Source organism: Chanodichthys erythropterus, chromosome 3 (genome assembly GCF_024489055.1).
Source record: "Chanodichthys erythropterus isolate Z2021 chromosome 3, ASM2448905v1, whole genome shotgun sequence".
Lineage (NCBI taxonomy): Eukaryota > Metazoa > Chordata > Actinopteri > Cypriniformes > Xenocyprididae > Chanodichthys > Chanodichthys erythropterus.
The window spans coordinates 12,336,118-12,408,057 of NC_090223.1; the positions used below are offsets into that span (position 1 = coordinate 12,336,118).

General features: G+C 41.4%; 1 long non-coding RNA gene and 1 pseudogene across 1 annotated transcript; both read left to right on the forward strand.

The window, feature by feature from the left end:
* The first annotated feature begins 1,292 nt into the window (after positions 1–1,292).
* On the forward strand, positions 1,293–56,932 carry LOC137003338 (zinc finger protein 585A-like; annotated as a pseudogene).
* LOC137017121 (uncharacterized) lies at positions 51,099–52,045 on the forward strand. The gene is made up of 3 exons (XR_010894559.1): positions 51,099–51,206; positions 51,286–51,381; positions 51,472–52,045. It is a non-coding gene; the product is annotated as an uncharacterized lncRNA (long non-coding RNA).
* Positions 56,933–71,940: the final 15,008 nt, after the last annotated feature.

Below are 71,940 nucleotides of genomic sequence, written 5' to 3' on the forward strand. Positions count from 1 at the left end.
CCTACTAGGTGCCTGCTTAAAAACCCACTAATCACCTGGCCACGCCTTTCAATAGCTGTAATCACCTCGCCAGCTACATAAAGAAGTGACATTACATTACTTGTATTATTATTATTGTTTTATGTCTTGATATATGACTGTTGAATGAAGAAGCAGAATAATGTTAGGATCAGCAATAAATATAATTTACGAATTATCATCAGTTACTTTACAATAAACAAACAGATCTACATAAATGCTTTCAAGTGTCATTTATTTTTAAAACAAACTCTTAGTTGTCACACTTAGTTTCACAGTCAATGAAGCTCCTCCCACTGTAATTACATCATCAGTAAAGCTCCTCCCACAGCAGTTCTCCAATAAATGCTGGAATATTCCCATCAAACAAGCATTAAAGCATCAGGAAGAGCTGAAATCATCAAAGACTGAGTTTATTAAAGGGGACAGTGAGAACATGAGTGATCCAGAACCCTGCAGAATGAAACACACTGAAGATACTGAAGAACAAAGAGGTTGGTGTTTATTCTTCAGTTACTGTAATGTCTTGATGTGTGTCAGGAGTTATGAAAATGAAACACCAAGTGAGTCGATATTTAACATAAAACTCAGCTACATCCATTGAGAAAAAAAAACTGACGGTCTTTATGAAAGTGATTGACTAAACAATGTCCCTCGTGGCTTAATTAGTTCAAAAGTACATTTGGAGAAATATTGATATATTCTCATGTTTTGATATTTTTACTCTAACACGTGAGCATTATGGAGCACTAAACACCCTCTTGTACTGGAGGCCAGAGGGCACCCTCGAGCAGAATGTGCAAGAGTGAGACTTTCATTATGACAGAAATCCCTTTCATGACATCCACCGACAGCCTTCTTTAATGCACACAACATTCACAAGATCAGAGAGGAGGGATAGTGTGATATTCACAAGATTATGATTGGGTCATTGTGCACTGAATTTTGGGCTAGCAAAGGCAAGCAAGCATCCAGATGGCAGATGTTTGTGTGGAGAGCTGTGAAACATGTAATTATGGAGTGTGTAAATTCACAGTGTTGCAAGAAGCCGCATGTTTTCTGAGCAGTTGGAGTCTGGATTCCCAGCTATATCTTTGAAGCTATTTCTTGAAAATAAGGACTTTGAGACCACAAAGATTGTTTTAAACGTTTTACTTCACTCTAGTCTTTATAAGAGGATTTAATATATAAGTGCATCAGATGACCTGAGGAGGGCAGCAATACGCCTTTGGAGCATCTAAGTTGCTGCAAATTTCACAAGATGAAGAAGACGAAGAAGACATCCACCGATAATAATATGCAGAGAGAGATTATCTGTGTTCTTCAAGCCATGTCAGGTAGCGTTTATTAGAGTATATTTAGTATAATAGTCTATATTTATAACACAATGCTAATCAACATAACCTGCATCACTGTGCAGAATACTATAAAATAATGTATTTTCTGTCTCTTTTTTGTTCTGAAGCCACGTCAGATCACAGACGATTGTTTAAAACACTCGACTTGCATTAGAGTGAGTTTGGAGCAAAAATATGGTTTTAATCTCATAAATTGTCGTGTTTTGATGGGGTGCTAAGCTAACATGCTTGCTAGCCCTTATGCAGCTGTTTGAATAGTAAAGCTCATCTGAATGTTTGAAAGAAGGTGAAGTGAGAAGAAACAAAAAACAGTGTGGACAGAGAGTCATCAGTAATTTCAATAATGACAAAATAATTATAATTAGAGCCATAACCAAACCGGAGAGCTGTGAATGTGTGCAGGAGAGACTGAAACTGAATGGGGCAATTTGAACCACAAAACAATAGAGACACTGAATAGATGCTTAGAGGATGACAATAAACAGCAGTTAGCATTTTAAATGTTTTCTCAAAATTATCTTCAGATTAATAATATATATATTATTAAAATTGGTATTAAAATGATAGAAGTATTGTATATTTTTTAAATGTTTATATTATGTTATTTTATTGTGCTGTTGCTCAAATATATTTCAAGGTGGGATAAGTAGATTGGACATTGTTAATATTAGAAATCAACCCAAACAAACCCACCCCTCTCTTCATTGCTCCACCTCCAAAACTCACACTCCAATGTTGCTCAGAGTGGGTCTTGAGCCCCGGCCGATCACTGCTAGCACTAACAATGACGCTAAACACCTCATTCTCTAGCAGTGGTCAGTGTGAAGTGGTTTACATGCTCAACTCTATCTGGCCACTGTTACACAGTAATGAGAGTGGATGTCTGTTTATCACAGCTGACGCACAACAAAATAATGATTTAATTTAATATTTTTTACTCACCACTGGAAAGCTTTTCGAAAATAAATGCAGGATTCTAGTGATGTTCGTTTGAGCTATTTTGTATTGTTTTTTTTCCCTCAAATCTCCCTCTTACTCGTTCTCTCTCCTTGATGTTATAGCCACGCCCCCTAATGCTGATTGGTTACGCGATTGATGTTGGGGTCCCCTGACTAACTTCCAAACTGTTTTTCAAAATCTACTTATTGCACCTTGAAGTTCTCACTACAGAAACATGAGATTTGTCTATAATTTAAAAAAAATAACAATTGATGATCAGTGATCAGTGATCCTCATTCATAGAAAGTTTCAGGGACATTACTTAACATTCATTAATTTATAAAAAGGCATCAAAGTGATGATAATATTTTATAGCAGTTGTCTAGTTTCTGCTATTACATCAGGGCTCACTTTATGTATATATGTATATTTCTTTCTTTGGATTATTTTGATGTACTGAAAAAGTTATTTTTTCTTCCATTTTAGATATGATTAAAGAGGAGGAGGAGAGTGAAGAACTGAGTGAAGTGGAGGAGAAACATCATGTCAAACCTGGAGAAAAACCTTTGAGTCGCTCAAAGACTAAAAAGACGTTTTTAAAGGAAAGAAGAACCAAGAAATCTACAACCTGCACTCAGTGTGGAAAGAGTTTCTCAAACAAACAAAATCTTAATCGTCACATGAGGATCCACACCGGAGAGAAGCCATATGTATGCAGACAATGTGGAAACAGTTTCCCATACAAACAAAGTCTTGATGTTCACATGAGGATGCACACTGGAGAGAGATCGTTCAAATGTGATCAATGTGGGAAAACATTTAATAATGCATCAAGCCTGAAGACACACCTGAGAGTTCATACGAAGGAGAAGCCACATTCATGTTCTGTGTGTGGAAAGAGTTTTTCACAGCTGTCATATTTAAAAGCACATCAGAAAAGAGAGTACATGTGCTTAGAGTGTATGAAGATTTTTATTACAGCAAACTGTTTAAAAGTGCACCAGAGGATTCACACTGGAGAAAAACCTTACAAGTGTTCACACTGTGACAAGAGATTCATTCAGTCAGAAAATCTGAAAATACACATGAGGATCCACACTGGAGAAAAACCTTACAAGTGTTCACACTGTGACAAGAGATTCAATGTGTCATCATCTCTGAAAAAACATGAGAGGATCCACACTGGAGAAAAACCTTACAAGTGTTCACACTGTGACAAGAGATTCAATCAATCATCAAATCTGAAAACACACGAGAAGATCCACAGCAGAGAGAAGCTGCACACTTAAGTTAGGGCTGGACAATTATGACCTAAAATCTAAACCTCAATTAATTGAACATTTTACCTCAATTGCGATTAATGAACGATTATTGTGTTTCTGGGTTTTTTGTTTTTTGCCCACAGATCATTTTCAAGGTTTGTTCTGTACATATGCTTGACTAATAAAGGTGGGATATTGTTTCCTATTGAAAGAGTGATCTGACATAACAGCTCACTTTCAGCAGTTATTTTATCTTTGTTCAGTATCATTTCTTACTGGGGCCATATTCACAAAACCTCTTAAGGCTATAAGTAGCTCCTAACTTGCCGATTTAGGAGAAATTCTTTAAAATAATGGGCGTGTCAGTCAAAGGCACTGATTTATGTTTCTGCCAGTGGGTGACCTGTGCCCCACATTACCCACCCCCCCACCATACCAATATTATATTATAGATAAATCCTTGATTAGTATTGGTGTTCTCTAATGGTCTTGTGGTTGATTTTTTGTTAATAGAGTCAGAGGTTCAGCAGTGCACTAATTATCAGTGGTTCGAGTCTGCCCTCATAAAGTTAAAAAAAGTTAATTATGTTTGTATATCAAAGAGCAGGGACATGTTTGTGTGCATTTTGTTAGTGATTTCCCTAGAAAGAAGAGTCAAACGATAGATTGACATGCATGTCTGAAGACTAATTTACACGAGCCACAACATTCCTCATGATTTAAAAAACAACAAGTTTCAGCAATACTTCGTTTCTTATTTAACTCAAATCAACATCAACGGGGTATTTCATTTGCATTATATCCGTGCAGCGTGATGACAATTTCAACCCAAAAGCACATTCTTTTCACGAGTATAGAGATCGCTAAGACATGTGACCAACTGGGAAGCAACGTCGTCAGAATGCAAAGAATTATGGGTATGTTTGGCCCGTTTACATAGGCTGGTATAGCAGGCTAGTGTTATGGCATGAAAATAATTAAAAATTAGTGTGAAAAACAGAATATAATCCTACAAAATGCTGGTGTCTTCTCATTAGTGTAGAAGAGACGCCAGAAGCATCCAGCAATCAGAGTGCCTAGAGAGTGTTTTTTGCTGAATTCAGAACAGCATCCTAACTCATACTATTTCATCCATAGAAAGATATTGTAAAATTAGTAAGAATGTGGTTCAAAATGAAGCATAAGACTTCATATGCCAATTGCAGCATTTTCACCTCAAAGTACACTGGTACGATTTGTCACTCTATACAATGCAAAAACACGGTGAGTCCTCTGTGCATGCGTAGTACTCAAATCCATCAAAAGAAAGAGTTTGACCAATCATAAAAGACAGACACACATACGCACACACACACTCGCCCATGTAAGACCAGGTATATTGCACTCGTCAATCGCCAAATGTAGTCTGTGACCAAAACATTGCATCCTCTGCCAGTTGTTGTTTTGGACTGCGCAGACGACATTTGTTCCATTGTCAGTGGTAATGGCCACGGGTCCATTTGGATTTAACATCCAGGTTGTTGTTACGTCTCTGATGGCCTCTGCGACATTTTCACCCATGTGATCTTGTGGGAAATAAGTAGTTTGAAGACATGCACTTTTAATCTTCCAGTCCTAAATATAATGTATGGTGATGCACATATAGGGCTCGCATGTCCTGCTTCCACATGTCTGTAGTCAGGGCATAGTAAGTAACCACCTCCAATTCAGCAGCAAGCCGCTCTCTCTCTGTAGTGTACAGTTGTGGGAGTTCTTATCTTGCAAAGTAATGCCAACTAGGTAAACTGTATCTTGGATCAAGTGTTTTTAGTATGCGTATAAAGCCACGTTGTTCAACGAAAGAAATGGGTGCCATGTCCACCACTATATGAAATGCAACAGACTCGGTGATGCTACACCACCTTGCGCTCTTTCTTTCATAGTCTACACTCCGCGTTAAAGATTTTTGGAGTGTTATCTGTGTAGTGTTTGTAGTGTGTGGAGTGTTGCCAGAGCTAGTGGGTTTAGTGGCCGTGATCCTTAGTCTGGTGCACTCCTCATATGTGAGCTTGTGCCTTGTCTGTAAATGGTGGAAAAGGTTTGTGGTGCTAGAAGCTTTGGTTGGCACCAACTTTCGGCATTCACGGCAGTAGACATCTGTCTGCTGTTTGTCCGACACCTTAAAACCGAAGTATCTCCATATAATGGAGCCATTTGTCCTTTCTTTTGACATGAGTTCTGTATCTTCTGGGCTGGTTGTGGCAGTAACCAATGAGACAACACGCGAGGGGAGAGGAAACAAAAGCAAGGAGGCGGGGGGCGAGCGGGCGCGAGCACAGCACAGAGAAGTCAAACAAGCAAAGTGTCGTAATCAGAATTAAATATAAACCATATATCGATATATACGATATGTGAAAATCCATATCGTGTCTAAAAATATTGCGATATATCTTAAATATCGAGATATCGCCCACCCCTAGTTTAGACTGTTTTCTCCAGCTATCCAGGCCCAGTTGTGCTGCACACATTTCAGATTAATCTACACACTGATCAACACAGGAGCTTTTAAACTTTCTCAACAGCAGCACAGCTGCTCACAATAATTACTGGTGTCTTCTCATTAGTGTAGAAGAGACGCCAGAAGCATCCAGCAATCAGAGAGTGCCTATAGGTGTTTTTTGCTGAATTCAGAACAGCATCCTAACTCATACTATTTCATCCATAGGAAGATATTGTAAAATTAGTAAGAATGTGGTTCAAAATGAAGCATAAGACTTCATATGCCAATTGCAGATCTGCCAACATGTATGCATTTTCACCTCAAAGTACGCTGGTACGATTTGTCACTCTATACAACGCAAAAACACGGTGAGTCCTCTGTGCATGCGTAGTACTCAAATCCAGCAAAAGAAAGAGTTCAACCAATCAGAGATATTTGTTATTTGCTTAGATAGTTGCACCACTAGCTATATTGACACTAATAATTCTTCATTTCTGATAGACATGCAAAATCAATCGATAGTTATTAATAGAATAACGAGACAAACCATTACATTAATTCACGTTTGGTCCCATTTACTTTTGATCACAGTGCATACACATACAAACTTTTAGTCCAAAAGTGTGCACATTTGTAGAAATGCATGTTTACCTCAGATTTTATTAGATAGAATAAGCCGGGGCGAATGCAGGTTTCCTTATCAGAGAATGTAGATTGCTAGGGGGGTACGGGCTCCCCGAGAAAATTTAGATTTCCCTGGTGTATATATGTGCATTTTTAAGACGTTTTAAGGCCAACAAATTGGATAACATTAGCTTTAAAACCATGTCAACAAATAAATGCATGCACAGTTTTGAGGCAGCTTTAATTGCATGTTTGGTAATGTCATGACTTAACTTACAACAGAAAAACGATGGTCATTGCTAATAAATTCTATTTTTATTGCACTTTATTTAAGCTATAATAAGGTAATTATGCAGTGCGCCTGCCGGCGCATTTGCGAATGCAATTCTTGAGTGTGCGCCACGAGCGCGGTATAACGGCTGATTGGACAGTCATGTTAATTCATGTTAAAGTTTTACCAACATAGCCTGACAACATCTCATCTAACCGCAGTTCACGGTTGTTCAACTGATGCTCCCTCATAGTCACCTAACGCTGGTTTATTGAATTCTTACTGCACGCAGATACTGTAGATGAGAGAGAGTGAAGAGTGGTGCTTAAAACGTTAGCATACCTTTGAACGGACGACAGTTTTCTGCCCCACTTTTACAATCTCCAGGTCCTGGACCCATCCATCTGTAAAAAAGACCTGGGCCTGCTGCAGTGACTTGAAGTTACCTCTCAATGCGCCCTCGTGGACTCGCGCCAAGGGCCCTATAGGTCTGCAGTACATGACGTCACCAAAGTGTGGACTCTGAGGAAGTCCCCAAGTCCGGAGTGTGCCATTTGGGACAGGGCCTCAGGCTGCTCTGGAACAGCAGCGGGCTCGGGCTGCTCTGGGACGGCAGCCGGCTCGGGCGGCACTGGCAGGGCAAGGCGTTTAGTTGGCGCCAGCAGGGCAAGGCGCTTGGGAAAACAGAGACAACCTCTGGAGTGGACTCAGTGGTTGGAGCGGACTTACTGGCTGGAGCGGGCTCTGGAGTGGACTCACTGACTGGAGCGGACTCACTGGCTGGAGCGGGCTCTGGAGCGGGCTCTGGAGTGGACTCACTGGCTGGAGCGGACTCACTGACTGGAGCGGACTCACTGACTGGAGCGGGCTCTGGAGCGGACTCACTGACTGGAGCGGACTCACTGGCTGGAGCGGGCTCTGGAGCGGGCTCTGGAGTGGACTCACTGGCTGGAGCGGACTCACTGACTGGAGCGGACTCACTGACTGGAGTGGGCTCTGGAGCGGACTTACTGGCTGGAGCGGACTCACTGGCTGGAGCGGGCTCTGGAGCAGACTCACATGCTGGAGCGGACTCTGGAGCGGGCTCTGGAGTGGACTCACTGGCTGGAGCGGGCTCTGGAGCGGACTCACTGACTGGAGTGGGCTCTGGAGCGGACTTACTGGCTGGAGCGGACTCACTGGCTGGAGCGGACTCACTGGCTGGAGCGGGCTCTGGAGCAGACTCACATGCTGGAGCGGACTCTGGAGCGGGCTCTGGAGCAGACTCACTGGCTGGAGCGGGCTCTGGAGTGGACTCACTGGCTGGAGCGGGCTCTGGAGCGGACTCACTGACTGGAGCGGACTCACTGACTGGAGTGGGCTCTGGAGCGGACTTACTGGCTGGAGCGGACTCACTGGCTGGAGCGGGCTCTGGAGCAGACTCACTGGCTGGAGCGGGCTCTGGAGCGGTCTCACTGGCTGGAGCGGGCTCTGGAGGGGACTCATTGGCTGGCAAACGGTGCGAACCATGACGTATAAAGGGAGCGCCTGGGGAAACAGCCGACATCCTTTTGTCTTTTCGCGACTGCTTTTGCTCGTGCCTTTTTCACTCTGCCAAAATGTTTATTTAACTGTGCGGTGGTGCCAGATACTCTTTAATCAGTAATCACAAATAATTTAACAAGATAACCCATTGAATTCATTTTGGGAGCGATGGCTAAATGTATTTTTAGTAAAATGCCTGTATATAAGATAAATATTGGCAGAGTTTATACTCTGTCATATATGTGAATCAACTTACTTTGTTGTGTATTTTCAATTTGAAAAATAACTTTAATTGCATAATTTATAATTGTAATAATTTCAATTGTATTTTGAAAAAAAAGTGTCATGGATTTATTGCATTTTGGGGAAAAAATAATATATTTTTATAATAAACTTTTTAAAATCAAAATGTAGATTTGAATTTTTAATGTTTTTATAACCAAAAGATGCAATGTGAAAGTTTAAAAACAGAAAATAGTGGTTTTCATCTTGCCACTTTCTTGGTAAAGAAAACACCTTTTTACTCAAAAATTTTAATCAAAATGGAGTTATTGCGTTTTGGAAACAAACTCTACATATTTAGATTAGATGTGTTTGCACACATGGTATCAGGAAGCAATGAATTGCGAATTGGCCATTAATGCTACAGGCGACCTGAGGTAAAATTATTTTACTCCACCTTCCCATGTAAAACTAATCCTGTGCGAATATGGCTGCTGATGTCTTCAGATCTGCTGTAAATTGACAATAAAGCTCATTTCATTGGTGTCAAAAGACTAAGAGTGTTTGTTGGTTAAATGTGCATTTATTTCTGTATGCTTTCAACTGTTTTCTTACCATTATTTATAATTGCAATAAGTGACATTACATTACTTGTATTCTTTTCTCTAGTTCTTGATATATGTCTGTATTTAAATTAAGAATCAGTTTGTTAGGATTAGCAATAAAAATAATATAAATTACTTTATAATGAATAGACAGACATACTAATGCTTGGAAGTGTCATTTATTATAAAAATAAATTTTTTATTTTAGCAAATCAGCATCTCCCATAGCAGTCACATCATCAGTGATGCTCCTCCCACACCGGGTTTCACCATGAACTAAGCTTGTAATACATCATCAGTGAAGCTCTTCCCACTGTAATTCCCCAATAAATGCTGGGATATTCCCATCAGATGAGCATCAGAGCGTCAGGAGGAGCTGAAATCTGCAAAGACTGAGTTTATTAAAGAGGACAATGAGAACATGAGTGATCCAGAACCCTGCAGAATGAAACACACTGAAGATACTGAAGAACAAAGAGGTTGGTGTTTATTCTTCATTCATTCATGATGCTGAACAACATTCATGTTAAAAAGATTCAAACACTCTATTACAGTTAGATGAACAGTCAAACTGAAATGGGTTAGGCTACAAATGTTTATTTGTTATCAACAAATGGTCAGTAAATGGAGGTTTGAAAAACTTTCATATTAATTGTCAACATCAGTCAGACTGAATATTATTTTAACCTGCTGGAGAATGTTGGCGCACTAATTTGTTCTTTTAGTTCAAAGTTAGTTTTAATGTAAAAGATAGTACTTACCTCAAGCTTCATTATTTGACTTGTGTTTTATTCTGAAAATGAGTTATGGTGTATATTTATAACACAATGCTAATTGACATTGATAATTGACTTGCGTTAGAGTGAGTTTTGTGGCAAAAACAGGGTTTTAATTAGTCTGGCTATCACCAGACCAAGCTCAATTTAAAATTGAACATTGGTCTGGGGAGTTTGCAATGTATTTCCTACTGCACAAGAGGCGTGATCAACGAGCATTAGTCACGCAATTGGATAGTCCTTCAACCAATCAGATTGATGCAGAGTGATGCAAAAACTCCAGACAGGTTTACCGTGTGTCTCAATCAGCTCCCTAGTTCAGTAGTCAGGCCAGTAATCAACCACATTCACTTTCATGATATACTGATTCACGACCTAGGGAACTAGGGAGCTGATTGAGACGCAGGGTTAGTTTGTAGTGGTTTGCAGAAGCAGCAATGGCATCGAGCGATTTTTGCAGGTTGTGCAAAAAAACATGAAAGTGATCGGTGTTTACACCCACTCGAGCAATTTCTTTGCTAACTAAAGAAGTCATTCAGCACCGTCAAGAGGTTAAAAGGCGACTCTGATACTGTTCTGGTTCAGTGTAAATGAACGCGGAATATAGCCGCCCTAAACTACGTCATTGTCATGACAAGCAAAAAGAATTCCAGTCAGCTCAGGCGGCGCGAGATTCAAGAAGCAGGGAGACGAAACATATAGAGCAAATAATAAAAATGTTGTCTACCATCAAGGGGCATTGAAGTGAAAGAGTCCTGTACTCACATCGTGAAGCAAACCACCAAAATAACAGCAGAGAATCATTGTGTGTCATTAATCGCTGTTTGTAATCTTCCTATGAAAAGACTGTCAGATCAACGCTCCGCTACATTTCTCTCAGATAAGGTAAATGCTTAACACAATTGGTGTCACTGTGATTGTGCATTGTTATTTTGGAGAGACGGGTAGATCAGATTAATATAGCTGTCGCTTCTCTATCGTCATCGTGTTATACCCGCCAATAGTGAAGGTGGATAAGCCAGTCTGTGATTGGTTCCCGCAAAAGTGTAACAGCGCAGCAGAAATGAATGCACGGGTTTCAGAGTTGCCGAGCGAAATCAAATCGCCGGCAGATCAGGCTGGGTTTAACCAGACTAGGTTTTAATCTCAAATTGTCGTGTTTTGAGGGTGTGCTAAGCTAACATGCCCTTAAGGTTCGTTTACACTGCACCAAAGAATATACACTGACAAGAAGCGACAGTCAATAGAATGCTCCATTGAAACACCAGCGCCCAGCAGTCGCCCTGTGTTTCCGCCATTTTGGGGTGAAAACCATGTGGTAGTCCAATAGATTTCAATGGGAATATCAGCTGCTTTGTTAAAAAAAAAAAAAAGTACATTAAAGGGATAGTTCACCCAAAAATCTGTCATTAATTACTCACCCTTATGTTGATACAACCATGTAAGTCTTTCTTTCATCTTCGGATCACAAATTAATATTTTTGTGATTAAATATGAGCGGTGGAATACTCCTCCATTGGCTTTAAGGGGGCCCAAACTTGTCCGTCCAGAAAGTCAGTGAAGAAAATGTTTAAATAGTCCATGCCACTACAGTGGCTGAACCGTACGTTTCTCAACCGACGATAATACTTTTCGTGCGAAAAAAACAAACAAAAGAACGACTTTATTCAACTATTCATTTTCTCTCTTGTAGGCCTCTGACGTTAGTTCACGAGAGCTCCATGACGCATGCGCGAGAACTAAACTGACGACGGTCTTCTTCTTCTACTACTTGTTACTGGCTGCTCACTCCTTAGGAGTATTACCGCCACCTAGTGTTCAAGATGAAGTGCTGGCATTGCCGGAAGCGCTAAACTTTGTTTACAAGCAGGTGAACGCGCGCTGTATGTAAGCTATTGAATTCGACAATGATTGTGCTTTTGGTCTCGCTCTAAGTAATTGTTTACAATGGTTAGAAAGTGTGCATTTCCTGGATGTCCGAATCGTGAAAAACTAACGAGTAAACGTAAAGGTGCCTTAACATTGCCACAAAATGAACGGCTTACCTTTCACCGTTTCCCATCAAATGATCGTGAGCGACTGAATCTATGGCTGCTGGCTGTTCAACGGGATGTTAATTTACCGATTAATTTCGTCAAGCACATGAAGTTGTGCAGTGAACATTTCTCTCCAGACGACTTCAAATCAGTTCAACAAAAAAGATTACTGAAATCAACAGCTGTGCCCAACTTATTTATACAGACCAATAAGGTAAGTGGAAGCAGTATGTGGTAATTGTTAAAGTCATGATACACTCATTTAGTTTTGTCTTTATTTGTATATGGCTATATATTAAATAAAAAAACAAAAACAAACATAATACATGATACAGTGAATTAAAGCCGAGTTACAACATTGACTTGAAATGTTTTAGGAATCAAAGGATCCATCACAACTCAGTCAGGACCCCCAGTCAGCAGGTCCACTCCTTACAGGTCTTCTTCCACAAGTAACTGATCAAAGTGAAAACACAGTTACAGAGGAAATATTGTCAGCTGTAAATTTAGCCTCGGACGTCTCTTCCAGTTCACTTTAGGCAAATTAAAAAACACTTCGACTTAGCAGGGGCGGAAAACCGGGATCCTCGGTTATACAGCGAAATACACTTGTCCCATTGTCTGCGTTATCAAAACTTTCAAGCTGTGGCATGACAATGTCCCAATCGATGCAGCACATGCTCTCCTGTTCAGTTGGCATCGCCTGGCACTGATTACATTTACACCACCAGCTCTCCAATGCTCTCTGTCTTTCGGAAGCTTGAGACTGTGCTTGTGTTGCAGCGGCAGCCTCTTCCATCTCTTGCCTTTCAATGTCTGTGTATTCAGGTTCGAATAAGTAAGGTTGGTTAAAAGAATTCAAGTCTTCATCTACGTCAAAATCTGCCGACATATTTACAAATAATGTTTTTTACATACAGCGCGCGCGTTCACCTGCTTGTAAACAAAGTTTAGCGCTTCCGGCTATGCCAGCACTTCATCTTGAACACTAGGTGGCGGTAATACTCCTAAGGCGTGAGCAGCCAGTAACAAGTAGTAGTAGAAGAAGACCATCGTCAGTTTAGTTCTCGCGCATGCATCATGGAGCTCTCGTGAACTAACGTCAGAGGCCTACAAGAGAGAAAATGAATAGTTGAATAAAGTCGTTCTTTTGTTTGTTTTTTTCGCACGAAAAGTATTATCGTCGGTTGAGAAACGTACGGTTCAGCCACTGTAGTGGCATGGACTATTTAAACATTTTCTTCACTGACTTTCTGGACGGACAAGTTTGGGCCCCCTTAAAGCCAATGGAGGAGTATTCCACCGCTCATATTTAATCACAAAAATATTAATTTATGATCCGAAGATGAAAGAAAGACTTACATGGTTGTATCAACATGAGGGTGAGTAATTACTGACAGAATTTTCATTTTTGGGTGAAATATCCCTTTAAAGCTGAAATTAGCCGAAAACCTGAATGATGACAACACCGAATAACGTACAAACACTAGACTAGTGATCATTTAATTTTTATAACGGTTTATTATACAGACTTTATTTCTTCCACCTTTTTTCTCCACAAACCTTTGCTCTCTAGAGACCCATGTCAGTTTTGGTTAAAATTCTTTAAAAGGCTTATAAACACTGAATTATTACTAACATCTGAAATTAAATTAAGGACATGCATCAGAAAAATCGGGAATGTTTGACAATATGAATAAGAGCTTGATTTTGCAGTGTTGTCTAATGTCCGTTAAAACAAAAGTGTGAATTATGGGATAACGGACACAGCAATGCATCATGTATTATAAGATTGTTATGTTTGTAGCGTGATCCATTAAAACGTACATAGCTATTTCAATTCAGACCTAGATATTATTACTATTACTCCACTAGGTCTGAAATATATTGTTTGCTGCAAACATGATGATCTTAAATTTATTAATTATTAATTTACTATTAATAAATGTGTAAAGTTGCACAAAATGTAAATTCTCAATAAAGTAGGCTAACTATGTTACCTTAAATGGTTGAATGGTTGGATTCCACAACTGTTAATAAAACATATATAATACAATACAACATTTACTGTGGGAGCCATACAATGTACTGTTGACTTCATAAAAAATTTAAAAAAAAATGTTCTATTGTGCTTCTGATTTGACAGTGAAATTCACAGATTTTGGGTGTGTAAGATGTGAAGGATTCTATAGTCCAGTTAGTATTTTCACCCCATAATGGCAGCCGTGCTACCGGAGTGCAATCTAGTGGATGTTAGCAAAAAATTATCGAAGTGTCGCCTCTTGGTGTTCCATACTCTTTGACTGCACGCAGCTGCGGTGCGTCACGGCTCCGTCAAAGTTTTGTTCTGTCCTCTACGCGGTGTCCACGCACCAGAAACTGCGAAAAGAGCCAGTTATGCAGAATATAAGATGGTAAATATTTAATTGATGAGTTTTCAACACAATATATAACAATACAATTGATATGGTATGATTTTACCTCAAAATTCAACAATTTGACACAAAATGATGACTGCAAATCCATGTTTCTCCACCTGCAGTCCAGCTGTTTCTGTGAATTGCAGTGATCCATTTGCTTCTTTTCTTTCTGTATCTTTCGGCAGTCTTTAAATATACACCTATATACAGTGCACTTCTAGACTGAAAAGTCTCATTGTATTCTCTTTTTTTTTTTTTTTCATAAACTGCCAATTGTTTGCTTTCAAATGAGACCATATGCTCTTCGTGTGAAGGGTTCATGACCAGAATCTGTTTTAGTTTGTCTGTGTCATTGTTACGGATGCTGGTAGAGATGAGGCTGATACGGATTTCCACAATACGGATGATACGTTTATTCAACAGAAAGCAGGGAACACCAAACATACATCTTAACAAAACAGAGAACGGACGAGGAGTGAAGGGAGTGAGTGCAATATATGGGGAGTGCTGACAATAGAGTCCAGGTGCAGGTGATCTGTGATGATGAGGAGCTGACGAGGGAAGTGTGTGCAGGTGAGGAGAACAGGAGGATTCTGGGAAATGGAGTCCAGGGAAACAAGGGATCTGTAACAGTACCTCCCCCTCCCGGTAGGCGCGTCCTCGCGCCGTAGATGTAACAACCGGGAGGGGGGCGGGCGCCCTGGAGACCTCAAACCGGAGCAGGGGGATGAGTAGACTGGAGTGGAGGTCTCCAGGGCGGGCTCAAAAGCCATGGCGGGTCAGGAGCCGAAGGCAGCCATGGCGGGTCAGGAGCCGAAGGCAGCCATGGCGGGTCAGGGGCTGAAGGCAGCCATGGCGGGTCAGGTGCAGCGGGCAGCCATGGCCGGTCAGGTGCAGCGGGCAGCCATGGCGGGTCAGGAGCCGAAGCCTTCGAGGCGTTGAGCCCAGGCGTCGCTGAAGGACTGGCGGGTGATGGCGGAACCGAAGGCTCCGCCGACCGAAGCGCAGCCGGGACTCCAGAAGGCCGCAGTAGAAGCAGTAGGACAGCCAACAAAAAGAACACCGGGGGGAGTGAGGAAGCCAACTGAAACTGAGGGACGGAGTGACGGAGCGGAGACGGAGGAGTGTAGTCCAGAGGGAAGGGCAGGCTGACGAGTGCACAAGGTGTGAGTGGAGGCAGGATGGATACTGGTGACGCTGGTGGACTGATGGGTAACGGTGGAGCAGAGGGAGGTTGGAGCCGGGGTGTAGGTAATCGCCCAGAGGTCCGAGGTGGAGATCTGGGCGAGGGGGCTTGAGGTGAAGGTTCAGTGCTGAGACATATGGACGGAGGCGGGAGAGGGAGGCAGGGAGGGGAAACAGTCTTTGGGCTGGAGGTTTCAAAAACACAGTTCATAGGAGCAGTTGGTTCGGCGGCGGCGGCTGGAGCGGCTGGCTCGGCGGCGGCGGCTGGAGCGGCTGGCTCGGCGGCGGCGGCTGGAGCGGCTGGCTCGGCGGCGGCGGCTGGAGCGGCTGGCTCGGCGGCGGCGGCTGGAGCGGCTGGCTCGGCGGCGGCGGCTGGAGCGGCTGGCTCGGCGGCGGCGGCTGGAGCTGAGGGCTCGTAGGCGGCGGCGGCTGGAGCTGAGGGCTCGTAGGCGGCGGCGGCTGGAGCTGAGGGCTCGTAGGCGGCGGCGGCTGGAGCTGAGGGCTCGTAGGCGGCGGCGGCTGGAGCTGAGGGCTCGTAGGCGGCGGCGGCTGGAGCTGAGGGCTCGTAGGCGGCGGCGGCTGGAGCTGAGGGCTCGTAGGCGGCGGCGGCTGGAGCTGAGGGCTCGTAGGCGGCGGCGGCTGGAGAACTTTGCTCGGCGTCGGATAGAGCTGAGGGCTCGTAGGCGGCGGCGGCTGGAGAACTTTGCTCGGCGTCGGATACTGGAGAACTTTGCTCGGCGGCGGAGACTGGAGAACTTTGCTCGGCGGCGGAGACTGGAGAACTTTGCTCGGCGGCGGAGACTGGAGAACTTTGCTCGGCGGCGGAGACTGGAGAACTTTGCTCGGCGGCGGAGACTGGAGAACTTTGCTCGGCGGCGGAGACTGGAGAACTTTGCTCGGCGGCGGAGACTGGAGAACTTTGCTCGGCGGCGGAGACTGGAGAACTTTGCTCGGCGGCGGAGACTGGAGAACTTTGCTCGGCGGCGGAGACTGGAGAACTTTGCTCGGCGGCGGAGACTGGAGAACTTTGCTCGGCGGCGGAGACTGGAGAACTTTGCTCGGCGGCGGAGACTGGAGAACTTTGCTCGGCGGCGGAGACTGGAGAACTTTGCTCGGCGGCGGAGACTGGAGAACTTTGCTCGGCGGCGGAGACTGGAGAACTTTGCTCGGCGGCGGAGACTGGAGAACTTTGCTCGGCGGCGGAGACTGGAGAACTTTGCTCGGCGGCGGAGACTGGAGAACTTTGCTCGGCGGCGGAGACTGGAGAACTTTGCTCGGCGGCGGAGACTGGAGAACTTTGCTCGGCGGCGGAGACTGGAGAACTTTGCTCGGCGGCGGAGACTGGAGAACTTTGCTCGGCGGCGGAGACTGGAGAACTTTGCTCGGCGGCGGAGACTGGAGAAGCTTGCTCGGCGGCGGAGACTGGCGCTGCTTGCTCGGCGGCGGAGACTGGCGCTGCTTGCTCGGCGGCGGAGACTGGCGCTGCTTGCTCGGCGGCGGAGACTGGCGCTGCTTGCTCGGCGGCGGAGACTGGCGCTGCTTGCTCGGCGGCGGAGACTGGCGCTGCTTGCTCGGCGGCGGAGACTGGCGCTGCTTGCTCGGCGGAGACTGGCGCTGCTTGCTCGGCGGAGACTGGCGCTGCTTGCTCGGCGGAGACTGGCGCTGCTTGCTCGGCGGAGACTGGAGAACTTGGCTCGGAGGAGACTGGAGAACTTGGCTCGGAGGAGACTGGAGAACTTGGCTCGGAGGAGACTGGAGAACTTGGCTCGGAGGAGACTGGAGAACTTGGCTCGGAGGAGACTGGAGAACTTGGCTCGGAGGAGACTGGAGAACTTGGCTCGGAGGAGACTGGGGTTGAGGGCCATTTCATCCCCTCAAAAACAATTAAAATCCCCACAGGCACTGGAGCTGGCTCTGTGGGGACTGGAGCTGGCTCTGGAGATACTGGAGCTGGCTCTGGAGACACTGGAGCGGGCTCTGGAGACACTGGAGCGGGCTCTGGAGACACTGGAGCGGGCTCTGGAGACACTGGAGCGGGCTCTGGAGACACTGGAGCGGGCTCTGGAGACACTGGAGCGGGCTCTGGAGACACTGGAGCGGGCTCTGGAGACACTGGGGCCGCTTTCTTCCTCCTCCTCCGCTTACTGGGCCCAGTAGCGGAATATGGGTCCAGCCTGGGGCAGGCAGGGAGTTCGCTGGAGCGGTGTGCGGAGGAAGCCGGAGGTTGACTAACTGGCCCGGCCAACCGTGTTTCTGGATGGACTGGACGACAACACTGATCCTGAACCTCTTCTACTAAGAATTTGGAGCCATTCAACCACAAAATTAAATTGATAGTATCGCTTAAGGAGAAACAAAAAACAGGTTCATCAAAACGGATAGTGTCGTCATCCAATCCATCCAAAAACAAGGAGATCAACTGAGCATCAGGCCAGTCAGACAAGAAAGCAAGCTCCACGAACTCCTCCACATACCTCTCCAGCGAACGACCCACCTGTAGGAGCCCGATGAGGCGATCGCCGGTTGTCAGGAGAGTGAGAGGCGCTGGAGGAGCAGGAGCCAGGGAGCTGGTGGAAGTCTCCATATTTTTTTTTGTGGAAAATCCGGTCGTTTAAGGTCCGTTCTTCTGTTACGGATGCTGGTAGAGATGAGGCTGATACGGATTTCCACAATACGAATGATACGTTTATTCAACAGAAAGCAGGGAACACCAAACATACATCTTAACAAAACAGAGAACGGACGAGGAGTGAAGGGAGTGAGTGCAATATATGGGGAGTGCTGACAATAGAGTCCAGGTGCAGGTGATCTGTGATGATGAGGAGCTGACGAGGGAAGTGTGTGCAGGTGAGGAGAACAGGAGGATTCTGGGAAATGGAGTCCAGGGAAACAAGGGATCTGTAACAGTCATATTAACAGATTGACTTTTTACATTTATTTTATATCCGGTTCACATTTTGCATCATTACCAGGTTTTTAGACATTTTCAATATAGTTTAAAACATTATTATATTTTAGGAAGTAAATTAACTTTCCAGAATGACTGGCAAGGTTGTAAGCACAACAACTGCACTTCTGCAAAATCCGATTTATACTTACTGATAAACTTGTAGTTATTATAAACCATTCATAGTTATATAAATTATTCTTTTTACAGTAATTTTGATAACAGGGTTGATGAATGCAATAAATGCTGTACTGTTTGTGTAAAAACAGACAATGGATTGAGATTATTTTCTTCTCTTTCCATCATGCTGTAGAAAGAGCCCAGATGAGTGTCACAATTTTCCAAATGATCCGAATCACGAATCAACTCTTCTGTTACACAAGCATTGCGAGAGGCATTACACAATGCATTGCGAGAAGTGCAGATGATGAACGAACAAGGGAATTTATAGGGAAATATAAAGAGTCATTTACTTTAAAACCAAGCAACTGAATAGGCGGATATGAATATCCAGCTATCGTGAAAACACTAATCGGTCTTTGTCAGGTGACGTCACACTCGTGAAAACCGAAGTGCATTATGGGTGTCGCCGCCATTTGTGAGGTATCCAAACAATCTCTGTATCAGTGCAGAGTTGTTTCTTCTTTGGCTTCTTTTCATTGTAAAAATGGCACAGTTTTGTTGTGTGAAAAGCTGTAAGAATATGTCCCACGATAGAAAATGTCAAAAACTTTACTACGAGATTAGATTTAGTCGGTTTCCTACTTGAAAAAAGGCTTGTACGGAGAGTATGTAGAGGAAGTAACAGAGGCACCGGATCGCTTGGGTTGCCGCGGTGAGACGCAAAACATCACTTTCGTCAAGATATCTCCATTCACGTATGCTTGCTCTCTAACGTGCATTTTCACAAAGGTGAGTTAGAGATTTCTGTTTTCTAAAGTAGCAAACGGTATAGCAACGCATTGTTTTGAATTGTATGTGCTATGAAACAATAGTCAATTTAAACTGAATCCCTTGAATATGTCTACATTTTTTTTATTATTCTTAATTTTGCTAAGGCATTTTTATTTTATATACTTAAGGTACGACATTTTTGCTCTGTATCCATATGCTGATTCTAATTTTCTGACTACTTTTTACAGCTGTGGTCTTATATAGCTAAAAACCTTCTGATTTCATTGCAGATCAGCCTGCTTAAAGATCATGGAGACTGACCCAACTGGACACCATCCCTCCCTACATTAAGGCCACATCAGCATTAAACACAGGCTGTGTCTCAATCAGCTCCCTAGTTCAGTAGTTAGGGCACTGATCAGGAGAGCTCAGAGCTGATTGAGATGCACACACAGACACTAAGTAAGGAAAAACAATGCAGTCAGCTACTTGGGTAAAGTTGGTTTTGTATTCGCACATTCAGACTTCTGATAAATTCAGACTTTCCAATAAATATGCAATAAATTAACGTTTGCGAATTTTAAGCATCGATATGATATTGACAACCAACGATTGTCAACTTACAACATTTTTCACAGTCGACCAAAATAGGCAAGTATTGTTTAATGGCATATTTACTTGTGAATGTCCAATGTAGTGTGATTAACAAGGCTATTGAATACGGATGTCCGAATGTGCTAATATAAAACCAACTTTACCCAAGTCAGTCAGCTGACACTATGGTCCATCAGGCTCCATTCACACTGAGAAGATGCAGGAGGCTGGAGGAGATGGTGATCTCATGTGCAGAAGTAAACCGACTTGATATGTACAGGATGTCTGATGTTTGTTTTGGAGATGATGATGTTAATGTACTATACGTGTCTGCCAAACCTGGGAACCTTTATGGCGTTATTACAATTTTTTTTTTTTTTTTTTTTTTTGGTGCCTCTGATTCCAGACGCAACAAATACAAATTTCAAATGCTTCTGTGAACCTTAATGTACCTCAGATTTGATCTGCCTGCACAACACTTGTTTCCCCTGAGACAGTATACAGAACATTCAATGAAACTGTTTCATATGTGTCATATCTATATGCAAACCTGAAGCTTTCAGCTGTATGGGCAGACAGAAGATTTGCACAGAAATATGTCTCCTTTGTTTAAATACAGAGTAGCAGAGATTATTGACTGTTTTGAGATTTTCACAGAGAAACCATCCAATCTGACAGCGCATGTTTGAATCTTTTGTAGAATTGTAGTGTAAAAATGTGCTGATGCTTTATCCAGTCTTGCATGAACAATAAAGCATGCATAATTAAATTTTTCATGCTGATTTGTAGATTTATTTTATGAGTTCACAGGTATATGCACTTATAGTATTAACAGGATAATTACTAATATACACAATCTGTAAACCAGATATTTAACTTGCATGACATATCTTTGTTTTTATTATTATTAAGGCCTTTGGACCAAAAAAAAGAAGAAAAAAAAGACTCATAATATCATTGACCCAGACAACACAGAGGTAGATGGAGGACAATAATTTACAAATTATTTTGGCTCTAAAAGGTATACTATATCAGAATGTACTATAGTAAAATACACTTAAATTCTACATACATCTCTGATGATGCCTTGTTTATTGGAACAATGTTTAACGTGTTAAACATTGGTTTATGTACTTAATGCAATAAAGAAAAAAATGCATGAAAAAAGGGGTAGTATTAGTTCAAAATTCTTCCTGATGACAACACTAAACCATCCTTAATCAGGCACTTATGATATACAGTTAACACGACATCATCATCATTATCGTTTATCGCAGTCCTTCCTTCAGAATATAAATAAATCCTGCACCCAGCCATTAGTGAAATGTTGTGGGTTTCGAGATATTTATAGTTTTTAAATTGTTCACTAGTATATGCGTTTATACCATAAACAAGATAGTTTACAATATTTAAGTATGATGATTTAGGTAGCAATGCGGGGTCAGCAGCACTCCAACTTACTGCAGTCAGTTCGTACTGATCTATGTTATGAATGGATGAAAATTTCTCCAAATAACGGTCCCTGGCATCTTTGGTGAGTTTATCGCGATATGACATTTTAACTTTTTTCTTGTGCTTTTTCATTTTTGCGAGTTATTTGCTTGTTATCTCAACTCGCGTAATCTCTTTCATTCTCACAGTCAGCAGGGATACCACAAATATGGCGCCGTGGTGACGTCACACACAACAAAATCAAGTGTCTGACAAAGACCGATTAATAGCTCAATAACAAGATCGACAGTTTAAGACATTACATTTTACAAGCACATTACATTTACAAATACAATACATTTTCTTTTAAAATCTACAAGAGACTTTATTGATTATTATTCTAACATGTACACACTGTAGTGATTAATCAGTTATTAATCAATTTATGGGTGGAATATGAATATAATAATTCATAAGGTTTTATGAATAATTATATGCACATACCAACCCAATGGGGAATTAACCATATATGGTGAATTAATTACAACGAATTATAATCAATCACATATATGATCAGTTCTGGTTTAATAATTATTTAGAAAACTATCGGTCCGTCCAGCAAACCGGTAAGTTCTCCACAGACTATTACGACAGAAATGTTATCCTCTGGCCACGAAGATAAATTCCTATGATAGCATCCAAACGTAAAGCAAGGATATTAGGATCAGAATGTTAAAGTGACTCGGTTGTTGTTAAATGAGCAAGTGAACAAAAAGCATGGATATGATGTGTTTAATATACAGAACGGGTAATACAAAGGTTATACGGATAAAAAAACAGAGGATGTATCAAGAAAGGATTACTTGACTTGATCTTCACACCAGATTCAACAAAGACAAGGAGACTTGGAGCAGACGCTGCACAGAGACACTCACGGAAGACTAGAGAACACAGAGGATTTAGGAGACACACTGGAGACAGGTAAGGAGTCAGTAAGGTAAGCATTCAGGTTAGTATGTGTTAACAAGACCGGACAATGACTGAGTGACTGTGAGTGTCGTTTATAGTGCTGCTGATTGGACTGGTGATGAGTGTCAGGTGCGTGTGATCAGTACTCTGGTAAAGAGTGTGACGTGATTGGCTGGGTGCAGAGCCTGGCGTGTCTGTGACATTACCTCCCCCTCTCCAGAAGGTGTGTCCTCTCGCCTCAGATGAGCTACAGGCAGGTGCGAAGCGTGCAGGCGGGTGCGGAGGTCTCCAGGGCGGTACTAGATCCTTGGCCCTCATGGCGGGTCAGGAGCCAGGGATGGCCACGGCGGGTTTGGAGCCAGGGATGGCCACGGCGGGTTGGGAGCCAGGGATGGCCACGGCGGGTCAAGAGCCAGGGATGGCCACGGCGGGTATGGAGCCAGGGATGGCCACGGCGGGTTTGGAGCCAGGGATGGCCACGGCGGGTTTGGAGCCAGGGATGGCCACGGCGGGTCTAGAGCCAGGGATGGCCACAGCGAGTCTGGAGCCAGGGATGGCCACGGCGGGTTTGGAGCCAGGGATGGCCACGGTGGGTCTGGAGCCAGGGATGGCCACGGCGGGTCTGGAGCCAGGGATGGCCACGGCGGGTCTGGAGCCAGGGATGGCCACGGCGGGTCAGGAGCCAGGGATGGCCACGGCGGGTCTAGAGCCAGGGATGGCCACAGCGAGTCTGGAGCCAGGGATGGCCACGGTGGGTTTGGAGCCAGGGATGGCCACGGTGGGTCTGGAGCCAGGGATGGCCACGGCGGGTCTGGAGCCAGGGATGGCCACGGCGGGTCTGGAGCCAGGGATGGCCACGGCGGGTCAGGAGCCAGGGATGGCCACAGCGGGCCAACAAACTTAGAACCATTTAAATACAAAATCAAATTAATGGTATCGTCTAAGGATAAATGATTGGCAGGTTCATCAAAACGGATCGTGCACTTGTCCAGCCCCTCCAGAAAAAGGGCATTTAAACAAGCATCTGGCCAATTCGTCACATAAGCCAACTCAACAAACTCCTCCACATACCTCTCCAGTGAATGTCCCTCCTGCAGGAGCCCAATGAGGCGATCCACGGCAGTAGCTGGTGTGGGAGGTACCGGAGGAGCAGACACCTCGGACATGAAAAATAATCCCATCCTGAGTAGTGTGGATTTCCAGTGGTATCAGTCTGTAGTGCTCAACGTGGTTGCTCAGCGGTGTATGGTCTGGTCTTCTGTTACAATACAGAGGAGGTCGGAAACACAGGTACAGTTTACGATGTTTATTGAGACAACCAGAGCGGAGTGCAGGTGAATTAAGCAGATGAAGTTTCCAGACAGAATATATATCAAGACAGTGATATTTGACTTGATCTTCACAACAGGTTCGATGAAGGCAGAGAGGCATGGAGCAAAAGAGGTTTCCAGACAGAGGATATATCAAGACAGGATTACTTGACTTGATCTTCACACCAGATTCAACGAAGACAAGGAGACTTGGAGCAGACGCTGCACTGAGACACTCACGGAGTACTGAAGAACGCAGAGGATCTAGGAGATACAGACAGGTTAGTATGCGTTAACGAGACCGGACAATGACTGAGTGGTGATTGGACTGGTGATGAGTGTCAGGTGCATGTGATCAGTACTCTGGTGAGGGAGTGCGACGTGATTGGCTGGGTGCAAAGCCTGGCGTGTCTGTGACAATTAACTATGCACCGATTCAGGCTGCGGCCCCTTTAAATCCTCACACCCCCCTCTTTTGCAAAAATCAAATTTACATTTGAAGGAGGAAACAATGGTGTTTGAGACTCACTGTATGCCATTTCCATGTACTGAACTCTAAGTATTTAACTATGCCGAGGTAAATTCAATTTCAATTCTAGGGCACCTTTAATAGATCATGCTACAAACATAATGATCTTATGATACATGATGCATTGCTGTGTCCGTTATAGCATAATTCACACTTTTGGACACTTTTGCTTTAAAGGTAGCCTACAATATGTAAAATTTTTGCAGTAAAATATCCAAAAACCACTAGGCTAGTGTTATATATTTTGTCCAGCTGATTACAAACAATATCTCTAATGTTTTCAACTACTTGTAAATCATGAGAAAATTCTCATTCTAAACAGTGACACGGGGCAGTGCAGTCGCCTGTCAGTTACCTTTGTTACCGCCTTTACTGACGTAGAAACCACATGACAACAGTGCCGTGGACAAATGCTGAAGTAGAGTCTAGCATCCAGCAAACCACTAGCTTGCTTCAAGCAGTTCCTTATTTACTTCTTGCACGTTTTATGGTGGATTGCGTTACTTATTTATGGAACATAATTACTGTTTACCATCTGCCGCTGGTTCTGTCGACAAGAACAACTCCCGTAAACTCATGACCGGAAAAGCGGAAGCGGCGCCGGCGACTGTGTCATAATAAAAGTCCCGCTGCTCGTGAGGTGTGTGTTGATCAATCGCTGCAGCTCCTCGTTCAGCTCCCGCAACACTCGGTCCTGCTCTGCTTCATACTACAGTAACGTTAATAATCGCATCCATTAACATGAGTTCTTCCAGACTACAATCCCTATTCTTTTGCACCGTCCGTTGAGATGGAGACCACACGTCCCAAGTTTCCACTCTAAAACTTGACGTCATCAAACTACGCCTTTGTTTTGAATAGGCTTCTAGCGACCTCTAGCGGAAAAAAATATCACAAATTGTACCTTTAACGGACATCAGACAACACTGCAAAATCAAGCTCTTATGTTCATATATTTATTGTCCAACATTCCCAATTTTTCTGATGCATGTCCTTAATTTAATTTCATATGTTGGTAATAATTCAGTGTTTATAAGCCTTTTAATGTTCTATTGACTGTCGCTTCTTGTTAGTTCTTTGACGCAGACCAGTTCTTGTTCTAACAGGAGGGGGAGACATAAAACGGAATATATTATTTTAAGACAAAAAGGAACAGTTTCCCCATACTCTTATAAGGATATAAAATTTACATAGAGACATGAAAATAAAATAGAAATATAATTCTGAGGGAATGATTTAAAGTTTGCTGGAATGGTCACAAAACACTACACAAGCAAACTTTGTTTTACAGTAAAGATAGTGATGGAGGTAGTTAGTTTTGATCATTTTAAACTCATTCACTGTTAGCCCGGATAAGTTGAATTTACTTAACTTGTCGCCCTAAAAAAATAAGTAATGTGAACTTAATAATTGAGTTAATTTTACTTAAAATGTTTTGTAATATTAATTACTTTGTAGTTATTACATAGTATATTTAAGTTCAATGTACTAAGCAAGTTAATTTATATCAACATTTTACTACAAAATTTAGAAAAAAAGCTAATAAAAGGTACATTCATTCATTTTTATGTTTTATTTTAATTCAATTCCAAATACAACAAAATTCCATGTCGTGAAAACCTTTCCTTATAAAAGGTGAAAAAAAAATAGTTTGAACAAATCAGCTTATTGTTAAGCACATGGATAGTCTATCTCGGAATCACAACAAATTGCATTAAAACTATATGGTTGTTCACACTCCTGAGTTCACAATAGTGGCAGTATTCCATTTTAGGTGCCAGCTCACATTTTCCTAGGTTGAGCATTACCTGCTGAATAAAATATAAAGTATTTTTCATACAGTTAGGGTAGTTCAGTTGCAGGGCATAAATCAGTCTGAAAAAAGGACACAGAAGTCCTGAGGTTGGTCAGTTCATCCATCACCAAACATCCTTCCAAGACGATCCTCACTCTAGATGGGTTTAGCTGAGCACTTTACTGATCAACACAGAGGATTTTCACTGGAGTTTGCCTGTATGAGACCTTGTCAGCTGCAACCTAGCAGAGGAAGAAAAAGATTGACTAAGACATTATCATATAATAATGCATTAGATGATGCTATTGTCAAATACTCCAAATCATATGCTGCGTTCATGCCATGTCGTAATTATCATGATTCCGAGATGACAACATGTGACATTTAACTCAGAGCTGTTAACATCCTTGTACTGGGAATTATGCATTTCTATGGCAACCCTATCAATGGCTAAATTAATCCACAGCAGTCAGGTGGTACAGTGGTAATCTGGTACAAGTAGGAGCTCCCCAAACATTCCCAGTTTACAAGTTCTACAAGAACGTGAACGTGTTTTACAAGCTGGAATCTTATAATTATGGTAATGGCGACATGGGGTGAATGCACCTATACATACCTGGTTTACTGTCGAAAGAGCTGGCCATTGATTTACCATCAGGCTGAAGTCAGGCTCGTCGTTGACAACTTTTCTGTGAGGAGAAAACCTTAAAGTTAAAGTCTTGATAATGGCACCTGACTTTATGGTTTGCATGTAATTGTGCACTGTGCAGTATGCAGATTAATAAAATAATCAGCCTCAGAACAGGTCTCAGTAAACCCACATGACATACAGCTGATATGGAGTTTGTGGTGAAGGCGGTATAAGTGTACATATTCTGCATAACGTGATATAAATGTACATAATTTCCAGATGTAAACAAGGAAATTGTTCTGTTCTTGTATAACTTCATTGTTTGAGCCTATAATGTTTAAATAGCTGAGCTTTCTTTTTACAGTTATGAGGGCAATACTTACACTTCCAATCCAAAGCATCTCTTCTTGACCTGCAACACAAAACAAGATAGTCTGTTGTTAAGAGAGCTATGAACCTAAATAAAACAGGAGTATATCCATCCGTTTTTGTTTTCAACTCGTTAATTAACTTTAACTTACTCTTTCAATCCATAGTCGTGTCGAAATAAAACACGGTCATTAAATTATTGCACTCACCATTAATCACGCTTCATCCTCTCTCCTCAGCTGGAGGCGCAGGCGCGGTGTTCGGCGACGGCCAGAGGGTCAAACAAAGTTTCTACGGCCAAAACCAGGTCTTTGAGTAAAAAAGAAACAATAGAAGGGAAAAGACCAAATAACACGCGTCGAACTCGCCGAACAGGGGTTCGTAAACGGTGATGTCCACCGCACACGAGAGAGAACACTAGCTAACCAGAGAAAAAAAGTTCCGTCGTTTAAACGAAAAACAGTCTCTCAGGCAAAAAAAAAAAAAAAGATAAAAAGGTAAATGTTTGGAAAAAATGTCCGTAGAACTTGCCAAAACAAATGTTGCAACTGCTCATCAACAGCTCCTTGAATTCGCACCACTACAAAATGGCGTCATTACCTGCAGAAAACCCGTGTGTAGTCTGAGGATCATCAATATTAACAGAGAAACTGCTGAAAACACTCTTTATTTCATGTCAATAGTTCCTGTTTTCACCTCATTTATTATGCTGATGTCTTCAGATCTGCTGTAAATTGACACTTAAAGCTCATTTCATTGCTGTCAACAGACTATTGTTACAGAGCCCCATGTTTGTCTTCCCCTGTGACCTAGTTTCCCTGTTCTGTTGATTAGTTCATTTGATTCACCTGTGTCGATTTTCTTTTTGTTTGTTTTTTCCCCTTTCTCCGTCACCATGGACCCTGCCGTAGCCCTTTTGTGCCTGGAGCAGAGGGACCGCTCCCTGGAATCACACACCCTGGATTTTTTGGAGTTGGCGTGCCTCACACACTATCCAGACCGCTCGCTCTGCGTGTTCTACATCTCCAGCCTTAGTGAGCGGTCCCGGGCACGCCTCCCAGGGAGCGGTCCTCAGAAGGACTTCGCCGCACTCGTGGAGTGGGTGCTGGTAAACAACAACTCTCCGTTTACCATCTGCCCCGCGGAGGATGACTTCGCCGCCAGCCCCACTCCACTGCCTGAAGCCAGTCAGTCACCATCGACGAACGTCACAACGGAGATGTTTCACGAGCCCACCGCAGACCGAGGAGGCCAGCCCACCGCGATGGATGAGCCAGGACCGAGGAAAGGATCGGACCGTACCATCGCCCCGGAGCCAACCTCACAGCAAGGTTCTGACCAGGTGCGTGAGCCGGTAACATCATCTGACGTCGTGGGAGTGTTTGTGGAGCTCGAGGGCTGGGAGAAAAGCTCCACCCACAACACCACCACGACGAAAACTATGACTGATACTGGCAAATATGCTGAGGAACTGAAAGACATTTTTACAGCTAATTTAATTGATTTTTTCGGAGAGGTGACTTCCCATTCCCCTGATTCTCCTGTTTTTAATGATTCTCCTGAACCTCCAGAGGACCAATCTCCAGTGTTCTCCAGATCTCCGTCTCCTGAGTTCCCTGTCTGCCCACCCAGCCTCCCTCTCCCGCCTCCTCCGTCACCCAGTCTCACAGCCAGTTCCTCAGCCCCACCATCATTTCTGCCCTTCAGCCACTTGACATCTCCCACATGCCAGGTGGGGATGTCAAGCATCTTCAGGCCCTCCACTCCATCCATTCAAGAAGATCCCCTGCCTCCACTTCCAGCCTCCACGCCCCCTGCTCCACCTCGGCCTGTCGACACTTCGGCGTCACCCTGGCTCCTCCCTCCCTCGGCTCCACCGGATACCATCGGCCATACGGCTTCTCCGGGCTCCCTCGTCTTTCCGGCTCCGCCTTGGTCAGTCGTCCACCTGCCTGCATCTACGGCTCCGTCTGGCTCCTCCTTCCCTCCAGCTCCGCCTACATCCTCGGTCCCACCGGCTCAGCCTCTGCCCTCTGGAGGTCCGTCTCCTCCTCGGACGCTCGTCGCCATGGCTCCTCCAGGACCATCGGCTGCGCGTGGGCTCGTCGGCTCTACAGTTACACCCAGGTCTCCAGCGGCATCTCCGTTGGTCGTCCCCAGGGTGTCGTCTGCCCCCAAGCCGACTCCACCATGGCTCCCACCTGCGACTCTACCCTGGGGCCTCGTCCTGGCTGGCTTCTGGGGTAACATCTGGCTCCTGCTGCTCCTGGCTACCCCCTGGCTCCTCCCACCCTCCACTCCCCCTTGGACTGTCATTGTTATGTTCTATGGACTCTTTTCTTTTGTTTTGTTGGTACTCCGCCCTCCTCCAGAACCCCCTCCCTCCTTCCTCTGGACTCTTACGGCGCGAGGACGCGCCTATTCGGGAGGGGGCGAACTGTTACAGAGCCCCATGTTTGTCTTCCCCTGTGACCTAGTTTCCCTGTTCTGTTGATTAGTTCATTTGATTCACCTGTGTCTTGTTTATCATCCCATCACCTTGTTTAGCTCCCTTTGTTAGTCATCTGTATTTATACCCTGTGTTCCCATTCACTCCTTGTTCGTTCTCGTTGTATGTTAGACGCTAGTTTGGTGTACGCTGCCTTTGTTTATATTAAAGTCTTATATGTTTGTGGAAATCTGTTATCTGCCTCATCTCTACACCACCAGCCGTAACAACTATATGCTTTCAGCTGTTTTTCTTACCATTATTTATAATTGCAAGAAGTGACATTACATTACTTGTATTATTTTCTGTGTCTCTTGATATCTGACTGTTGAATGAAGAAGCAGAATAATGTTAGGATTAGCAATAAATATAATTTACGAATTACCATCATTTACTTTACAATAAACAGACAGACATGCATAAATGCTTACAAGTGTCATTTATTATAAAACAAACTCAAACTGATATATGTTTGATTTTGGCAGATCGACTCCTCCCATCGCAGTTACATCATCAGTGATGCTCCTCCCACACTGGACTTCACAGTCAATGAAGCTCCTCCCACTGAAGACACGTCATCAGTGAAGCTCCTCCCACTGTAATTCCACAATAAATGCTGGAATATTCCCATCAGAGCATCAGGAAGAGCTGAAATCTGCAAAGACTGAGTTTATTAAAGAGGACAGTGAGAACATGAGTGATCCAGAACCCTGCAGAATGAAACACACTGAAGATACTGAAGAACAAAGAGGTTGGTGTTTAATCTTCATTCATTCATGATGCTGAACAACATTCATGTTAGAAAGATTAAAGAACTTCTGTACATTTAGATAAACAGTCAAACTGAAATGGGTACAAATGTTTGTTTGTTATGATCAGTAAAAGGAGGTTTGAGAAACTTTCATATTAATTGTCAACATCAGGTCAAACTAATATTATTTTAACCTGCTGGAGAATGTTGGTGTAGCTACTAATTTGTTCTTTGTTTTAATGTTTTAAAGTTAGTTTTAGTGTAAAAGATTGTAATTACCTCAAGCTTCAGTATAACTTCTGTTTTAGTCTGAAAATCTTATAGTGACAGTAATGTCTTGAAAGTTATGAAAATGAAACATCAAGTGAGTCGATATTTTAATATGAATTATGAACCTCGGCTGCATCCAATGATAAAAAATTAGTCGTCATGAAACTAATAGACTAAACAATGTCATGTAGCTTTTAGTTCAAAAGTGTGTACATTTGGAGAAATATTTATATATTCTCATATGTTTATGTCAAATTTCTATAGGGGAGTAATATTTATTAAATTTTTACTCTTAATGTGGCAATGTGAGCATTATGGAGCACTTTCATTCATACTGGAAGCCAGAGGGCACCCTCGAGCAGAAAGTCCGAGAGTGAGACTTTCATTAAACACTCGACATGCATTACAGTGAGTTAATTTGGAGCAAAAACATGGTTTTAATCTCATAAATTGACGTGTTTTGATGGGGTGCTAAGCTAACATGCTAGCTAGCCCTTATGCAGCTGTTTGAATAGTGAAGCTCATTTGAATGTTTGAAAGAAGGTGAAGTGAGAAGAAACAAAAAGCAGTGTGAACAGAGAGTCATCAGTAATTACAATAATGACAAAAGAATTATAATTAGAGCCATAACCAAGCCGGAGAGCTGTGAATGTGTGCAGGAGAGACTGAAACTGAATGGGGCAGTTTGAACCACTAAACAATAGAGACACTGAATAGATGCTTAGAGGATGACAATAAACATCAGTTAGCATTTTAGATGTTTTCTCAAAATTATCTTCAGATTTGAAATAGAATATGGCTTTTGCTGCAGTGCATTTCTAGACTGAAACAGGGCAAATTTTATTTTCATAAAGCTGTTTCATAAAATACATTTCTAATAATATTTAAGCTCTTCATAACTATTTTTTATTAGCGACTGATGACGTTTTACAAACACAAGAACGCATATTGAGAATACCTTTTGTGCAGCAAAAAAAAAACGCTGGGCTCTAAAAGTGTAAATTAACTTTAATTTCTAATCCAAAGAGGGTCTTACGGGTAATTAACCCTTTAACACGTACGATCACACCGGTGTGATTAGAACGTTCAGTGCATTACGTGATCAACTGCCAAATTCAAATGTGCGTGCGCGCTTTAACTGGCGCTAAACCAGAGATGGACGCGAGCAGCGCTTTTCATATATCACATAAATGCAGTGTTTTCAACCAAATAATGTTAATTTCAGGTTTCAGACATTTAAATACACATGAGTACTAACAAAACAATATATTTAGAGCTTGTAAAATACACAATGATGTCTATAGAAGCGGAAATAACAACCCTTTCCATTATAACTTGACAACACGTTTAATTCATATCAGATATACATTGTGAAAGTAACTTAAAAGCTTACTCTATTCTTCCCCAGTTCACTGGCACACTTACTTTCATGTATTTCGGGAGAAGTGGATAAATTCACGGGTTGTAAATCCAACAGATCCGATTCTCTGTGCGGCGCAAACTAACATGGTGGCGCCCATCACGCATATGGCTCAACTAACGCGATCGTTATAAAGGTGTTTAAACAGCAAAACACATCCACTTGCACATATTTGGCAATCGGAATATTAGATATTTCATGATATAGTCAACAAATTTGTGAATATTTTGAATAACAAAGGAAAAATTAAATGAAAGCAGATCATCATTCATACAGTTCTGCGGTGTGTCACATAACAAGCAATGACGCGTCACCATGGAAACCATAAAGTGATAAGTTCTAAATAACGGTCGCCTTAAAAAAAACTCACGCTGGGGGGTCAGCCAGAATATTTGAAACTTACGTGCGAAAGGGTTAATGACAGAATTTGAATTTTTATGTGAACTAAGCCAGGGCTCCAGACTGCGCCTAAAATGGTCACATTGGCGACTAAAAATGTTAATTTGCGAGTGATATTTTTGCATACAAATTCACGTGAATTTGCGTTTATTTGCATGTTCTGTGACCAGTAGCCCATCACATCATTTGATGTGTTGACGTAATTAAATGAATGAGATTAAATGAGATAACTTTCAAACTGTGATTTTCAAAATCTACTTACTCCACCTTGAAGTTCTCACTACAGAAACATGGGATTTGTCAATAATTTTTTTAAAATAATAATTGAAGATCAATGATCCTCATTCATAGAAAGTTTCAGGGACATTACTTAACATTCATTAATTTATAAAAAGACATCAAAGTGATGATAATATTGTCTAGTTTCTGCTATTACATCAGGGCTCACTTTTATGTATATGTGTATATTTCTCTCTTTGGATTATTTTGATGTACTGAAAATAAAAAATAAAAAATTTCTTCCATTTTAGATATGGTTAAAGATGAGGAGGAGAGTGAAGAACTGAGTGAAGTGGAGGAGAAACATCATGTCAAACCTGGAGAAAAACCTTTGAGTCGCTCAAAGACTAAAAAGACGTTTTTAAAGAAAAGAAGAGCAAATAAATCTACAACCTGCACTCAGTGTGGAAAGAGTTTCACAGCTAAATATCTTGAGCGTCACATGAGGATCCACACTGGAGAGAGACCGTTCACATGTGATCAGTGTGGGAAAGGTTTCACAACCAATTCTAGTCTAGAGATTCACATGAGGATCCACACTGGAGAGAAGCCGTTCACATGTTATCAGTGTGGGAAAACATTTATTAGGGCATCACACCTGAAGACACACCTGACAGTTCATACAAAGGAGAAACCATATTCATGTTCTGTGTGTGGAAAGAGTTTTTCACAGCTGCCACATTTAAAAGTACATCAGAAAATACACACTGGTGTGAGAGAGTTCATGTGCTTTGAGTGTGAGAAGATTTTTACTACAGGGGGCGATTTAAAAAAACACCAGAGAATTCACACTGGAGAAAAACCTTACAAGTGTTCACACTGTGACAAGAGATTCAGTCAGTCATCATCTCTGAAAACACATGAGAGGATCCACACTGGAGAAAAACCTTACAAGTGTTCACACTGTGACAAGAGATTCAGTCAGTCATCATCTCTGAAAAGACATGAGAGAAACCACAGCACATCCACTGTGTGCTGAAAATGATTATTGTTTCAATGCACTGAAAGTATTTTTTAAAAATACTTTATTTAATATCCTGAAGTTGTAGTTTATCAAGTTAAATTTGAGTAAGTTTACTTATATGTTGTTTGCACATGACATCACAGCAGCAGCACAAATGAGTCTGGAGAGCAGGGATTTTTCTATATAATTCTATCAAAAACTCAAAATTCGCATGATTTGCGTTGTTTATGGTTGCACAAATAGTTAAAATCGAGAACCCAGAAGTAGTGATGGGCAGAGCGAGGCTTCGTGAAACACTGAAGCAGTTGAATCAAATGTGCCGTGATGATTCGAGGCTTCGAAACAATCTGACACTTGACTCCACGGTGACCCCTAGTGGTCAAAAGAGTGTAAATGCAACAAAACTCAAACTAAACATGCAGTAAAAACACCTTTTACAAATCTATTGCAAATGTTTTATTGAAAGTAAAATCTATTAAGTGCAATTAACTAATTCTCTAATAAGATTAGGCTACATATAGAGTGACTGTATATCTGTTCTTTTATCAATTTTCAAGGCTTGTTTCTCTGTTCCATGGCTCAAGCTAAACAGGCCAATAAGATTAATAACTACCATTATTCATTTTAATTATTCTAATGTCTAATTAAAACATCTACAAATTTATAAAACTGATCAGAGATCAGGTAAAACCCATAGACACTTCAATGCTTCTCAGGTGAATCTGCATGATTCATGGGTTAACTTTATCATCGCCCTCTACTGGTGAACCTCTGAAATTTCGAACTGTTTTGAAATGTTTCGAAACAGTGATGACGTAATGAAGCCTCGTTTACTAAAATCACGTGACTTTGGCAGTTTGATACACGCTCCGAATCACTGATTCGAAACAAATGATTCATGAAGCTTCGGAGCTTCATGAAGCATGTGTTTCGAAATCGGCCATCACTACCCAGAAGGTGTTTATATCGTTTACATAACATATACCGTTTTTTATAACTTATTTCATTATTTTTACTTTAAAAGTTGACGCCTTTTACAGCATTTTGCGTCTGCTGATACTGAAATGAATATGGATACCTGCTTACCTTTTGTTTTTGTCTTGATTAAATATTTGCAGGGAGGATAAGATATTTTATCCTATTGAATGATAAGTTGGTGTTTTCACTTCAGTTTTGTAGAATTCGTTCACAATGTTGATGTGGTTACCATGAAAAAAGTCACGCGCTGCTGCTTCAGCCATCATATGGTAGAAAATAAAATAAATGTTTAACAAGCTGACAGAAGTCGACATTTATTTGTTGGGAGCGTGTAAATGTAACTGGGTCATTCTACAGAAACGTCCACTTTTCTGTCCCTAGACTTTACAGAAATATTACACTTGAAAAACACTTTAGGATTACAATTTTTTTATATTTTAATATGAAACAATATGTTATTTGAACAATTAAACCTTCTTGAGCCATCAATGTGCCAATATTTGTTTTTTAATTAATTCTAAAAATTCCAAGCACCACAGAAGTGCTTGTCCCCACAGTCATGTACAGAGGGAAAGTGCTTTATTTTGAGCTCAGAAACAGGTTTTTCTACCATTTTAATTTCAATAATGTATCCATAACTATCAAATATATAATGTAAATAACATAAAAAAACCAAATGCCAAATAAATATTATAAAATATATAATGAATGTAGTTGTCCCCTGGTGTTGTGTCACTGGTGTTACCTTTAACAAAAATCTCTTATTTTGAAAGAAAAAGTCACACTGATGGCATCACTCGACTTCCTTCTTCCTGTTTCCTGAAGATCAATGAAGAAAGGCAAATGAAAAGTCCACTATCTCTTTTCAATTATCAGAAATTTTATTAGAAAATCATAATTTCATACGAAGCTTTTAGTTGAAGTCACTGGTGTGACCTACTTTATTGCTAGGGAATTATAAAAAACTAGAATACAAATGGATTAAACTACTTGATTTAGTGAATATATCATGATTGACAACATGTGGGTTGACACCTTGCAGCAGCCATTTTGTAAAATGCATTTTTCATGAAAACTGTCACTGGTGTTACTGTCACTGGTGTTACCTTTTTATGAAAATGTCACTGGTGTTACCCATTTATAGATAAACTTTATTTAAAGCTATTCATTAAGTTATTTAGCATAAAATAGCACTAAGATTACATGATTATAACTCTTCTTTCTCATTGTTAATTCTCCTTTGGGCAGATATGGCTAAATTAAGGGTATTTGGCTAAATTCAGTGCAGCGACTTTACAGACAGTGTATTTTATAGACAGTTTTAAAATGTTGTTTATGATCTTTTTCTGACTGTTTTCACTAAGTGTCAAAGATAAGTCTTTTATTGTACACCAAATGTAAAAATTTAGTCCAATCTACTTAATTATAGTTGAAAAATTAAGGATCTTTGGTCCTACGTATACGTCACTGGAGATTCATTTTGTCACTGGTGTTACTGTTTTTTTGTCTGTCACATTAAATAAAATGTGTCATATGTGACATGATAATAATTTTACATCCATTGAATTCTGCTACACTCAAGAATTAAGATTTAAAGGATTGCATCATTACTTTTCATAACTGTTTTTCCAAAATTTTCATTGTTATAGCAAATACATGGTTGCGAAATTGAATTATTATCATTCAATCACACTTTTAACTAACCTGATTAAAATAAAAAACACATAATCTCCTTATTTTTTGCATTATCATTATTATTCTGTAACTCTGACTGCATGTGCTGAAAAAAAATGAGAAATAATATTTCATAAAATTGTTTAAAAATGCCAGAGAAGTAAGGTAACACCAGTGACAAAAAAGGGGACATGCAGTCTTTAAATAAATGTACAAAAAAATAAAAAAATCATTAAGCTGTCATTTATGTGTATTCATAAAGTCAAAGTGTAATATAATAATGTGGTCTAAGTTTAAATGTTAGAAAAATAAATACATTTTAAGACATTTTGTCATACCAAAAGTGGACGTTTCTGTAGAATGACCCAACTGTAGTTTTAATGTTGTCTATTCACTTTCCCATAGGACATAAATTAGGTTAATTGTCCGCCCATAGAAAAATAAATAAATATAAAAATTACCAAATGATAACCAACACTCAACTATTGATACACAACGTTGCCACGACGTCGCAGTTACTAAATAGCAACTTCACTAATGCTGCGTTCCAATTCGCCTACTTATACTACGCCCTAAATGTATGTACTCTTTCTGTGAACAAAAAGTACTTACTTTTGAGTGTGTAACAAAAGAGTAGACAAGCTTTGGGACCATAGACTGTAAAAAAAGATGGACGACGCGACGTCGCTTCCTTCCATTGTAATGAACTGAAGCCAAAATGGCCGACCGAATGGGCGCTGACATGTTACGCAATACGTAAGTTTGGAGCCTGGGCATGCGCAGAAGGAACCGTCAGTGGAGCCGGAGGCGGAGTCGCGATATCAAACTTCCGCCCAGACGACTGCGTCATCATTCATGTATTTTAAATAGACTATAAAAATTATATACAATTTAAAATTCTACCTATAAAATAATAGGCTATTCTATTTCTAGAGCAATAATACTTTTAAAACAGCAAATTCAGTAGATAAAATCAATATAATATGCCACTAGAAACAACTCTAAATCGTCAGAAACGGTCCTGCCATTTTAAATCAAGTTCAACTAATGTTACAGGAGATCGATTGCTGTAATTAGAGTAAGCTATCATTAGTTTTGTCCTGCTAATTATTATTTTATACCCATAAAAATAATAAGTAACTGCCAGATAACGATCACCTGCTTTTTCCCGACATTGTTAACATTAGGTGTGTTATCTTAACTAATAACATTTATTAATTAGCTTATAACACCCATATTTAATGTTACAGAAAAAGGTTCAGTGATCCGTCAGATCCTGTAGGTCGGTTAGTACAGTTTACTGCTGAACAACTCATTTTGTTGGTGTTAAATAACAAAGAAATCGAAAATTAACAGTTAGTTAATACATCTTCAATCTCCCCTCGAAGCTCCGACAGTCCTCAGACAAGCTGAGCTGTCAATCAAGTTCGAATCATGACGACACGCCCCGTTTTTATAGCATCAAATTGCTAGCTAAAATCTAAATCATCACAAAAACGAACAATTGAATATATATCAGTGTGATAACAACTACCTTAAATGACCAAAACCATTTTTCATAAAGTTTTATTTGAAGCAGAATTTATTTTTAAGTTTTCACTGAAGTCTCATTCGACTGCATTGAGAGGGCGGTGTTTATGACCTGTACTGCATCCAGCCTCCAGGGGGCGATCAAAGAGCCCGTGGCTTCACTTTTCAGAACGTATGAGACACACCCGTTTGGGACATACTAACACGTCATACAATCGCGTCTTTGCTCTCTGTCGCATCCTGTCACCGTAAACTGGCCTGTCAATCATCTTACATCCTCCACATTTCATTTAGTTAATTTCCTACCGTATCGGAGAGAAATACAGCACGTTGATCTGCAGTCGCGGGTCTTTCATGTGGAGAACTCTCCTCATATTAATGCATAATGATGAATTTAAAAGTTAATGGCCATTCGGATCTTTATAAAAGTCCACATTGGTATTTGCAGATGAAAAATAACACAGGTAACATTAAATATATATTTTCTATCAGGTTAAACTGATCGCGTATATCCGCCATATTTTGTAGTTTTTTAACACTTTTTACTCGTGTTTGTAGTTCTGAACTGAATCATCGTCCAATGCGCAATGGGTTGTGGGTAATATTAGCCTCTATAGTGTGCACAGATCCACACTTCGAAAATCTACCGGAAATAGTAGACCATCTGGGGACTTTTGGCATACTCTTTTCAACATACTATGCTTTGGGACACACTTATTTTAATCTCACATACTATTTAGGATGGATAGTATGGACATTGTGTAATAGTGTAAAAAGTGTTATAATTCATCAAACTTTGTCACTTTTGTTAAGAAAAACCAGGTGCAGAAACACTTGGTAAGGGATGATCCATCGTCTCATTATGGGGAGGGGTTGGGAGTATATATGAAATCTATGCAGATGGAAATTGAGACTCTTTTACACAGAATTCAATATTGGTGTATATCGAACATTGTGGTCACGCTGCCTTCTCATGCTGCGTGTGTTTGTTTGGAGGAATGTTATGTGTTCTTTTGTGTTGCTCATGTGGTATACCCCTCTCTTCGGTCAATGGTATGTTCCCCTGGTGCCGCGCTCTTCAGTCTGCGTGAAACATTCTGAAGAGAGGTATGTGTCTCTGTTAGTGGACAGCTCGAACATGTTTTTAGAGCATATTAAATAGAAGTTACAACGAAATCAGAACAAAATATTTTGGTAATACTGTTTTTGACCCTGTTATGTGTAAAATTAGAGGTTGTGCATGTTTAATCCTTTACATAAACTGTATAGCTTAAAACGTGTGAATGTGATGTAATCCTATGAACGCACATCATCTGAAATATCAGTTTATGTCTTATGTTCATTCTCATGAGTATGAGGAAGTTTATTAACGTTCATCTGAGTTTCATTTCATTACATTTTGATGACGCGAGTGGTTAATTCCTTGCTGCGCAATGTAAAATGCGCGCCTGTAATCAGCGGTGCATTCTGGGTAATGTAGTTCATGACTCAAAGCATGTTATATGTGTTAAGGAGAAGAAATTGAAACTGTGAATTGTTACTTGGGTATTGTAAGTCACCTGCATATTAGAAAAATGGGGCAATGTACTAACTAAATGATGTATTTGCAGATTGTGAAACCAGAACAGATGATTTGATTGTTGTAACACTGTCCCATTTCATGTTTGCAGGTATGAGTTATTGTGTTTTTGTTTTACTATTGTTTTATTGATGGATCATTTGATTATTGATTCAGTATTCATAAATCATTCTAATTTTATATAAACAAAATATGCCTTTGGTGAAATGTATTTTATTGAGTGGAACAATTGAAGATACTGTAAAGAAAACAACCTGTAACTTGAGTCTGCGTGAAACATTCTGAAGAGAGATTGTGAAACCAGAACAGATGATTTGATTGTTGTAACACTGTCCCATTTCATGTTTGCAGTAAACACCCAAGAAAAGGCATTACTGGTGTTCGTCCTCATTCTGTGTTCATCCTGTGGTGCATCCAGAGTTCCGCTACAATTTGAACGCAAGGAAAGTTACACTGTGGTGACGTATAGGCACCTTTCACTTTTCCGTTTGTCACCATGAGGAAACTTTGGTCACAAGATAAAGTTGCAATTACATAACAGTTACATAATTTTGGGTGTGTGCAAGTTATAATCGTTCACAAGCGAGCTGAGTCATACTCGCAAACATAATGTTAATTACACAAAAACCAAATATTACATTTGCTAGTCATCTGCCCTCACCTCCTCAACCAAGGCTAAAATTAACGTTACGTCCTCCAGTCTTTTTCCCCGAACGATACTGTGAGTTCCTATTACAATTCTCGATTCAGCATAAATGACCAACAATGGCGACATTCTTCACAATCATGAGAAAAAATTAAAATACTGCCATAACTTCACCAGCAGAAAGGCAACGCAATAAACAAATCAAAACTAGAACTAAACACGGCGTGACGGCAGCTTCACATTGTTCGACCAACAATATCTTATCAATTAATTTGTACGTTCTTGGTTTTCTTCCTATTTAGTAAATCCAGGCAAATGGTTGATAAACATCGATTAAAAATAAGATACAATTTATATATAACGAAATTTTAAAGAAAGGCTTACTCAAAACAAAACTTGAAGTCTTAAAAATGAAGTGGTGAAAATCCCGTCTGACCCACTGCATGTTTCCCGACATACAGCTCATCATATTAGCCTATCTTAGACATGCTGTTCACTTTTCATAATCAACATAAATTAAATTTAAAAACGTCTCGGTTACGTATGTAACCCTCGTTCCCTGAAGGAGGGAACGGAGACGTACGTCAGTAGTGACCGACGAATTGGGATATCGCTTAGAGAGCCCTATCATCTTCGTGTAAACTAAAACAAGCCAATGGAATTGGCGTGCGATATTTGCATAATGCGCACCGCCCCCGACAGGTGTATATAAATAGGAAGCAGATGCAATCGCACTCTGTTTTTCGCTGAGGAGACAACTGGTGTCCGCACTACAGCGAGGGTACAGAAACTGTGGCGACGGGACGTATGTCTCCGTTCCCTCCTTCAGGGAACGAGGGTTACATACGTAACCGAGACGTTCCCTTTCAGTCGGTCACGTTCGACGTACGTCAGTAGTGACCGACGAATTGGGATCCCAACTAAAGCGCCACAGTTACGAAACCCCTTCAGTGCCCAGCACAAGCTCAGCCGCCCATAGCACCGGCTGGCGGAGAAGGGGGCGAGCTTACACCGAGAGAGTCTACTGCTGTCTAACCACTACCCACTAAGTAAACTAGACACACTGGGGAAGCGAACCCGTAAGGGACGCTGCGGAAACCACTACCTACCCAATGGGGGAGGAGTTTACGTGGGAATACACACATGGACTGGCCCGGGGGGGCAGTACGCATATGGAGTCCCTGGGATGGCTCCACCTGGTTAGGGGGAGACTCATCTGACAGGTGACAGCAGAGCTGGCTCTGCTAAGGGAAAGACACGGACTCGGCCCGTAGGGAGTTTTAAACCGTGGAAAATACACATATGGGACCGCTCACGTAGAGGGGTCACGACATATGGGCCCCAGCCAACAGACAGCGTCAGCGACGGATGTAGGCCTGGCATCAGACACTCCGCAATGTCCGAGCCGAAGGGGGAGGCGGAGGAACTCGACAGGGTTCGCCAAGCGGGGAACGCGACTGGAGTGAAAGTATGCACGTATCCGGCCAGTGGCGGGAATGGCATTGCAAGCCGACACTTAGAGTGGGTACAACACGTCTACCGACTAGTGGATGCGAGTACACGCGAGGATACTGGCTCTACACGTAGGCTATAAAACCTAGCGAACGTGTTAGGTGTCGCCCAGCCCGCAGCTCTACAGATATCTGTCAGCGAGGCGCCATGAGCCAGCGCCCAGGAAGAGGCCACCCCTCTGGTGGAGTGGGCTCTCAACCCGAGCGGGCAAGGCACGCCCTGGGATTCGTACGCCAAGGCGATGGCATCCACTATCCAGTGGGCCATCCTCTGCTTGGAGACAGCCTTTCCCTTCTGCTGGCCTCCGTAACAGATGAAGAGCTGATCTGAGGTCCTGAAGCTTCGCGTTCTGTCCACGTAAACGCGCAGAGCGCGGACGGGACAGAGCAAAGCTAGGGCCTCCTCCTCCGAGGGCAGCGCTTGCAGGTTCACTACCTGATCTCTGAAGGGAGTGGTAGGAACCTTGGGCACGTATCCAGGCCGAGGTCTCAGGATGACGTGAGAAGCACCGGGCCCGAATTCTAGGCACGTTTCGTCGACCGAAAATGCATGCAGATCCCCTACCCTCTTCAGGGAAGCCAATGCAACCAGAAGAACCGTCTTAAGAGACATTAGTTTCAGGTCGACTGATTGCAAAGGTTCGAAGGGATGACCCCGGAGAGCTGTGAGAACCAGGGTCAAATCCCAAGAGGGTACGGAGGAAGGGCGAGGAGGATTCAGTCTCCTGGCCCCCCTCAGGAATCTGACGATCAGATCGTGTTTCCCCAGGGACTTACCCTCAACTGCATGGTGATGTGCGGCAATGGCGGCAACATACACCTTGAGGGTGGAGGGAGACAGCCTTCGCTCCAACCCATCTTGCAGAAGGGAAAGCACGGATCCGACCGAACATGATCGGGGGTCCTCTCGGCGAGAGGCGCACCATTCGACGAACAGGTTCCACTTCAGCGACCGCTTGCGGGAGATCACTCAGAACCTCCGCATCCCGTCCAGGGACCACACGTGGAGGTTCCACAGATCGGGACGCGGGTGCCACAGGGTGCCCCGTCTCTGAGTCAGGGGGTCCTTCCTCAGAGGAATCGGCCAGGGAGGTGCTGTCACGAGGAGAATGAGGTCTGAGAATCAGGTCCGAGTGGGCCAGTACGGAGCCACTAACAGAACCTGCTCCCCGTCCTCCCTGACCTTGCACATAAGTTGTGCGAGAAGGCTCACTGGGGGAAACGCATGTTTGCGCAGACCCGGGGGCCAGCTGTGTGCCAGGGCATCCGTGCCGAGCGTGCCGCCGGTCAGGGAATAAAACCACTGGCGGAGGGCAGTTTCCGGGGAGGCAAGCAGGACTACCTGGGCCTCGCCGAAACGCTGCCAAATCAGCTGGACCGCCTGGGGGTGGAGCCGCCACTCGCCCGCAAGTAGATGCTGCCGTGACAGCTCGTCGGCTGCACGGTTGAGCACACCTGAGACACGAGTGGCCCGAAGGGACCTCAGATCCTTCTGACTCCACAACAAGAGATGGCGGGCGAGTTGCAACATGCGACGGAAGCGTAGACCACCTTGACGGTAGGTGTACGCAACGGCCGCAGTGCTTAGTGAGCGGACTAGAACGTGCTTGCCTGACAACAGCTCCTTGAAGCGGGCCAGCGCAAGACGAACCGCTAGCAACTCGAGGCAATTGGTATGCCAATGCAGCTGAGGCCCCGTCCAAAGACCTGTCACTGCATGCCCGTTGTACGTGGCCCCCCATCCCATGGCAGAGACATCTGTGGAGACCACAGCGTGCCTGGACACTCGTTCGAGGGGTACTCCGGCCCACAGGAACGAAGGGTCCAACCACCGGACAAGGGTGCGACGGCAGCTCGGTGTCACGGGGACACGGAGCGTGCCGCACTGCCACGCCCATCTCGGGACCCGGCCGCTGAGCCAGTGTTGAAGCGGTCTCATATGAAGCAATCCGAGCGGCGTTACCGCGGCTGCAGATGCCATATGCCCCAGGAGCCTCTGAAAATCTTTCAGTGGAGCCGCTGTCCTGCACTTGAGTGAGCTCAGGCAGTTCAACACCGACTGGACGCGCACCTCGGTGAGACGCGCAGTCCGTGCGACCGAGTCTAGCTCGAGACCGAAACAAGAGATCCTCTACCTGGGGGCGAGTTTGCTCTTGTCCCAGTTGACCTGAAGACCCAACCGGTTGGGAGCTACAACCATGTCGGGTAGGACTTTGTACTGACATGCCCGACCCTCGAACGCAGACCGACCTAGGAAGGGTCTGTGTCGAGGCAGAATCGAGACATGAAAGTATGCGTCCTTCAGGTCTATTGCTGCAAACCAATCCTGGGGACGGTCCAGGATTGGCCGTAGCCCACCGCCCTTTTACGGTACAATGAAGTAGGGGCTGTAAAACCCCGACCTCATATCGGCTGGAGGGACCGGCTTGATTGTACCCTTCGCCAGGAGGACAGCAATCTCCACCCGGAGAACAGGAGCACTGTCCAACGACACCTGAGTGAAGTGGACAGCCCTGAAGACCGGGGGACGCCGGGCGAACTGAATCGCATAGCCGAGTCTGATAGTACGAATGAGCCAACTGGACAGGCTGGGGAGCGCTATCCACGCTTCCAGACACTGAGCCAGCGGGACCAAAGGCACCACAGACGCACCGGGGGTGGGGCAGCAAGGCAGAGAGGGACCCGACTCGGACGGCTTGAGGGCGGCCCGGAGTGGGGTCGGACTCTGCGAGGCAGCAGTGTGCATGGGAGACGGCGCACGGGACGCGGTCTGCACCATCACACTGCCACCTGCTGGCGAATGGGGAGGGAGCTGACAGCAGCGAGGCGGAGCCTGGCACACTGGCAGACACCCCTTGTTGTGACCTGGAGTTTGAGGAAACTGCTCTTTTTGTGGCAAAGTGGGTACCGCTGGACTCCGGAGAGCCAGCGGCGGTAGATGGACAGCCGCCACAAAATCCCCCCCGGCCCTTCTCCGGGGGTGGGAGAGCAGATGGAATACTCTCCCAAAGGGCAGGAACCTTCCGCTCCAGGTCGCCTGGGCACCACGTCCGCGCCCGGCACCCTGCTGTTTGGCTGGTGTAGGCTGCTGCTTTGCCAACTTAGCAGGGGCGGAGGAAGACGCAGGCGGGCGCCCTCGGCGACGAGCGGGCTGAGACTGAGCCACGGGCGGCTGGGTGAAGGCAGCAGCGGACCGCCGTGGCATGACATGTCTGATAGCCTCAGCCTGCTTCTGTGCAGCGGAGGACTGTTGGGCACAGCTCTCCACCGCGTCGCCGAAAAGGCCGACCGGAGACACGGGGGAATCCAGGAACCGATGTTTGTCGGTCTCCCTCATGTCTGCCAAGGTCAGCCAGAGGTGGCGTTGCTGGGACCGGCTGAGAATTCACAGGCCTGGGACGGGAGACGCGGCTCACCGCGCCAGCCAGCGGCCGTTGGACACAACTGCGTCGCAACAGACGGCTCGACTGGCGGGATCTTCGCGTACCCCCTGGCTAGCCCGCCGTCCAGGGAGGTGAAGGCGGACGAGGGACCAGGCCCTGTACGAGCCCCATGCGGAGCTTGCCAAGACCTGGTCACCTCATCGTGTACTTCCGGGAAGAAAGGCATTGGGGCGGGACGCTGGATTTGACCAGCGCGACCCCCCGCCAAGTACCAATCGTCCAACCGAGATGGGCCGGGACAGGGTGGAGGGTTCCACTCAAGCCCGACGCACAAGGCGGCCCGGGAGAGCACAGCCGTGAGCTCGGGATCCGACTCGGGCAACGCTACCGTCCCGGGCGGCAGCGCGTCCGAATCCTCCCCCGAGGACTCAGGCTCACCTTCCGATGCAGCAATCTACATCCGATCCGCCGCCAGCACACCAAAGGTAACGGCTGGACAGTCCGTAGAGGGCCCAGCGGAAACCAACGGTGGCACGATGGGTTGCGGTGCTGATGAGGCGGCAGGGGCCCGAGGAGCGTTTCCGCAATGGGAACATGAACCATCCACAAAAGCTGCTTCAGCGTGCAGAATGCCCAAACACGAGATGCAGCGATTGTGCCCATCAGCAGGGACCAGGGAACGACCGCACCCATTAACGCACAGACGAAATGACATACTGTCAGGGTTCGTCTGTAAAGCTCTTTTAGAAGGGGAAGTCAACTCACTCGTGCTGAAGCACCCAGGGAGCGACGCGATGTGTCAGGTACACCACTCCCTGACACACCGAGGAACCGGCCCAAATCGCTACACACGCACACACTCTTTGTGTTGCTGTGAAAACAGCAGTTTTCGAGCTTATAGCTCAGCTCCTCGGAGACTCGCGACCTCGCTGAACGTGCCCTTTCACCAGCACTGAAAGCTCGCTGTAAATCCTCTTCTGAGGCAATGTTTTAGAATAAAACAAACGAAGAAAGGAGTCTTCTAAAACAGGACACCAGTGAATGGCTCCGAAGCGAAAGACAGAGTGCGATTGCATCTGCTTCCTATTTATATACACCTGTCGGGGGCGGTGCGCATTATGCAAATATCGCACGCCAATTCCATTGGCTTGTTTTAGTTTACACGAAGATGATAGGGCTCTCTAAGCGATATCCCAATTCGTCGGTCACTACTGACGTACGTCGAACGTGACCGACTGAAAGGGAACTAATATTATTATAGGCCTATTACTATATTATTATAGTCTAATATTTAAACAAATATGAAATTGTGTTTTTTTGACCCTCTGGCCGACGATCGCGCAGGCGCTTTCTGATGGATTTTTCCTCATGACAGCAAAAACTTAAAATAGGCCTACTCCGTCATTTTTGGCGATGCAGATTAGTGCAAGACATCATCACAAAGTACAAATGGTCTACTTTTATTTGTGCATGCTCACAGTAAAAACGAAACCTTCTGCTTTTGTAAAATGAAAAAACAACCAAAAAAAAAAAAAAACAGAATGCGCTTTCATCTGTCTTTAAATCTTTCTGAAACGTCTAAAAAGTTATCTGAAACTCAGCGAATAATTATCACACAAACATGAAACATAGGTCTAAAGAAAGCATGAAATGTCTACTTTTAAATCAAATAATTCACGTTTAAAACAAATATTCTCCTGCAATGTAATCTGTAAACTAAAGAGATGCACAATTTCTCCTGACTCATGTTGAGAATGTTAATGCTGCGAGGGTGTTTCTAATACAACGACATAATGATATATAACAAATAAAACAAGACTATTAATTCTGTGGAATACTGAATAGTTTCCTCAAAGTAGGCTAGGCTTATTGTAAGCATTCGATAAGAAATTGGAATGAGTTGTTTTTGCTCGTTGCCGCTATTATCAGTTCTCTTGGCGCTCGTGCACAATGCGCATGTCTTCACATAGACGATCGAGCGATTTTTTTTTCTGCTAAAAGCACAAAACCAAATGCACAAAAATATGTATTTGCTCTTGATATACAATCACTGATGAACACCTTTGGTTTTAATGAGAAAAACAAGACTATGGAACTGAACAAAGTTTCAATAAGTTGGATTTGGACAAGTGCGTTTATCCTGACTGTTACCTCTTGAAAAACAATGTCTATAGAAATCGGAATCGAAGTTTAGCACAACTCACTTGAACTAAGCAATGTTGAATTCAGCTTGTTCTTTCTGTAACTTTCTCATGTTGTTATTCTTTGAATAATTTATTGTACAAAAAATGGGTTACAAACGATGACAAACACTGTTCCATAACTCAACAACAAAGTTATAGAAATAAGTATTATTTAATGTTATTATTGTTAATATGTTATTGTTAACATAAGTGAAAACAGTGACATTTATTCCCAGAAAAATCAGAGATAAGATAAAAATGCTCAAACTGTAAAGGGGAGATATAAAAGTAACTGATTAAAAAAAAGTCCCTTGTTGTTTGGCTATTAAAAAAATTATAGGAGCCAATGACTCCTTGATGATTTTATATTTTTTATTGTCTGTAAGCCTTTAGTAAAAAAGCTTTTGGTAAAATAAATATCAATCTAAAAATTGGTATTAAAATGATAGAAGTATTGTTTATTTTTTTAATGTTTAGATTATATTATTGTGCTGTTGCTCAAATATATTTCAAGTTGGGATAAGTAGATTGGATATTGTTGATATTAGAATCAACCCAAACAAACCCACCCCTCTCTTCATTGCTCCGCCTCCAAAACTCACACTCCAATGTTGCTCAGAGTCGGTCTTGAACCCCGGCCGATCACTGCTGGCAGGCGAGAGCACTGACAATGACGCTAAACTCCTCATTCTCTAGCAGTCGTTAGTGTGAAGTGGTTTACCTGCTCAACTCTATCTGGCCACTGTTACACAGTAATGAGAGTGGATGTCTGTTTATCACAGCTGACGCACAACAAAATAATGATTTAATTTAATATTTTTACTCACCGCTGGAAAGCTTTTCGAAAATAAATGCAGGATTCTAGTGATGTTCGTTTGAGCTCTTTTCAAAAGTTTTGTATTGTTTTTTTTTTTCTTCTCAAATCTCCCTCTTACTCCTTCTCTCTCCTCGATGTTATAGCCACGCCCCCTAATGCTGATTGGTTACGCGATTGATGTTGGGGTCGGCGGACTAACTTCCAAACCGTGATTTTCAAAATTTACTTACTCCATCTTGAAGTTCTCACTACAGAAACATGGGATTTGTCAATAATGTTTTAAAAATAATAATTGAAGATCAATGATCCTCAATAATATTTATTAATTATAAAGGCATCAAAGTGATGATAACATTTTATAGCAGTTGTCTAGTTTCTGCTATTACACCAGGGCTCACTTTTATGTATATATGTGTATTTCTCTCTGGATTATTTTGATGTACTGAAAAAGTAAACCAAGAAGAACCAAGAAATCTACAACCTGCACTCAGTGTGGAAAGAGTTTCTCAAACAAACAAAATCTTAAGCGTCACATGAAGATGCACACTGAATAGAAGCCATATGTATGCGGACAATGTGGAAACAGTTTCCCATACAAACAAAGTCTTGATGTTCACATGAGGATGCACACTGGAGAGAGATCGTTCACATGTGATCAATGTGGGAAAACATTTCCATTGGCATTATCTCTGAAGATATACCTGAGAGTTCATATGAAGGAGAAGCCACATTCATGTTCTGTGTGTGGAAAGAGTTTTCAAAGACATGAGAAAATACACACTGGTGTGAGAGAGTTTGTGTGCTTTGAGTGTGAGAAGATGAGAAAAATCTCATCATCATCATCTCTGAAAAAACATGAGAAGATCCACAGCAGAGAGAAGCTGCACACTTAAGTTAGGGCTGGACAATTATGACCTTAAATCAAAACCTCAATTAATTGAACATTTTACCTCAATTACGATTAATGAACGATTATTTTGTTTCTGGGTTTTCTTTTGTTTTTTGCCCATCATTTTCAAGGTTTGATTGACTAATAAAGGTGGGATATTGTTTCCTATTGAAAGAGTGATCTGACATAACAGCTCACTTTCAGCAGTTATTTTATCTTTGTTTAGTATCATTTCTTACTGGGGCCATATTCACAAAACATCTTAAGGCTATAAGTAGCTCCTAACTTGCCGATTTAGGAGAAACTCTTTAAAATAATGGGCCTGTCAGTCATAGGCGCTGATTTCTGTTTCTGCCGGTGGGTGCCCTGTGCCCCACATTAAATACCAATATTATATTATAGATAAATCCTTGATTAGTATTGGTGTTCTCTAATGGTATCGTGGTTGATTTTTTGTTAATAGAGTCAGAGGTTCAGCAGTGCACTAATTATCAGTGGTTCGAATCTGCCCTCATATATTTTTTTCCTCAAAGTTAAAAAAAGTTCATTATGTTTGTATATCAAAGAGCAGGGACATGTTTGTGTGCATTTTGTTAGTGATTTCCCCAGAAAGAAGAGTCAAGCGATAGATTGACACGCATGTCTGAAGACTAATTTACACGAGCAACAACATTCCTCATGATTTCAAAAACAACACGTTTCAGCGGTACTTCGCTTCTTATTTAACTCAAATCAACATCAACAGGGTATTTCATTTGCATTATATCCGTGCAGCGTGATGACAATTTCAACCCAAAAGCACATCTTTTCATGAGTATAGAGATCGCTAAGACATGTGACCAACTGGGTGGCAACGTCATCAGAAAGCAAAGAATTATGGGTATGTTTGGCCCGTTTACATAGGCTGGCATAGCAGGCTAGTGTTCTGGCATTAAAAATTAGCATGAAAAACAATATAATCCTACAAAATGCAGCGGGCTAAAGTAAACACTGTCTGACCCTAAAACTAAATCCTAATGCAAAGACGAGATATGACGAGAAAATAAAAGGCAATCAAAGGACTGGATCCTTAATAGCAGAGCGACTGGTCAAGAAACGTCCAACTGTTGTCCAACTTCCAGCATCCATATTAAATATAGGCTATATATATATATATATATATATATATATATATATATATACAGGGTGGGATTTGTGAAAAAAAAACAGAGGGGGGATGTTTCGAAAAGTTTTCAGGTGAATATTGTCGCAATGGATAATTTATTTAATAAAACAATGAAAGCGCAATACATCGCTCGATCTTGGGAATTCTGACCAGTTCAATCAAGTGACATCGCAGACTGACAGATGGCGACGACAGCCGATTTTGTTCCCTTTGGAATGCGTGTTCCCCCTGCTGACAGCGCATGCGTCATGAAACACCGCTGGATGAACGGAAAGCGAAGAAGGACAAAAATATTGGCGCTTCATTTACATGTCTTGCACTGTAGCATAATAAAATTAATCTGGCAGCCCAGGTTTATTTCTGTAAATTGAATTAATTTTGAACTTGTTCATAGTTTATTTATTATGCATGAATTTAGTTTATTATGCCTGAATTTATTCAGTTGAATTGTGCCTGCTACAAATTAGCTTATGTCCATGCTGATGTCCAAACTTGATGCCTCATTACTGCCTTTTTATTTTTTAACTTTATTATTATTGTTGCAAAAATACAGAGATGACATGTTTATTATATAGTATACAAAATGTATTAACAATGTTCACTGTTTCCAAAGTACACATGATAAAATTTGAGTTCCTCAAATTATTGTCACAAGGGAAACTGATATTATGTTACATTTTGTTCCTGATATGAAATAAAAATGAAAAAATAAATATGGATAAAACTATATGTTGTCATTATTGCCTTCTTTAATATTTTTCACATGCAAGATGCAAGGATGCAATATAACATTCTTAACAAAATTAACATAGGTATAATTTCAAAGGGCACTAATGAAATCAATCAATCACCTCACCCTCTTCAGAGTGGCATTTCATGTCATGTAGCGTGTTTGCTTTGAAGGTGTGATATAGCATTATATAAAAATATTAAATGTTCATTAAAATGGTACAGAACTTTAAAGTTAATTTGTCTTAATACTTCAGGTTGCAGAACACATTCTGCAAAATTCTACAATTGACTTCTCCAGTGAGCCACAAGACATAACATGGTTCAGAATGGAGATTGCTTTAATGCTGCAACGACAATCTGGTATGGCTTTAAACTCATGAATGCCATTGATGTGCTTTTTGGTGTGCATCACCTTCATTAGTTGTGTACTACTTCATAGATGACCTAAGTGAACTGTGCCACTTTTGTGGAGAGACAGAAACATAAAGACACTGGAGGAGAGGCAGAAACATTTGACTCTGAAAAGGTTATTTGGGTAAGAGCATTTATGGCTTGTAGCATACATCAAGTAATAATGAATGGACCATTGCTTTAAAACTTTTTATTGTTACTCTTATTTTTACAGATTGCCTGTGATTACTGCAGGTGGTGGTTCCACTTAAAATGTGTGGGCAATCCAGAATGAATACAAATGTGTTTTATGCAATAAATGATTCAATTATTAAGCCTTTGTTTTTGAGTTTGAGTTTTATTTTCCCCTTAATGTTTACTTTGGGTGAACCTACTCAAATCAGACTCTGAAAATTATTTTTCTTATAAAATTTGCCATTAAAATCACCCCTGACCTCATGTGGTTCAAACAGGCCTGCAGTAGAGGCTTATCTGTACTAACCAACGCCTTAATAAAAATGACATTGAAATCATTAATACGTTTTAAATTGGAAAAGGAATAAAGATTGAATTGACAGATGGGAAAATCTTGCTTCTAAAAAAAAAAAAAAAAAAACACCTTCAAGTTTTGGGGAAAAAATACATACTTTTTGAACCTTCTGGGTTCCCGTACATCCAGTTGTGCTTGTGTAAAGGGGAACACAGATTCTGAAGGGAGCAGAATCAAATGTTGCAATAATAATAAAGCTAAAAAATAAAAAGGCAGGAATGAGGCATCAAGTTCGGACATCAGCATGGACATAAGCTAATTTGTAGCAGGCACAATTCAACTGAATAAATTCAGGCATAATAAACTAAATTCATGCATAATACATAAACTATGAACAAGTTCAAGATTAATTCAATTTACAGAAATAAAACTGGACTGTCATAATTATTTTATTATGCTACAGTGCAAGACATTTAAATGTAGCGCCAATATTTTTGTCCTTCTTCGCTTTCCGTTCATCCAGCGGTGTTTCATGACGCATGCGCTGTCAGCAAGGGGAATACACATTCCAAAGGGAACAGAATCGGCTGCTGCACCGGCTAGGAATTTAATGTCCAACACGATCGTGAAAGAACCGGAGAAAAGTGCTGCTATTTGGAGGTAAGTTGTACCTCCAAATGTGTTATTAACAAACTTTTTATTTTCTATAACAAACGGAGAGCGAGATTTCGGCTTGATATCTCATTTTTGAGTTTGTGTGTGGTGGTTTATGGCACATGTTTGTATGTTTGGTCAAATCGACACGTATTCTGTACGATATTAATTCATAAAGTGTTGTATGCTTGACTATGTACCAAAAACAATATCGACATGCCGTACCGATACAGTTCCCTGCTGCTAATCCTCATTTACTGTTCAGAAATATTACTGGTTCAATATGAATACGTGAATAAAAAGTTGAACATGCTGTCTTCTATCTTTGGTAGGCAATATTCTGTTAACAGATGCTGTTCTTCACCAGTTTCTGCAGTCACTGTGTAAGCGGCCATCAGACAAATGAGAAGATCATCAGAAAATCGGATATAATGCGTAATTTGTATTTGTGTATAAAGGGTCAACATTGGTCCAATAATTTTTTTCTTTAATGAAAAACATCGTAAGTTTTGCTGAATCTATGTTAAGAAATAAAAACGAAAATGAAAGATGAAATATGTCTCTTCATTAGTGATGCTGTTACATTTTATTTTAATGGTCTTGAAAACAAATGCATTCAACTTTGGGAAAATGTGTTAAACTGTATTTAAATAGTAGCACAATTTTAATACTGTATTGTGTGAGATTATATTTAATTCAAAGTACAGTAGTCAACATTTGAAGTGAATCAAAAAAGTTCAGCAAAGTTGGTTTTATATTCGCACATTCGGACATCCGTATTCAATGGCCTTGTTAATCACACTACATTGGACATTCACAAGTAAATATGCCATTAAAACAATAATTGCCTATTTTGATCGACTGTGAAAAATGTTGTAAGTTGACAATCGTTGGTTGTCAATATCATGTCGCTGCTTGAAATTCGCAAACATTAATTTATTGCACATTTATTGGAAAGTCTGAATTTATCAGAAGTCCGAATGTACGGATATAAAACCAACTTTACCCAAGTTGTCATAAGAAAGTTTTAGGACAACTTTGATGAAAGATGATTTTTGATCCACTTTATATGTTGACTATATTAAACAAAATATAAATAAAAATATATTGTTATTGACTGCAAAGTGTGTATTTTTTAGTATTTGGAGTAAGCCAAAGGTATTGAGCATAAAGTACTACTGTAAAATAATCTTTTCATTGTATATTGCTTGTGTGTTCGGAAGACATTCATATTTAATTTATAATGTACTTAAATCACAAATAAAGTGTACTTGTAACACAAATAAAGTATAACACAAATTAAATAGACTTTAATAACACTAATCAAGCATGTAAATAGTCCATACACAGGCATATACTTAAAGTGTACTAGTACTAAGTATACTTGAAGTTGTTCCAATTTAGCACACAAAAGTATACTAAACATACTTAAAGTTGTTTTAATATAACTGTTTCAAAATAGCACACTTTAAGTTAACTAATCAGTAACACACGAGAAATATACTAATAATTAGTCTTGCTGCAAGTATACTTAGTATACTTTTTTTCACTAGGGTATGCTTTCCACTGTTTTTCTTACCATTATTTATAATTGCAAGAAGTGACATTACATTACTTGTATTTTTTTTTTTTTTTTTTTTTTTTTTGTATTTCTTGATATCTGACTGTTGAATGAAGACGTAGAATAATGTTAGGATCATCAATATAATCAAATATAATTTACAAATTATCATCAGTTACTTTACAATAAACAGACAGACATGCATAAATGCTTACAAGTGTCATTTATTATTAAAACAAACTTAAACTGATATATGTTTGATTTTGGCAGATTCAGTCAACGAAGCTCCTCCCACTGCAACACGTAATCAGTGAAGCTCCTCCCACTGTAATTCCCCAATAAATGCTGGAATATTCCCATCAGACGAGCATCAGGAAGAGCTGAAATCTGCAAAGACTGAGTTTATTAAAGAGGACAGTGAGAACATGAGTGATCCAGAACCCTGCACTGAAGATACTGAAGAACAAAGAGGTTGGTGTTTATTCTTCATTCATTCATGACGCTGAACAACATTCATGTTAGAAAGATTCAAAAACACTTCTGCACATTTAGATAAACAGTTGAACTGAAATTAGTACAAATGTTTTTCAACAATCGTTCAGTAAAGGGAGGTTTGAGAAGCTTTCATATTAATTGTCAACATCAGGTCAAACTAATATTTTAACCTGCTGGAGAATGTTAGCGCACTAATTTGTTCTCAATGTTTTAAAGTTAGTTTTAGTATAAAAGTTTGTAATTACCTCAAGCTTCAGTTCCATTCATACTGGAAGCCAGAGGGCACCCTTGAGCAGAAAGTCAGAGAGTGAGACTTTCATTAATTATATGACATTGCAGAAATATTTTTAGATTATAATTTTTTGTTCTGAAGCCACATCTGATCACAGAAGGTTGTTTTAAAACACTCGACTTGCATTACAGTGAGTTAATTTGGAGCAAAAACATGGTTTTAATCTCATAAACTGTCATGTTTTGATGGTGTGCTAAGCTAACATGCTAGCTAGCCCTTATGCAGCTGTTTGAATAGTGAAGCTCATTTGAATGTTGGAAAGAAGGTGAAGTGAGAAGAAACAAAAAACGGTGTGAACAGAGAGTCATCAGTAATTACAATAATGACAAAAGAATTATAATTCGAGCCATAACCAAGCCGGAGAGATGTGAATGTGTGCAGGAGAGACTGAAACTGAATGGGGCAGTTTGAACCACAAAACAATAGAGACACTGAATAGATACTTAGAGGATGACAATAAACATCAGTTAGCATTTTAGATGTTTTCTCAAAATTATCTTCAGATTTGAAATAGAATATGGCTTTAGCTGCAGTGCATTTCTAGACTGAAACAAGGATAATTTTATTTTCATGAAAACGTTTCATAAAATACATTTCTAATAATATTTAAGCTCTTCATAACTATTTTTATTATCGACTGATGACGTTTCACAAACACAAGAACACACATTGAGAATACCTTTTGTGCAGCAAAAAACTCTGGGCTAAAAATTGGTATTAAAATTATAGAACTGTTGTATATTTTTTAAATGTTTATATTATGTTAGATTATTGTGCTGTTGCTCAAATATATTTCAAGGTGGGATAAGTAGATCATAAGTAGAGGCATCAAAGTGATGATAATATTTTATAGCAGTTGTCTAGTTTCTGCTATTACATCAGGGCTCACTTTTATGTATATTTCTCTCTTTGGATTATTTTGATGTACTGAAAATAAAAATATTTTTTTCTTCCATTTTAGATATGATTAAAGAGGAGGAGGAGAGTGAAGAACTGAGTGAAGTGGAGGAGAAACATCATGTCAAACCTGGAGAAAAACCTTTGAGTCGCTCAAAGACTAAAAAGACATTTTTAAAGAAAAGAAGAGACAAGAAATCTGCAACCTGCACTCAGTGTGGAAAGAGTTTCTCAACCAAATATCTTGAGCGTCACATGAAGACTCACACTGGAGAGAGACCATTCACATGTGATCAGTGTGGAAAGAGTTTCACAACCAAACAACATCTTGAGTGTCACATGAGGATCCACACTGGAGAGAGACCGTTCACATGTGATCAATGTGGGACGAGTTTTTTAACCAAACAAAGTCTTGTGCGTCACATGAGGATCCACACTGGAGAGAAGCCATATGTATGCAGACAATGTGGAAACAATTTTCCATACAAACAGAGTCTTAAGATTCACATGAGGATCCACACTGGAGAGAAGCCGTTCACATGTGATCAGTGTGGGAAAACATTTAATAGGGGATCACACCTGAAGACACACCTGACAGTTCATATGAAGCAGAAGCCATATTCATGTTCTGTGTGTGGAAAGAGTTTTTCACAGCGGTCATATTTACAAGCACATCAGAAAATACACACTGGTGTAATAGAGTACATGTGCTTTGAGTGTGAGAAGACTTTTACTACAGGGGGCGATTTAAAAAAACACCATAGAATTCACACTGGAGAAAAACCTTATAAGTGTTCACACTGTGACAAGAGATTCAGTGATTCATCACATCTGAAAAGACATGAGAGGATCCACACTGGAGAAAAATATCACAAGTGTTCACACTGTGACAAGAGATTCAATCGGTCAGCAAATCTGAAAACACATGAGAGGATTCACACTGGAGTAAAACCTTACAAGTGTTCACACTGTGACAAGAGATTCAGTCAGTCACATCATCTGAAAACACATGAGAGGAACCACAGCACATCCAATGTGTGCTGAAAATGATCATTTTAACAATGCACTGAAAGTATTTTTTAAAAATACATTATTTAATATCCTGAAGTTGTAGTGTATCAAGTTAAATTTTAGTAAGTTTACTTATAGGTTGTTTGCACATGATGTCACAGCAGCAGCACGAATGAGTCTGGAGGGCAGGGACTAAAGTTGACGCCTTTTTATAGCGTTTTGCGTCAAAATAAATATGGATACCTGCTTACCTTTTATTTTTGACTTGATTAAATATTCACATTCTTTATGCTATCGTTTGCAGGGAGCAGAATATATTGTACCCTTTTGAATGATAATTTGGTGTTTTCACTTCAGTTTTGTGGAATTCTGTTCACAATGTTGATCTCGTTACCATGAAAAAGGTCACGCGCTGCTGCTGCTTCAGCCATCATATGGTAGAAAATGTCTAAATAAAATGTGTTCAACAAACAAGACAGAAGTTGATGCATTTATTTGTTGGAAGCAAATGTAACTGTAGTTTTAATGTTGTCTTTGTAAATATTCACTTTCCCATATGGCCACGAAGGCGAATCAGAGGGTCACGATCAGGGGACAGACAGTGACATGCTGTATTTATTTCAACAAATGACAACCAAAATTAGACCTACAGAAGCTCGTGAACAGTTTTGAAGTGGCTGTGTGCAAGTTATATTCACAAGCGAGTGAGTCATACTCGCAAATATTTGCAAACATTATATAATGTTAATTATTACACAATAACCAAATACAAAACTCAGCTATGCATGTGATTATTTTGAGTGAAAGGCAGTGGGTTTATTTAGTGACATTATTACATTTCCTAGTTATCTTCCCTCAACTCCTCAACCAAAGCTAAAATTGTAGCTATTACACCGTCCAGTCTTTTTTCCCCGAACGATACTGTGAGTTCCTATTACAATTCTTGTTTCAGCATAAATGACCAACAATGGCGACATTCTTCACAATCATGACAGAAAATTAAAATACTGCCATAACTTCACCAGCAGAAAGGCAATGGGATATAAACAAATCAATCTAGAACTGAACATGGTGTGACGGCAGCTTCACATTCTCTATATCTACCTCCTCGATGGCAATCAAGTCTTTCAATTCAGTAAAAAAGTCGCTCCTCTTCATAACATAAGAATCGCGTCCAACGTATGTTGTGATTTTCTGTTTAAAACTTTCTAAACCAGCACAGAAAGGACTTTTCTCCATCTCTTCCATTATAATTTTCATGCCCTCCACCGGAATTTCGCGCGTCACCAGAACCACGTGATTGCAAACAACCTATTCATCCTTGGAATTCATTTCATTACTTGTGCTTAATTATTTCAGAAAGTGTTCAAATGTATGACTAATGCATTAAAAGCCCATTTTTAATATATGCAGTGCAGTCTACATTTTGAAAATACGTGTAAATCTGTTTAATAATAAGTTTACTCTGGCAGAATCATGTTGCAATCACACACACAAATCTAAATTAAACAACACACCAGCAGCACAAGTAACATTACATATTACATAATACGGCACTCGTCTGAATCCCCCTCACTCAGGTGAAGTATAATGTCTTAATTAATTTAATAAAACACTAAAAGCATGTCGCTCAATCTTGGGAATTCTGACCAGTTCAATCAAGTGGCATCGCAGCCTGAGCTTGATGGTGATAAACCGCTAATGGTTTCACACCAGGCGCGACTTGCGTGAATAAATCGTGCTATGCGCGTGTAGTTGGACGCTTGAACATTTTGAGTTTACTCGCTTCATTCACGCGTGAAATTCACTTCACAACAGACACGAATTTGCGTCATGAGAGGGGCTCTCCCGCTCCTTTATGTGTCCCAGATCCTTCCACACACGTCCTCTGAATAAATACACAACTCTCCAGCGGGAAAGTAGTTGTAAAATACGCCGAATAAGCTCAATTTGCCTGCTTTAAAGCGTGTAGTCTCAATATTTATATATAGCTCGAGTAAAGACCTATTTTACTCACTCACTTTCTTCCAAGCAACAGGGCCGCGTTATCCTAATGGGCAACATGGGCTGCAGCCCAGGGACCCGGACACTGGGGGGCGCCCGAGACAATCCTTTTTTGCGTTTTAAAATGCATCGTCGTCACACACCCAAATCAAGCGTCACAGGCGCAGCGTACACGCACGCAGGAATACAACCAGGGCTGCGTTTCCCAAAAGCATCGTAAGCCTAAGTTGATCGTAAAAACGATCGTACGAGTGATCTTAATATTAAGGTCTGTTTCCCAAAAGCATCGTAACTTAAGTAGCACTTGAAAATGATCGTAGATCTACGAGTGCTCTGGAGTAATTGTAAAGCTCTAAGTGCATCGTAAGAAGACAGTTATGAGGTCACCTACAGGACAACCGGCAGATTACACCTTTATTCAAGTGCAATGTGTATAACATAGCTAAGGTTTTGACTGTATTCCTCTTAAATACTCTTTGTTGTTTAATATTAAGAGAAAAGTGAAGAAAAAAAAAATCACAATGTCATAAATAGTGCTGATAAAACATGTCTAAAATAAAACTGTCTGTACACCTGTAGAAATTGGCTAGATGAAGTACATAATTTGTGCTACTGTAGCCCTTAATATATACCCTTTATATAAGCCTATTAATATCTAAACTTGCATGTTTATGTTGTAAAATTTAGTTAATGGTTGAAAAAAAGTCAGTCACTTTAGAAGAACTCATAAGAATTTCAATCGTATTTCATAGGGCCTTAGGCCTTGGGTGGTTCAGCTAACACATGGACATCTAAAACACTGAATCACAGTTTGATTCATTTCACACACACACACACACACCCATATACATACATATATATAAATATAAATATCTATATATATATATATATATATATTTATATATATATATATATATTTATACAACAGTTCTGTCTGGTTCTCGAATCTGATTGGCTGATAGCCATGCGATATTTCAGTGATAACAGCACTCTTACTGCCTTTTCACCGTTTGTATCACTCCGCTTGAAGTGACCGTCATGGCGGCTGATCAAATCAACCGTAATTTTTACAAATACTACTTCTTGTACCACGAACTGTAGTTTTAATAGTTTTTTAGGCGAGAATGTAGTTGTTTAGACCTGAAATATGTGACTCATATTTAATAACAGCGCCTATTTTACAATTTGTTTTGACGTTTTCGGAGATGCGATCTCGAGTTCGTCAGCGGCCGTTCAGTGCTTCTGTAACCGCAGAGAACAGCTTCATCTCGGCCAGTGCCTCGGGGATTTGCCGCTGGCTCTTATAGTGGTTAAACACAAGACATAATTCAATTTGAGTACATAGAACGGGCAATCTTTGGACTTATTAATCTATTATTTGTTCCATAGCAAGTCGAATTGTGTTATATTAAATTTGATAATAATAAACCTTACGTTACATTCTTATATAGCATATTGGCTACAACTAGACGGCACATATCAGACTCTTCTCCGCTCTTTTAATACGTAAAACATTAAACTTTATAAACATATGGTTTTTTGAGTAAAGAAAATGCTTTACATTTTTTTTTTCAAACATCCGATCTTTATTTACCTTTGCATTGCACAGAGATTGTATCTTGTGTTTACACATCTTGTGTTTAAGGATCAGCTCAATTTCAAAGGACCTATTCCAAAGGGACTAATTGTCTCCGTTCATCTAACAACCATCTGCTAACCATCTTATTGGCTGTGGTCAACGACGGATGAATTTGCTGATATGGATTTTTTTCACTTCACTTAAGGACTTTTGTCTCACACATTCACCTTTGAAGACTGAGCTGATCCTTGCACACAAGAAACCCTATTTGAGAATAGGAACAAGTTGTTCCTCAAATCAGAGCACCAACAAAGGACAGCAAACAAAGGTGAGAAGACATCCAATGTGCTCAGCACACTACTTCCTGCCCAATACTTATTCTCTAGCCCTTTTAGGCAGTCAGCCAACTCAGACTCCAGATCACCCCCTACTGATTGGGTTAGCTATAACATTACGTAATCTACTGGGACTAATGTGACAGAACTGTTACAAGATGTCCAAACTGCGTGCGCACTTCATTCAGGAGGTGAGGCAGATTAATGAGGTTTGATTGACAGTTTGAGGATCCAATGGAGCTAGGAGGTTCTTATCACAAGCTCTTTAAAATCCTTTTCATTCGTTAAATATTTGTAAAACCCACATACAAGTGCAAATTGTGACCTATTTTTTTTTTTTTTTAAATAGTGCTTTATGTTTGATTGAACTGTACAATTGTGCTTATTTGTTGTTCAGTAAATATTATTTTATATAAATTTGTCCATTAAGTAATATGGATTGAGTGAACATTACATTAATACGCCATTAGATGGTGGCAACACTTTACAGGAGAATGAGTCAGTGAAGCACAAGAGACTTTTAAATTGAAAGGAACTTCTGCAAAAGGAAGTTGTTTTAGCGCTGTGGTGTAATGGATGCTATGGAAAATTCCCAAAGCTGTGAAAGCGGACATTCAAACGGACTTGTATAAAGGATATAATATTATGGACATCGACTTGAAGAATGAATGTAATGCAGTATATCAGACACAGGTAATAGCTTACTCTCTCTCTTTCTCTCTAATACTGTACAAAATTCAATGTGTTTCTATGAAGCGACTCAACGTTCCTTCGTTACTAGTTCTAAAGTGACGTTTTAGAGTTAGTAACGGAGGCTTGGTTCAACTGACAACTTGAGTTTTGAAACGTTCCTTCGTTACTACTTCTGAAGTGACATTTTAGAATTAGTAACGGAGGCTTGGTCAAACTGACAACCTGAGATTTGAATCTGTGGCGGAACGAAGTAGTGCTGTGCAAAAGAGGGTTTTAAAGACACTCTGTTGTTGTTCTTATTTATTTACACACTTGTGCCGTCGAACTGTTGTATAAACGCAATGTCACACTCGTAGCCGTGCGATATGGCTGTATATCAGCACGCTGCCTGTGATTACCTACGGCACTCGGCCTGCGGCAGACGAATCACAGCGTGCTGATATACAGCCATATCGCACGGCTACGAGTGTGATATTGCTCATATATAAATATGCAGGACACTATAGTTAATTTATGTAAGTGACATACCCACAAATTCTTCATACAGTGGACTACCAGTAAAATTGATAAAAATTTGGAACCAAAAATTATTCTGACACTTTGACCTGACCATGTTCTGCTTAAGTGTTATTTGAGATCTTGTCATATTTTATTACCATTAAAAAAAAAAAAAAAAAAAAAAAAACTATAGTGAATAATCTGTAAAAATGAATGAAATGTTCAAGGTGTCTAAATAAATTGTGGTTTGACATATATATATATATATATATATATATATATATATATATATATATATATATATATATATATAAGAAATTGTCTGAAAATTACTTATTTGTTTAGCTCTACCTCCTGAATCTGTCAACAGATTTTATGCTTTTTTTCTTACCATTATTTATAATTGCAAGAAGTGACATTACATTACTTGTATTATTATTTTTTTGTATTTCTTAATATCTGACTGTTGGATAAAGAATAATGTTAGGATTAGCAATAAATATAATTTAAGAATTATCATCAGTTACTTTACAATAAACAGACAGACATGCATAAATGCTTACAAGTGTCATTTATTATTAAAACAAACTCAAACTGATGTATGTTTGATTTTGGCAGATTAGCTCCTTCCATCGCAGACACATCATCAGTGAAGCTCCTCCCACACTGGACTTCACAACCATTGCAGAATCTGTAGAGATTTCGCTGCTTTAACTAGTTTTAAATTAATCATTTTTATTAGCATTATCTGTGTCCTGCATGTTTCACTCAACCCTGTAACTTCTGACATGTTTTTCCTCCTATTTATTAAATTATTTATTAAAATTGTGACACCCCGGAAGTGACATCATCTGGGCTGTTTCTAAAGCATGATGGGAGGAGAACAAAATAATCTCAATCCATTAAAAGTTATTGGTCTACATAACTATGAATAACTTCTGTGTTTTATGATAACTACAAATTTATCAGTAAGTATAAATCAGATTTTGCTTAAGTTATGCTTACAACCTTGTCTGTCATTCTGGAAAGTTCATTTACTTGATACAGTTTTAGACCATGTCATGTGTTTTTATTTTGAAACTCTAAAATGCTAACTGCTGTTTATTGTCATCCTCTAAGCATCTATTCAGTGTTTCTATTGTTTAGTGGTGCAAACTGCCCCATTCAGTTTCAGTCTCTCCTGCACACATTCACAGCTCTCCGGCTTGGTTATGGCTCGAATTATAATTCTTTTGTCATTATTGAAATTACTGATGACTCTATATTCACACTGTTTTTTTTTTGTTTTTTCTCACTTCACCAGTAATTCAAATGAGCTTTACTATTCAAACAGCTGCATAAGGGCTAGCTAGCATGTTAGCTTAGCACACCATCAAAACACGACAATTTATGAGATTAAAACCACGTTTTTGCTCCAAATTAACTCACTCTAATGCAAGTCGAGTGTTTAAAACAATCTTCTGTGATCGGATGTGGCTTCAGAACAAAAAATTATGATATAAATATAGACTATTATACTAAATATATTCTAATATACTAATATATTAGCATTGTGTTATATACTCTACCGGACATGGCTTGAAGAACACAGATAGCCTGTCTCCATGTTATTATCAAAGGGATTTCTGGAATGTCATATAACTAATGAAAGTCTCAACTCTCTGACTTTCTGCTCGAGGGTGCCCTCTGGCTTCCAGTATGAATGAAACAGACATAATACACAAGAGTGTTTAGTGCTCCATAATGCTCATATCGCCACATTTAAGAGTAAAAATTTTATAGAAATTACTGACAAAACATATGAGAACATATCAACATTTCTCCAAACATGCTTTTGAACTAAAAGCCACGGGATATTGTTTAATCGCTTTCATGACGACTGTCAATTTTTCTCAGTGGATACAGCTGAGGTTCATAATTCACATTAAAATATCGACTCACTTCTTGTTTCATTTTCATAGCTCCTGACACACATTAAGACATTACTGTCACTATAAGACTAAAACAGAAGTCAAATACGGAAGCTTCAAGCTTAGACCTTTTTAATGATGTAGTTAATTGAGGTAATTACAATCTTTTACACTGACTAACTTTGAACTAATGTAAACAAACGACAAATTAGTGCGCCACCGTCCTCCTGCTGGTTAATATTTAGTCTGACTGATGTTGACAATTAATATGAAAGTTTCTCAAACTCTCTTTACTGACCATTTGTTGAAAACAAACATTTGTACTCATTTTAGTTTGACTGTTTATCTAAATGTGCTGAAGTTCTTGAATCTTTCTAACATGAATGTTGTTCAGCATCATGAATGAATGAAGAATGAACACCAACCTCTTTGTTCTTCAGTATCTTCATTGTGTTTCATTCTGCAGGGTTCTGGATCACTCATGTTCTCACTGTCCTCTTTAATAAACTCAGTCTTTGCAGATTTCAGCTCCTCCTGATGCTCGTCTGATGAGAATATTCCAGCATTTATTGGGGAATTGCAGTGGGAGTCACTGATGATGTGTTGCAGTGAGAGGAGCTTCATTGACTGTGACTCGTGATATGACGTTACTCTGCAGTGTCTTTTTTTACAAACATTAATTTAAAAATATATAATCTACTCCACCTGACTGCAAAACGCATGTGTTATTTTAGGTCAGCTAACGTATGTCTTCTGTTGGTCACAAACCTTCACATGGGATGTTTCTCAATACCACGTTTGCAAAGTTCGGACTTGGCAAGTTTGTCACTCAGCTAGCTGTGGCTTCTCCATTTATCACGGTATATTTTAGCTTACGATAAAACAAAATGTGTTATAAAACACCACTCTGCCTCTTGTAGTTGTATTTAATAAATCTTAATAGCCACACAAATGTGGTTCAGGCAAAATTTTCACCACGTGTATAGTATTTATAACAAAATGAAATATAAATAACCCTGCCTTTTTTCGCTTACATTTCAAAAATATTAAACATATTAATATGTGGTTCAGGCAATATGTGCACACTCTGATTATCTTCACTGTAATAAAATAAAATAAAATAAAATAGGCCTTTAACCTCCTAAGACCCGGGAAAAAAAGGTTTTTTGAATTTTGTATTTTTTCATGTCAAAACATTGTTTAGAATAAGAAACAAATGAAGAAAAGAGAAAAATTTTGGATTTTAATTTTTTTTATTTATATGTTATGCTATTTCCTCTGTAGTGGACACCAGAGCCAGGACCAAATTACTTGAAATTACATGACATGCAAAAACAATGGGATTTTTTTTTCTTTCACTAGTCAAATTTTTTAAACCAAACTTTGTTTAAAGATGATTCTCAACAATGTTATGAAAGCTATAATGGAATGAATTGAAATAACATTTTACTTTATGCAGTATATCGGTAAAATGGCCATACATGGGTTTTCCAATTCAATGCAATGTATCTATACACTGAATCTAATTTGCATATTAATGTGTTCTTGGAGCAAAATGTAATGGAAAAAAGAAGTGTAATAATGGGAGTAATAATTGGCAACATTTTCATAATATCTAATATTTCATAAGAATATTGATATATAATTTATTTCCCTATTCACTTGTTTTGTCTCCTAAGATTCCTGATAAACATGATTTAAGTCCTGGATGTTTTGTAACAGAAAGTCATATTTTGATTAGAAACCCTGTAACATTTTCCTGAGATGTTAATTTATAAATTTCCAAAAGAGTGAAACATTTGATAATTCAATTATTTTTAAAGACCAAGGAGTTGTTTTTGTCCTGGTGAAACCTCCAAACATGAATGTGCTCTTTACAGGACATCCAGAATATAATAAAACTGTGACATGTATGGTCTCAGAGAAATTCACTAATATATAATGTCCTCATACATAGACAGAGGGACCCAGGAGGATAACATAAAACACAGCTGTCTCTTTTTGTTAGATGTCAGTTTTAACGATCAATAATAGCCATTATAAAAGGTATAAGACGATATACAATGAGAAACAGAGCAATCAATTCAGTCAAAGGTACAAAGCCAGTGCTTTAGATACAATGGTAAACATATAAAGCCTAAATATATAAAGTTATGAAACTTCACTTTGTCCTCAGCCAAGACTAAACCCTGCTGAAAAATCCAGCTAAAACCAGCCAAAGCTTTGAAAATCACCTGTTAGATATACAGAAGACAAATTATAACCACTACAGAGACATCAGAGCCAGCGACAAATGTCTGAAGGACTAGCCGAGGTAAGGCTGTTCTCAGCGGGGTACACGAGTGCTGAGCGTCTGGAGATCTCACAACTCCTATAATGTCAGATCGAATTTTCAAATAGGCGCTGTCTATCAATAAACCACATATGTGAGCTTTAAACCAGCACATTCTTGCCTAAAGCAACATATCATGACATAATAATGGTAACATGTTTAAATTACACAGGTTTTCTCCTTTACTATTGACGGTTGCTGGTTAGTGTGAGATGCATTCTGGGATACCTGGCTGTCTCAAGTCTGCACAAGTCACCTCCCGATGCATCCTCGATACAAGGGGTGGGTCAAGAACACATCCAGGGATTTGAACTGTACCTGGCTAGATGTGAATTTTTAATTGGAACAGTACTTGGACACCGACTGATGACGTTTCACAAACACAAAAATGCATATTAAGAATACCTTTTGTGCACCAAAAAAAACGCTGGGCTCTGAAAGTGTAAATTAACTCACTGGCATTAGAGGCTTCACTGAGCCATCGGATTTCATCAAAAATATTTTAATTTATATTCCAAAGATGAACGAGGGTCTTACGGGTAATTAATGACAGAATTTTCATTTTTGGGTGAACTAACCTTTTAATAATGAAAAAGCTTTTGAAAAAATAAATATCAGTCTAAAAATGATGGAACTATTGTATATTTTTTTAAATGTTTATATTTTATTAGATTATTGTGCTGTTGCTCAAATATATTTCAAGGTGGGATAAGTAGATTGGACATTGTTGATATTAGAAATCAACCCAAACAAACCCACCCCTCTCTTCATTGCTCCGCCTCCAAAACTCACACTCCAATGTTGCTCAGAGTGGGTCTTGAGCCCCGGCCGATCACTGCTGGCACTAACAATGACGCTAAACACCTCATTCTCTAGCAGTGGTCAGTGTGAAGTGGTTTACCTGCTCAACTCTATCTGGCCACTGTTACACAGTAATGAGAGTGGATGTCTGTTTATCACAGCTGACGCACAACAAAATAATGATTTAATTTAATATTTTTTTACCCAGCGCTGGAAAGCTTTTTGAATATAAATGCAGGATTCTAGTAACATTCGTTTGAGCTCTTTTGTATTGGTTTTCTTCTTCTCAAATCTCCCTCTTAAGCCGAGTTCAGACTGCACGATTTTAGCCCCGATTTTGGCTCGCCGACAGGTTTTGACAAATCGCCGACAAATGCCCGAAATCTCAGGGAAATCGGTGCTCGTTCACGCGAGTGACAATCATGCAGTGTAAATGAGCAAAGACGCGATCTGAGAGAATCGCAGATCAGTCACCGACGCCCGTGAGATATTTGGCATGCTAAATATCTGGACCTGTCGGCGATTCAAAATCCTGCTGTGTGAAAAGTGTTCTGACTGAAAACTACATTGGCGATGACCGACAGCCAATGAGAGAGCAAGATACAGAGCAGCGGAGAGTTCAGGGAGGAGTTATAGACCACAATATCAGCAAGCATGGCTTCATTTCAGATAGACATTACAATTATATCAAACAGAAACAAAGCACAAACATTTGCTTGACCATCCGCAACAGCAGCACATTGAAAAGTTATGTATTTACCTCCAACTCTCGTTGCAGAAACACACAATCCACAGTCTCCCCAAACATTTCCTCCTCCATATTCTTCTTTTCTTTTTCTTGTTTTCACTGAAAATCAGCGCACAGGCAATTCGTATTGCAAGCTTCTTGCCGGCTACCGTTTTTAATAATAATAACAACTCTGGTCTTGCGTGATATCGCGTTGTTTCCTTGTCACATCTCGCGTGTGTTTGGTTGTGAAACGTAGTTTGCGTGCCAGACAGAGTTGTCGGCGATTCTTCCTATTGTAAAGTCATGCAGTGTGAAACCTTCTGTCGCCGATCCATCGTGCAGTTTGAACACAGCAGCGACTGAATGCTGGCCAAGATAGTCATGCAGTGTGAAAAGAACAGTGACCCGACTACTTTGAAAATCGTGCAGTCTGAACTCGGCTTTACTCGTTCTCTCTCCTCAATGTTATAGCCACGCCCCCTACTGCTGATTGGTTACGCAATTGTTGTTGGTGTCGGCGGACTAACTTCCAAACCACCTTGAAGTTCTCACTACAGAAACATGGGATTTGTCAATAATGTTTTAAAAATAATAATTGAAGATCAGTGATCCTCATTCATAAAAACTTACAGGGACATTACTTAAAGGGCCTCTATGTAATAATGACACCCAGTGTTCAAAATAGGTACCGCAGTCCAAATTCAAAATATTGTTTGGCCCGCGCCCTCATTCAAAGATGCTGGTTGCCAGCTTTTACAGCATATGGTTGCCAGAAACAATAGGGATTGACAATGAAAGCTGAGGAGACTTAAACACTGTAAGCTACGGAAGCCCTAAACGGCCATGGATTATTATTTTTTTTATATCTTGTTTTCTCGTGATCTCGAGGTAACAAAAGTTGTTTTCTCGTGATCACGACTTAATCTCTGCTCTAAATTACACAAATGTGCCAACAGGTGTATATTATATATATTACCAAATATAACTGGTGATGCGCTGTAAATATCCACTTTACTGTATTAGTTCATATTGGCTCAGATTCTACGAGTTTCGGACAGAGAGAGTTTTCGTGATCGCTTTATTTTGTGCAGTATTGTGTGCCTTAAGCGATTAACTTAACTGTTAAATGACTGATTATAATTATTTTGCTTGAAAGTGTATCTGTTATCGTTCTGACTAGCATGTCTCACCACAGTTTCACGACCGCAATAGTTCGGTGTGATACTAAACTTATTGTTTATTAAAACTAATTTTGATGTCACCGTATAGTATTCTGTTTGAACTTTATTGTGTATCTTTAAGAGACTATTTTAATCATTGCAGTTTCAGTGTTCGTTTACCTAAATATGTCACTCAATATTGATAAGAAATGTGATTTATAGCCTATGTCATTTAATTCAGTGATAGTGTGTAACCTATTGTATTTTCTACATTTCTTTGTAGGAAACAACACACATACACATAAACACGCTGTGGCAGGGAGGGCGTGGTTCAGTGAAGTCTGCAGCAGGAGAGAGAGTCGGGAGATGCTTGGTAAGTGAGTGGGTTAATTGTAAATCACGAACACCTGTTTCTAATTCCAGTAATTGGCACGGAGACAGGATAAAACACCAGGAGAAGCAGGAGTGTGTGAGAGAGAGAGGGACTGCTGACTGAGAAACACTGGGACTGAGCTGGAGAGCACTACTGGAGTGAAGCCCGTCTGTGGATGTGGATTGTTTATTGTGCGTTGCACAGACTTTTGTTTGGACACCTTGTTATTGAAATAAAAACTCAGTCAGCAGTCAAAGTCGACCCTGTCCTCTTCCTTCCCTACGAACTTGAACTTGTTACACTGGTGCCGAAACCCGGGAAGGAAGAAGGGAGCCGCCGCCATGCACTCGACCTCTGCCCAGCCGTTTGCGGAGATCATCTCATCCCTCGCGGTCATGCAACAGGAACATCATCAAGCCCTGCTGGACCTGCGTACGGATCAGGAGCGCCGCTTTGAGGCCATCATACAGGTCCAGCAGGAAGACCGCGAGAGGTTCCGGAGCTGGATTGACCAGGAGGTTCGTGCTAAGACCACCAGCACACTCGCTGCGCCCACCCACCTGCCGCTGAATAAAATGGGGCCACAGGATAACCCAGAGGCCTTCATGGACTTATTTGAAAGATCAGCTGAGACTTCTGGGTGGCCCCGGGGGAGTGGCCGGTGCGCCTGATCCCCTGTTATCAGGAGAAGCGCAGGTGGCGGCGCAGCAGCTCCCTGTACAGAACCTCCTGGTCTTCGACGATCTCAAGCGGGCCATCCTACAGCGCGTCGGCCGGACCCCGGAACAACATCGCCAGTACTTCCGCTCATTGGGGCTGGGGGAGTCCGGCCGGCCATTCCTGATGGCCCAACAGCTCCGGGACTCCTGCCGCAAATGGCTGCTGGCCGACGGAAGCGACGTGGAACAAGTCATCGATCGGGTGGTACTGGAACAGTTTACCACTCAGCTTCCGAAGAAAACGGCCGAGTGGGTCCAGTGCCACCGGCCCACGTCGCTGGATTCGGCCATCCATCTGGCAGAGGACCATATGGTGGCGTGCCCAGGGGTCGGCGAACTTTTACCATCAATCTCTCTCTCTCCTTCTGTTCCCCTCTCTCTCTCTAGACCTGTCCCTCTCCCCAGGTCTCGTCCGCCCGGCCCGTCTCGTGTTCTGCCCCGGGGGCGGGGCGGAACTGAACTTGGATCAGTTTCTGGACCTAGAGCCCTGCCCAGGGGGGCGGGACTGTCTGCTGTCGGGCTGGACCCCACTCCTGTTTCTCCCCTCTCTCCGCGCCAACAATTTAACCCACTCTCTGCCACGAGAGCGGCGGGTAGGTCTGGGCCGGTCTGTTGGCGTTGCGGGGACCCGGAGCATTTCGTGGACAGTTCTCCTGTCATTGAGGTGGGGACAATGATCCGGGTCCCGGACGACCCGCAGACTGCCCCTGGTCAGGCTGGCCGGTACCAGATACCTGTGAGTATCAAGGGGGGTACCTATCAGGCTTTGGTGGACTCAGGTTGTAACCAAACCTCCGTTCATCAAAGCCTGATTTCGTCCGGGGCATTGGATACAAGCCGCATGGTTAGGGTGCGGTGTGTGCACGGGGATGTGGTGGAATATCCTATGGTGCCAGTTATTATTCAATTCAGGGGTCAAAAGCATAGTGTTGAGGTGGCAGTTAACCCGCACCTCCGGCATCCGTTAATTTTGGGAACCAATTGGCCAGCGTTTACTGAATTATTGGGGGCTTTATGTACGGATGCCTCTTGGGGAAAAAATGCACTGGAGAGGAACGCGAGTGTGCAGGCGGGAGAGACTGAACCGGGACCACTGGGTACTGCCTCAGGGGAACAGAGCGAAATCGAGAGACTTATTCTCTCGGAGCGCGATGATTTTCCCTTGGAGCAGTCTCAGGATGAGACGCTGAAACGTGCGTTTGAACAGGTCATCACCATTGACGGTCAGCCTCTCCATCCTGGACAACCGCTTACTTATCCATATTTTGCAATTATAAAAAATAGGTTGTATCGAGTGACCCAAGACGCTCAGACAAAAGAAGATACAACCCAGTTGTTAGTTCCTAGGAGCCGCAGGGAAATGCTTTTTCAAGCGGCTCATTCTAATCCAATGGCTGGTCATTTAGGACAGGTGACGACACTAAATCGCCTCATGACCCGATTTTTTGGCTGGGCATTCACAAGAATGTGCGCAGGCGGTGCGCGGCTTGTCGTGAATGTCAGTTGGTAAACCCACCGGCCACCCCAAAAGCGCCTTTGCGCCCCCTCCCATTAATGCAGGTCCCCTTCGAGAGAATTGGCATGGACCTCATCGGGCCATTAGAGCGATCAGCACGAGGACATCGTTTTGCATTAGTCATTGTGGATTATGCAACACGATATCCCGAAGCAGTGGCTCTCCGCAACATTTCCGCTAAGAGTGTTGCTGACGCACTGTTTTCTTTAATCTCCCGAGTGGGGATTCCCAAGGAAATCCTCACTGATCAGGGCACGGCTTTTATGTCACGGACGTTACGCGAACTTTATGAATTATTGGGCATTAAATCGATTCGTACCAGCGTCTTTCACCCACAAACGGACGGGCTGGTCGAACGTTTTAATCGCACGCTTAAAACAATGATTCGTAAATTCGTACAGGAAGACGCCAAAAATTGGGATAAATGGTTGGAACCTCTGTTGTTCGCTGTGCGAGAGGTCCCGCAAGCCTCCACGGGGTTTTCCCCCTTCGAGCTTCTCTATGGTCGTCAGCCTAGAGGGGTGTTAGACGTCATAAGAGAGGCTTGGGAGGACGGACCGTCTCAATCAAAAAACGAAATTCAGTATGTGCTGGACCTGAGAACAAAACTCCACACTTTGGGGCGGCTCTCTATGGAGAATTTGTTACAGGCCC